Raw genomic sequence first — 72,089 nt, 5'->3', positions numbered from 1 at the left:
ATCTTTCTCTGAATCCCACAGCACATCTGGGCTTGGTGGCATCATATACAACGGGCAGTATCTCTATTTCGGATCACACCCTAATGTATTTTATGATTAAGAGTAAGGATACTGTGGTAGGCTCAAGGTACTATCAACCGGACCCTTTATCCTCAAGGATAGCAAGTTTATTGAATTTGTTTCGACTGAGTTCAGGGATTTTTTAAAAATATTAATTTAGCCTCAGCCAGTAGCCCAGCTATTCTTTGGGAAACAGCTAAAGCCTATGCAAGGGGGTTGGATATTTCCTATTCAGCCAGTAAGAAGGTGAGCAGCAACGCTTGCTTGAGATGCATCTGAAAGTAGCTGAAAAGGCATACTTTGACAAGATCTCGCTGGTTATACTGCAGAGGATCACAGTTTTTCCAGCTACATTGAACTCCATGCTCACATGGACAGCCAAGAGGGAGCCTACATTTGCAAGATAAAGCCGGTTTGAGCATGGGGACAAGCCAGACAAGTACCTAGCATACTTTGTGAGGAAAAACACCCAAGTCATTACTTTGATCAGGGAGGACACTAGAAATTTAAACTACGATTCTAAAAGGATTATTTCAGCACTTTGGAAACTTTACTCTGAATTATACCGATCTGACAGCTCTGAGAGTGGGCAGGTCAGGATGGAGTCTTCATTTAAGAATTTGGACCTTCTGGGAGTGGCTTCTGAACAAGAGTCTCTCCTCAATGCCCCGTTGTCAGAGCAAAAGGTGCAGGAGACTGTGTGGCATCTCCAGAATGGAAAGGCGCTGGGTTTTGACAGGCTCCCCAGTGAACTCTATACGGAATTTGTGAGTACATTGTACATGCATAGTATGTTTAATGACTCACATAGTTGTGGCCTCCTCCCATCATCTTTGAGAGACGAACATCTTTCTCATTCTTAAAGGGAAGGAACTGGAGGACTGTGCATCCAGTAGGCCCATTTCACTCCTGAATGTCGATTTCAAAATCATATCTAAGACTCTGACATTAAGGCTATAAACTGTACTGTCCTCCATGATGAAGGAAGACCAGACAGGATTCATAAAAGTTGGCAGATCGACAGATAATATCAGGAGATTACTTGACATGATCCAAGTATGTCAACAGCCATTGGTACGATGATTGGTGATCTCCTTTGATGCAGAAAACACATTTGACAGGTTCGAGGGTCCATATCTTTTTCACATGTTGAAGCAGTTTGGCATGGGAAAGACCTTCATCAGGTGGGTGGCGGTTTTGTTTAGTAATCCTCTTGCCATAGTGCTCACCAATAGTGTATGGTCAAGCAATTTTAATATTTGTAGGGGCAGTGGCCAGGGCTGCACCTTGTCACCATTGCTCTTCACATTGGTGATGGAACCACTGGTGGAGGTAATATATAGGAATCCCAAGATAACCGCTCCAGAAGTGGGGATGAAGTCACATAAGATCATGCTGTATGCGGATGATGTTCTTGTGTTCTTATCAAACCAACAGTCTCAGTGCCAAACCTGATACAATGCATCAATCTATTTTGTGCCTTCTCGGGTTCGAAGATCGATTTTGCGAAATCAGAGGCCGTGCCCATGGGTGGTCTCTGGCGAATGCCTGATCCTGAGGGTAGATCCCCTTTAGATGGTTGCAGGAGGGCCTTCTCTACTTTGGTATATTCATTACTCCCATTTTTGATTGGCCATTTAAATTTTGCCCATTTATTTGACAGAATCAAGCAGGACCTTCATAGATGAGAGGTGCTTAGTTAGGTCGGATAGCCCACATTAAAGTGAACTTCTGCCCGACATGTTGAATCCCATGTGACTGCTTCCTCTGCTTTTTAACTAAGCAAATGTTGAGAAGACTGAATGGCTGGTTCAGTTCCTTAATCTGGGATCACAAACGGCCCCTAATCAAATTGACTAAATTGCATTTATCTCACAGACTGGGAGAAGTGTGCCTCCCAGATATCAAAAACTATCAATTCATCTCATTTCTATCTTTCGTGAATGATTGGGACAGGGGGTCCCTCACTCACTTTGGTTGGACATCGAAGCATCTGAGGCACGATGCCCCCTTACTGGCGTGCTCTTCTTCGACAAAATGAAAACAGTTAAGGAATATTGCCATAGCCCAATAGTCATAATTACTGTGAAGGTGTGGAGGGCAATGCATCAGTGTGAGGGCAATATGGCCAAAACATCATTTTTGACACCCATAGTTGGTACGCTGGGCTTTCAGCCAGTGATGCTGGACTCTGGGTTTAAATATGGGAAGCTAAAGGGCATGTCTTGCCTGGGTGATTATTTTGAAGGGTACGCATTGATGTCCTTTGACCAGGTGGCTCAGAAATATGAATTGCCCAGTGGGGACCTGTTTCATTGCTTTCAAATTAGAAATTTCATTCAAAAAGAGACCATACTTCTAACTGATCGTTATAGGTCCGACATGGAGAAGAGGGCATTATCTGTTAGTAACACTTATTATCTGTTGGGAGAGGATCCCTTGGAAGAGACCGAACAGCTCTGTCAGGTATGGGAGAGGGAGTTAGACGTTTAGATCTCTTCTGAAAAATGGGAGGATATCTGGGAAAATGCAAGAAGGAGGTGGATTGGCAACAGGACCCATGTCCTGCAATTGAAGATTCTCCACAGGATCCATTTGGCGCCAGGCAGCCTCGCTAAATTTAAGCGGGAGATTCTCCAATGTGGCCTAAATGTAAAGTGAGCATAGGCACACATACTCATTGTCTTTGGTTTTGCCACAGACTGCAGACATACTGGAGCACTGGGGCAGGTGAAATAGAGAATGCCTTGGGGATGGAGATGGAGATGGAGATGGACCTCTTATTCTTAGCTTTGTTAATTCATTTTCTTTGGATGCACACACAAAAAGGCTTTTTCATTATCCTCACTTTTGTGCAAGAAAGAACATTCGATTGGAGTGGGTGTCAGATATCCCCTGGGACCGGCAGGCTGGCGTGAGCTGGTCATGGAGCACATCACCTTGGGCTTTCTTATGAGTATCGTGTACCAAAAACTGTGAAGTTCTATAAGATGTGGTGGTTCCTTTTCGATGATTTGGGTACAGATTTGTCCGCCATACTAATAACAGCCTTAATACAGTCATGGCAATTCCATGTAATGAATCTGTATCCAGAGCGGAGGAACGACGAACATATGAATATGTGTAAACTTATGCATTTGATGATCATGGGTTATTGCTTTGTTTCGCTGAGCTGTGTTATGGTTATAATAATAATTATTATTATTAAGTTTTTTCCTTTTTAGCTTAGTTATTAGTTATTATTTATTACATAATTAGTTCGTTTGCTTTTTAACATTGGTTCGAATGGTTTAGTTTTGTATTTGTTGTAAAATGCAAAAGAAAAGCAATTACTTTTGTTAAATGAAGTATATTTTTTAAAAAAGTCATAGTTATTTATATTCATGCTATCATTGAATCTTCATGCTTATTTTTGAAAATGCCACAAAACAATTTGCCCAATTATTTAATAATCAGTCACTAATTTGTGTTATGGACTAAGACAGACCACTCAAAACATTATTAAGCAACAGCTCAGACCATAACTTTGCAATTTGTTTGCGTAAGTGTGCAGTGAAAATTACCCCGATTAATTTACCTAGATTGACTACTAGATTTTATAAAAGACAAAAAAATTATTCAAAAAATTACACAATGAAACACAAATAACAGAATAAAGAATCCCGACAGAAGTCAGCCTATCCAACTAGAATTAATTATGCTGTTCTAAATATACACAACAGTCCCAAAAAGCAAACTCTCTTTCAAACCCAGTTTAAATGGAAAACATGCTTGAGAGAGAGAGAGAGAGAGAGAGAGAGAGAGGGAGTTTCCAAACAGCTCTCTGTTGAACTTCTCACCAGTTTAAGACTGAACTAAACTACTCAGTTGGAGACAGGATAAGTCCCCTTTCATTAGACAGGTCACTTCTAAAACATGACCGCTTTGTCCTGAAGTCTCATCTGTTTACAAATAAACAAAAGGCCTCTCCAAATCATTTTCATCTCTGTACCAAACCAGAGTGTCCAGCCTGGTTTATTGCCCTATGAAACAAGTCAAGGACTTCCTTGAGCCATGGAACAACATTTAGAAAACAAAAGGGACTAGATTTGTATCATTTGAAATAGATTTTTACGCTACACTGGAAACTTTTCCTTCAGTTCCTTAGGTCGGGATATGTAAAAGGTAGTTTATAGAAATGGGTAGGTTAGATTCCCTACAGTGTAGAAACAGGCCCTTCGGCCAAACAAGTCCACACCCACCCTCCGAAGAGTAACCATCCAGACCCATTTCTCCTCTGACTCATGCACCCAACACCCTGGGAAATTTAGCATGGCCAATTCACCTGACCTGCACATTTTTAGATTGTGGGAGGAAACTGGAGCACCCGGAGGAAATCAACGCAGACACAGGGAGAATGTGCAAACTCCACAGAGACAGTCGCCCAAGCTGGAATCAAACCTGGGATCCTGGTGCTGTGAGGCAGCAGTGCTAACCACTGAGCCACCGTGCCACACCATAATGAAGATGGTAGATGAAAATTGCTAATATAAAGAATGGAGAGCGATGGCATAGTGATCATAATCACTAGATTACTAATCCAGAAATTCAGCTCATGTTCTGTGGACCAGTGTTCAAATCGGGTGGGGGCGTGGTGGAATTTGAATTTTAAAAAGCAGATAAAAGCTGGAATTCAGTGTCGACTGCCTACCATAAAATCAATTTCAGGAAATCCCACCTGACTCAATTTGATCCTTCAGGTAAGGAAACTGCCATCCTCACCTGGTCTTGCCTTCATCTAATTCTAAGGTAGTTAACTCTTAATTACCCTCTGAAATGGCCAAGCAAGCCATTCATAAGTATTAATCACTATAAAGTCCCTTCAAGGGCAACACGCTAACAAGTCAGCGATGTCTCCATGCCACAAATAAATTTTAAAAACGAAGCTGGATTTACTGGTACTTTTCAGATGTAGGTTAAAGAGAGATAGAGCTGTCTCCAGATACTTTCTCCACAGAAGTTAGATTCTCCCTTTTTTCTTGCATGGCAAAACTGGTCACGATAATCCAAAAGCTGTTTCCCATTTGATCTGTCTCCAAACCACTCCTCCTGGTCAATGAAAAAGCTAGGCATTGACAACCATTGTCACTGCATATAATTTTCTCAAAAATGAATAGGTAGAGAGAAATTGTATGGCTTCGATATTCCCACACATTAACATCATTTATTTCTCGCCCATTCAGTGTTTTTGTTTTGCAAACTATAGGCAAATTCAGCAAGAGTCGTTTCTTTGTAAACAGTGGCCATTTTCTTTCTACAGTTCTGTTAATTCAAAGTAATGTTTTCCAATTTTGCTGCATAGTTGAAAAGTAAATAAAATAGAAGTAAAAATATGTTCTTCCTTTCAGAAGAGAAACTTGCCATTCTAATCTGACCTCCAGATTTCTCCACAAACACAACAAAGTGGTTGAGTCTGAAATACCTGTGGCTGTGTACAAATCATTTGGAAACACTACAATCCAAATGGAATGCAGCAAATAGACCGACAATGAGTTCAATGGAATCTTCTCATGGCTTTTAAGAATGGCAATAACAAAAGACTATGCTGGCAGCAACTTCACCCTTAAGGAGTTAATAAAGAAGCTGTGGCCTGTGTCCCAAGGATTCCCTGCTCTTTCCTCGTGTACTGGCATAAGTAAAATGCATGCCCTGGTACACTTACGAGAATGCGATTTTGACAGTTCTTCACAGAAAACACTCCCGAAAGCATCCCACCTTCTGGGCATCGCTGAGCAAACATTGAAGGAATTGTTCTGGTGATAGTTGCCGTTATGTGTGAGACCCAACCATAGTTGTTCCTAAGTGTGGGACTCTGTTTGTCCATTAATTCTGAAACACCTATCTATCCGATGTCACAACAAATGTGTAACCGCAACTACAGTATGGATTTCAATGGTGGGCCGGCTACCCATAATACTAAAGGGTAATGGACTTTTTCTATCTCCTGCATTGTAGGATACGCTTGCGCGGACGTTGCCACACATGGAACCTTCCTTTGTTGTATTTGCAGAGGTAAGTGATGCCTGGAGCGGGTGGTTGCAGAAACTCTGTGTGATGGCCACAAAGCCTGCAGAATGAGTAGCTCCCGGGTCTGCAGACGCGTATTTTTTTTACCCTCCCTGCCAGGAAGCGTCCCATCAGGGAACAGCCACGATCGTGAGGCGGAGAAAGGGAGATGGTTCATGTACCCGAGGTGAGGGCGGCTGACGTTTTGTGTAATAGAACAAAGAGGAATACAGCACAGGAACAGGCCCTATGGTCCTCTAAACCTGCGCCAATACATTTGGCTCTTCCATACTGAAATGGTCTTTCTTTGCAGGATTCGCATCCCTCTCGTACCTTCCAATTCATGTATTCGTCCAGATGTTTGTTGAATATTGCTATTGTGTCTGTTTTCAGCACCTCCTCTGACAGCGCGTTGCAGGCACTGACCAGTCTCTGTGTGAAAAAACGTGTCTCATACATTTCTTTCAGATCATCCATTTCACCGCACTCCACACCTTGAACCTGCGTCCCCTAGTAATTGGCACCTCCACCCTGGGGAAATAAAATGCTCTATCCATGCCATTCACAATCTCGTAAACTTCACTCTTGTCACCCTTCAATCTTTTTCATTTCAGTAAAAGCTAATACAGTCAATCCAACCTTTCTTCTTTGCTAAAATCTCTCATAGCAGGCAACATCCTGGTAACGCTCTTTTTTGCACTCTGACCAAAGCATCTACATTTTTCTGGTAGTCTGCTGATCGGAACTGCAATATTCCAAGTGTGGCATAACTAAAGTTCTATAACGCTGCTGCATGTCATTTCTATCCTTACACTCAATGCCCTTTCCAATGAAGACAAGCAGGTGATATGCCTTATGTACTGCCTTGGCTACGTGTGCTGCCACCTTCAGTGATCTGTGGACCTGCACACCCAAATCTCTCTCCATATCAATCCTACTAAGTTTCTGTCACTATAGTTTCTACCTGTATATGACCTTCCAAAATACATCACCTCACATTTGTCCAGATTAAACTACATCTGCCATTTTTTTCCATGCCTCCATCTCATTTATATTCTGCCATATCTTCTGACAATCTTACTCACTATCTGCATGTACACCAATCTTTGTTCCATCTGCAGATTTATTAATTTTACTAGCCACGATTTCCCCCAAATTGTTTATGTAGGCCACAAACAGCAGAGGTCCCAGCACTGATCCCTTTGGAAAAACTTGTCACAACCTACCATTCCGACCCACTGGCACCCTCTGTCTCCTGTGACTGAGCTAATTCTGTGTCGATCTTGCCAGTTCACCCCTGGTAGCATGTGACTTCAAATTTTGTACCAATCTCTCTTGAGGGACCTTGTCAAAGGCTTTGCAGAAATCTATGATTTAGATAACACCAATCACTTTTCCCTCATCAATTATCTCTGTCACCTCCTCAAAAAACGCAATCAAGACAGTGCACAAAACCATGCTCCCCTGCACAAAACCATGCTGTCCACAAGCAAGACCTTTCACTCTTGGGAAATCCAGTGAAGCCCCTGATCTCCAGTGAGGAAGGAAATCCAGAGAGTTTGGCAGGGCGGATTATTCATAAATGCTCGTGACCCCATGAATCAGTGACTTGTTTCTCCGTCCTGGAGCTGGAGAACTAGAGGTTTATAAATCATAAGGGGCATGCACAGGATAATTAACTAATCTCCTTTTCTCTGGGTGGGGAAGGCCAAAATGAGAAGACAGAGTTTTCAAGTGAGAGGGAAAAGATTATGAAATGGCCTGAGGCATAACATACAAAAGGCAGTGTATTTTTGGAATGAACTGCCTGAGAAAGCTCTAGAGGCAGGTACAATTACAACATTTAAAAGCATCTGGATGGTTGTATGCATAGGAAGTGTTTTAAGGGCCAAATGTTGGCAGGTAGGACTAGGTCAGACAGGAATATGTGTTCGGTGCGGACAAATTAGACCAAAGAATCTGTTTCTGTTCTGTCTGACTCTATGACTTCTATGGAGGAGAAAGTGAGGTCGACAGATGCTGGAGATCAGAGCTGAAAATGTGTTGCTGGAAAAGCGCAGCAGGTCAGGCAGTATCCAGGGAACAGGAGAATCGACGTTTCGAGCATAAGCCCTTCTTCAGGAACAGCTGAACAAGCACACCATATTATCCACCTGAATCTCCCTTTAAACTGTCTCTGAAAAAAGACTATGAAACCTCTTTTACCCACCACACAAATCACTAATTATATACCCTCTCACCAGACAGTTGAAAATGTGTTGCTGGAAAAGTGCAGCAGGTCAGGCAGCATCCAAGGAGCAGGAGAATCAATGTTTCGGGCTTGAGCCGGAAGAAGGGCTTGTGCCCGAAACATCAATTCTCCTGCTCCTTGGATGCTGCCTGACCTGCTGCACTTTTCCAGCAACACATTTTCAGCTCTGATCTCCAGCATCTGCAGCCCTCACTTTCTCCTGGTAGACTTACACACAGACAGCTCCAAAGATGATTCAAATCAGACTCAAAATGCCAACTTTGTTTCCCTCTCCACAGCTCTTGCCACATCTGCAGAGTTTCTGCAGCATTCTCTATGTATGTGTGAATTTAATTACTGCAGAGTACTGATGAGGCTGGGTCATTCAGTGCATTCAAGGAGCAGATGGATGGATTTTTAGCAAGGAGGGAAATCAAAGGCTATGTGATGAAGGCTAGAAGTTGGAGTTGAGGATAATCAAATCAGACATAATCTCATTAAAGAGTCCAGAAGAAGGGTTACACCTGAAATGTCGATTTCTCCTCCTCCTTGTGCTGCCTGGCTTATTGTTTTCTTCCAGCCTCCTGCCTGTCTATTTTGGCAGTGCTGTAAAGTGTTTTGGCAGTTGAGCAAAGTGCTTTGACTCATCACATGGCCCTGTAAGGTGCTTTCAATATTCAAGTCTTTCATTTCCTACCTGTTAAGTCTCTGCCTTTATCCTCCTGTAAAGCACTCTCTAAATCTTTATCTTTTCTCAAGTTCTGATCATTGTCCTGTGGGATTGGTGTCAAATATTTGTTTAATAATTGTTCCTGCAAAACAATAATCTTAAAGGTGCTATAGAAATGCAGTTTGTTACCATGTAACCAGGTGCCAGACATCAATTTACACTATTTTCCCCAACATGAATCATGAAGAAATGTGGAAAGATTTTAAAGTTCAGTCTTTACAAGGATAAAGTAATGGGGCAAGGTGACATAATTTGGTATTTAAAAGAGTTGACAAGGGAGGAAAGGTCCATTTCAATAACAGGGTTTCATGTTCACTGTATTGTAACATTCTTACCTCACCCTTGAAAAGTCACTTCATTGGTTATGAAGAAACTTGGGGCATCCTCACAACAAGAAAGATATTGTATGAATGCAAATTTTTCACTTTGTACTGTAGGGAGAGTGTTAGACTGGATTTTGCTCTCAAATCTCTGGAAAGGGGGAGCTACTGGCTCACCTCCTGAAGAGCAAAATTTAGCTGAACACACCGTGCAAGGAATCTGTGGGATCTGGAGGAGGATCTTTGAACTCACTGCTTGAAGTGGTGCTTGAGATAGAAACTGCTCTCTACATTTAAATAACATGCTCATGAAGTGCTGTAACCTACACAACTACTGTTCAGGAGTTGCAAAACATGGTGAACCAATTCTGTGTCTTGCATGTACCCTGACCACATATGAAAGAGGAGCAGAATTATGTATGATATGTTTCTCAACCCGATTATCCTGCCTTCTTCCCATAACCCTTCATCACTTTAACTTTTCTGTTCTAAATATTTATAGAACTTCTTGCTTTCTTTTTTGCATATTTCTGGTTAGCTTTCAGCTCCAGAGTAATTTTCCTGTTCTCATTCATCTTATCGTCATTTTTCTTTTTGCTTTTTTCTGGTTTATTGACCAATCCTCTGATCTGTTATAGATCATAGAGTCACTGAAATGTACAGCACAGAAACAGACACTTTGGTCCAACTCGTCCATGCCGATCAGATATCCTAACCTAATCTAATCCCTTTTGCCAGCATTTGGCCCATATCCCTCTAAACCCGACTTATTTATATACCAATCCAGATGCCTTTTAAATGCTGCAATTTCACCAGTCTCCAACACTTCCTCTGCTAGCTCATTCCATACACGCACCACTCTTTGCATGAAAAGGTCACCCCTTAGGTCCCTTTTGTATCTTTCCCCTCTCACCCTAAATCTATGTCCTCTAATTCTGGACTCCCCCACCCCAGGGAAAAGACTTTGTCTATTTATCCTATCCATGCTCCTCATGATGTTATAAACCTCTATCAGACCACCTCTGAATTATATGTTCATCTGTAAAACAGTACTACCCACTGAGAAATACCTGATACCATAGATGAAATATTTTGCATGCAAAGAATCTTGTTGTCTTATGATGGATTTTTAACTATCACTTGGAGCAAAGACTTTGAAAAATTACCTTATCTGATTTTAATTTGGTTTTGTGCATATTTCTTTCTCATAGTAAACAATTTGTGGTTTGACCTCAAATCTTAAGGCTCGCAATATTGTTTTGCTTTCTGAGATCAAGAGATCTCTTTAGATTATGCATAAAATGTTTTAGATCTCAACCCAATTTGCAACAAGTGATTTGGCAAACTAGAAAAACCAAATCCATTGGTACACAATTTATTATCTTCAGACCTCAATATTGTCTTTCTTCAGAGAACAATATTTAGTCTGGATGAAGAACATTCAATCAAATCAAGAATGAAAGCTTGTTTTATAAGGAGAGACTATATTCACTATATTCACTACTATTTAGAAGAATGAACGGAGATCTATTTGCAGTATGTAAAATGCTAAACGTGGATTGACATAGTAGACGTAGATCGGCTTCCCCTTATGGCGCAATCAAGTAGGAGAGTTCACAGCTTTACTCCAATGGAATTCATTAACCCAGCGTGCGGTAGATGGCATGATACTGAATAAATTTAAGGACCGTGTCACCTGTCTTTCCACCATTACCTGCTTTTTTCTTTATGTTTGACACCACCTTTAACATTTTGAGTTAACCACGGGTTGTTGATCAATCCTTTCGAATTTTTCTTACTCATTGAAATGTATCTGCTGTAGGATGTACACATTGTAAAATGAGGCATAAATAGAATAAGGAATCTAACGTTTTTTAGAAATTCGACCATGTAAGTTCAGGGAAATATGCATATTGGTCAATATATTTGGATGCATATTCATGCATATTCTGATTACTGAAGCCAGAATGCTTGCTTCAGTTATTTCATTTGTACTTTGTGTGTGATGTAAGCTCTTGATATAATTTCAGGTGATTGTAACAAATCATTTTCTGAATCTGCTGACATTGGCTTTCTGAAATTCTGCAATGTTTCTCCTGCTTCAGTTCACAATTTGGATCCTCCATGGTTGGAGGAAGAAATTGCACAAAAAATGAATGTGTTTCAATTTTGTCATTTCTCTGGTTGAATTAGGAGCTCATCAAACACTGACTGAGAGGACCAAGGTATTTTTTATTCATTGATGAATGTGGGATTTCTTGCCAAATCTTCACTGTCCAGAAAAGGTGGTACTGCCAGGATGTAGGGAAACAGGAGTGATATTATGGAAGAAGTTTCAGGATTTTGATCCGACAAGACAGAAGGAATAGCGATATATTTCCAAATCAGGATGTGAGTAGCTTGTCGGGGAACTTGTAGGTAGTGGTGTCCCCCTGTATCTGCTGACCCTATCCTGCTAAGTTTATTTTGGTTTAAAGTTGAGAAAGAAATTCCAAAATTGCTTTGGAAAGTTGCTGAATTGTATCTTGTGAAAGATAAACATTCTGACTAATGTGCATTGCTACTGGAGGAAGTGAATGTGTAATGTGTTGGAAGGGACAATCAGCCAGTCAGCTGCTTCGTCCTGGAAAATGTCAACTTTCTTAAGTGCTATTGGAGCTGCACATATCCAGGCAATTCCCGGACCAGAGAAGCAACCTGGGCTAGCTGTTGAATGCTAGACTGTCAGAGGGACAGTATGCAGAGAATATGTACTACTGGACGCGCAGCACTTAGATAGTACTACACTTCTGAAGGGCCAGTACAGATAGTATGCGGTACTGTCAGATGCTCTGGGTGAAGGAAGTGCTTTGCTGTCAACAAGGTCAGCACTGAGGGAGTGCCATATTGCCAGAAAGTGAGAACTGAGGAATGCCACACTGTCAGAGTGGGAGACTGCAGTATCAGAATCTCTACTGGAGGAGTTCTGTTTGAGTGGAGAGTTTGTACTCTGAGAGTACTGCACTCTCACAGGTTTGTACTGAGAGAAATATAAGTCACTTTCTGACTTCTCTGCCATCTGGCTGTCTCTCTCTCTTTCCCTTTGTTTCTCTCCCACAGACTCTCTCTGTTGCCCTCCCTTTCTGTTTCTATTATTATGAATGAAACAAAAGGAATGACATTTGTGAAGATGGATGGATCTCCTTCTCTCTCTGTTCCCATTGCTACGGAAACTGTGGTGGGTTTCAAGGTGATGGGACTATTTGACCCCTATCTCGAGAGTTGTTGTCGACATGACACTGGGTAACTTTCTCCCATTCCCCTCTCCCTCTGCCCTTTTACTCTGGCCTTGCCCTCCTCTACCTGGCACTCTTCTCCCCAACACTGATTTCCTGCCCTCACAATAGTTTTCCCTCCCACTTACCATCCACACTCCCATCTTCCCTCCCAACTCACCACATCCTACTCCCCTATTCTCACTCCTTCCACATCACTCCGCTGTGCCCACCTCATGCCTATCCTTCCCCTTCCTCTACTTCCTACGTTCCACACACCATCCGTCTCTTCACCCCCACTAGACTCCATCACCATCCCCTCTTCCTCTCTCTGCTCCCTTGGAATCTGCCACCACTTCCTCACTCTCCCTCCCACGCCCCACTCAACATTGCACCTCTGCCATCTTCTCACCTCCTACCCACCGTCTCCTTGTCCTCTGGTCACTCCATTTGCTTCCTTTCATCCTCTGCCCTGACATTCATTCATTGCCTGACTCATTTAAACACTGGCCTCCCAATTACCTCCCCCTCCCTACAATCTGTCCCATCCACTGCCCTCACACACTCATCCACCTCCCCATCCACATTCCCTGCCCCTCTCATTCTTACACACCACTTGTGACCCCTGCATTGACCTCTCCCTCTCCTATCCAACCCTGACTCTTCCCACAATCCATCCCCTCCCAATGCAGCCCTTCCCCTTTATCTCACTCTCCTCTTGTTCTCTTCAACTGACCCATTATATTCACACACCCACACTTTCTATGCTCTGTCTCTGTCTCTCTCTCTCTCTCTGTGTCTCTCTCTGTTGCTTTCCCCCTCTCTATCACTTTCCCCCTCCACATTACATTCTTCTCGTCCCCTGCTACGCCCACACTGACTTCTTCACCAACCCTCACTTCCCTTCCTCCGCCTATTACCCCCTCACATTTCCCTCCATCTGCTGTCCCATCATCCGTCCCTTCCCCAACATCCCTCATTCACATCATTCCTTCACTCTTGCCTCCTCTTGCCAAGCCCCTCCAATGACCTACCTGTCCCTTAATCCTCCACTGACTTCACTCACTACCTTCTCTCTCGCTCACTCTTCAACTCCTCATCTTTCAACTCCCCTCACTCTTCTCCCTCATTCTCCCCTCCATTCCCATCTTCTATTCATTGCTCATCTGTTCCCACTCTCATTCACTCTTTGAGTTTCTGCTCCCCACAAACCTTTCCCACTCTGCTCTGCCTCTCTCGCTGATGGTATTATTTGATCTCTGCCCCAACTCCAGCCTCTCTGACTCTGGATCTGAACCCAATATTACGTCCAGAAGGCTGTAAAGTTCCTGGTCTGAAAAAGAGATGTTACGTTAGACACAGAAACAGACTTGTACATGCTGACCAGGTACCTTAAATTAATCTAGTCCCACTTGCCATCACTTGGCCCATATCTCTCTTAACCCTTCCTATTCAAATACCCATCCAAATACCTTTTAAATGCTGTAATTGTACCAGCTTCCATCACTTCCTCTGGCAGATCATTCCGGACATGCACCACACTGCATTAAAAAGTTGCTCCTTCGGTCCCTTTTAAATCATTCTGCTAAACCTATGCCCCCTTGACGTTTCGGGCATAAGCCCTTCTTCAGGAATCCTGAAGAAGGGCTTATGCCCGAAACGTCGATTCTCCTGCTCCTTGGATGCTGCCTGACCTACTGCGCTTTTCCAGCAACACATTTTTCAGCTCTGATCTCCAGCATCTGCAGTCCTCACTTTCTCCTGGAAATAGTCCTTGCCTGTTACTCTATCCATGCTTCTTATGATTTTGCAAACCACCATAAGATCACCCCTCTGCCTCTGATACTCCAGGGAAAATAGTCCCAGCCTACAATCCTGGTAACTCTTCGGAGCAGTGAGAGCCGGGAGGAGGTGACGGTGGTGCGATGTGATTGTCGGGAAGGCAGGCAAGTATATTTAAACTCCTTACCTTCAGGCTAGTGAGGGAGGAGCGAACAAAGGACTTCTGGGAAGGCTAAATAGAACTGGTTATATTTGCGTGGTTGCGTTACCTGAGATACTACTCGGGTAGTGTCTCCCACCCATCCTCCTCCTCTAACATAAAAAAATGTTGTGGGAGCCAGATTGACTAGGTAAGGTAAATTGTTTATTTCCTAATCCTCTTTTATAGTCGTCACTTCGATTTAGAGCAGTGGGAATGGAGTGTAGGGCAGTGGAATGTCCCTCCTGCAGAATGTGGGAAGTAAGGATCACCACTAGTATCCCTGCTGACTACATCTGTGGGAAGTGCACCCAACAGCAGCTCCTTGAAAAACGCATGAGGGAACTGGAGCTGGAGTTGGATCAACTTTGGATAATTCGGAAGCCAGAGGGGGTTATTGACAGGACTTACTGAGAGGTGGTCACTCCCCAGATAAAGAAGAATGCCATCTTAGCCCTTTTCTTTCTTGACTTTAAACTGGGACATGTCTCAAGCTGGAAGGAGTTGTGAAGGTGTTTTGGGGATATGTAAGTGCCCCGTGTTGGCAGGGGGAAGGCCCCTCATTAAGTGTCTTATATTAGGTTCAATTTGTTGATGTTTTGCATCCATGTTTAGTTGCAGTCGTTCTAGTTTATGTATTTTTAGGCTTCATAAGTCATGTTTTGGTTTATGCTCAGCAATTGGTAAGTCAAATTCTTCCTTTTTGGAGTTCAAATGTTGTTATAGACAGTCATAGCGAATTGTGTCCTCAAATGGTGTACCTGCAATATTCGAGGGAACCATTCACCAGTGAAGAGAAAAAAAGATGCTTCCTAGTCTGAGAAAGGAGAGGTGGACATAGCCCTTTTACACAGGAGACTCACCTTGGTGAATGGGAGATCTGCATTTGCAGCAGGGTGGGTTTGTTCAGGTGTATTTCTCTTCCTTCACAAGTAGGAGTATGGGAAAGACCATACATATAAAAAAAGCATCTTCCATTTAAATTGCTAGTTCAGATTAAAGATTAGTATGGGCAGTTCGGCATTCTTAAAGACTCAATACTTGGAGAAGAGTATGGTATTTTGAATGGTTCTTGTCCTCCAGCGCATCACTTTAAATTTTTGATCAATGCATTCTCAAATCAATGGCTCTTGCACCACGATAGATTATTATAGGGGGAGACTTTATGTGCCTTATGGATCACACAGTGGATAGAATGCCTGGAGAACATTCAACATTTTCTTTATAATCTGAGCAACAAGCAGATTTATGTGCAGAATTGGGATTGGTAGCTATCTAGAGGTGTCCCCATCCCACAGGGAGGGACATTACATTTTTTAATATTCTGCACAAGTGTCATATTAGGATTGATCTTTTCGTAACTTCTGCGTTATCCTTGGATTCCGTAACATTTTGTACAATTGGAAACATTACTAATTCTGACCATGCTACAGTATATTTAGTTAAAAATCGCACAACACCAGGTGTGATTTTTAACCTTGTACACCCCAGTCCAACACCGGCATCTCCAAATCACAGTATATTTAGAGATTGAGCTTAAGGGCAATATTACAGGCCCTTGACACTGGCAAATATATCCCTTTAATCTGAATCCATCATATAATTCTACAATGAATGTAAGGTATTGTTAGCCACCAATTCGGATAAGGCCAGTAACCCATCTATTCTTTGGGAGTCTGCTAAGGCTTATGCCAAGGGATAATTATTTCTTATTCTGCCAGTGAGAAATGACAGAAGGGGGAGCAGCAATGCCTGCTTGAGGCGTGGCTAAATACAGCTGAGGAGGCATAATTTGCTTGGCCCTCAGTGGCTAAGCTGCAGTGGGTTATAGCTCTTTGGTTCAACTTGAACTCGATGCTCACGCAGACAACAAGGAAGGAACTTGCTTTTGCGAAATAAACACTGTTTGAGCATGGTGACAAGCTGGGCAGATGGCGAACATATCTTGCCAGGAGAAATAATGCCCCCCATTCGATTACCTCAATTCGGGACAGGACTTGAATGGTTACTTGATTCTAAAAAGATCAATGCTGCATTTTGGAAATTTCACTTTGAACTATACCAGTCTGAACGTTGTGAGGGCTAAGATGGCATCCTTCTTTAAGAAACTGGATCTTCCAGGCGTTAGCTCCAAATAGGCGTCTTTCCTTAATGCCCCTTTAACAGAGCAAGAGGTACAGGATGCTGTGAAGTAGATGCAGAGTGGGAAGACACCTGGCCCTGACGTTTTTCCTGGCAAGTTTTACAAATAATTTATACATAGACATTAGACATATATGATTACTTGTACAGCAATGATTGCCTACTGCCATCTTTAAGAGGGGCTAATATTTCTCTTAGCCTTAAGAAAGGGAGGACCCCAGAGGAATGTGCCTCTTTTAGGGCCATCTCATCTTTAAATGATGATTTTAAAATCTTGTCCAAGGATCTTGCATTAAGATTGGTAATTCTGCTGTTTTTCATTGTTAGAGATGACCAGACGTTTTTTTCAAAGCCTGTAGATCCTCCAATAATGTTAGGAGGTTACTGAATATGATTCAAGTGTGTCAGCAGCAGTCAGTTCAGGTATTAGTGATCTCCTCGGATGCAGAAAAGGCATTTGATTGGGTTGAGTGGCCATATCTTTTTTGAATGATTTAATTGAAGGGAGATTTTTATTAGGTGGGTGAGGATCCTCTACAGTGATAGTCCAGCAGCAGTTCTCACCAATGGTGTGAGAGCTAGTAATTTTAATATCTGTAGGGGCAATCGGCAAGGCTTCTCCCTCTCACACTACCTTTTAACCCGCAAGTATGGTTTTAAATTTTTTCAGGTTAGGGATTTTATTCAAAAAGGGACTATGCTTTTGAACGACTCCTACTGATCTGTCACAAGGAGAGGGTGCTTCGTGCAATAAGTATTCTCTCTGTCAGTGCTGTTTATCAGATATTGGGGGGCAGGGGATGATCTTTCAGAAGATGCTGAGCAGCTTTGGGGATTCTGGGAGAGAGAGAGAAGAGGTTCTATCTCTTTCAATAAATATTAAATAAAAAGGAAAGGGACCTAACGGGCAACGCTTTCAAGAAAAAGTGCAATAAACTGCCAGAGGAAGTGATGGAGGCTGGTAAAATTACATTTTTAAAAGGCATTTGGATAGGTGTATGAGTAGAAAGGGTTGAGAGGGTAACAGGCCAAAAGCTGGCAAATGGGACTAGATTTATTTAGGATATCTGGTTGGCATGAATGAGTTAGATCATCGAGTCTGTTTCTCTGCTGAGCATCTCTATGATGTTTTGACCCTATAACTGAGATGAGGAATTTCTTCAGCCAGAGGGTGATTAATCTGTCAAACTCATTGTTGCAGAATGATGTGGAGACCAAGTCATTGAGTGTATTTAAGACACAGAGATAGCTTATTGATTAGTAAAAGGAGCAGGGTTACAGGGCGAAGGCAAGCGAATGGGGACTGAGAAATATATCAGCCACGATCAAATGATGGAGGAAACCCAATTGGTGTATGCCCTCATTCTGCTGTTGCATCCTTTAGTCAGCAGACGGGAAGCCAGCAACTGGATATACTCGTAACTGTCTCCTATTCATAACAGATTAGTGGTGCTGTCTCCTATTCATAACCCCTAACCTAACGCTGTCAAGCTCCTTAATAATCTATTGAATGCCTCAAATAAAAAGACTGGTATTTGCATAGCACCTTTAATGATATCTCAAAGCTTCTTACAGTCCATGAAGTATTTCAGAGTTGTCTTCATAAAGCAGCCAGTCTGTACAGAGCAGGCTCCCATAAACAGCAATGTGAACAGGTCATCTAATTGTTTTGATGTTGAATGAGAGATAAATATTGACTGTGGGATTTTTTTAATATTCACCTCTACACAAATTTTGGATCAAAGTGTCATTGATCGACGTGCAGCCACATTGCTGCAGCACTCCCTCAGTACTGCACTCAATTGTCAGACTGGGTTTTTAATGATTATGTCACACACTGCAAGCTAAGACCACCTACATTCTCCTCCAAATTATTAATATATGGGGTCTCAGTACAGATGACTGCACAACACCACTGGTCACAGATATCCAGTCAGAAAAACAAACTTCCAACACCCTCGTCAATCTTCTTTGTCACCTCCTCAAAAAACTCAGTGAAGTTTGTCAGATGTGACCTCTCCTCTGCTTTGCCATTTAATAAGATCGTAGCTAATCTGATCATTCTCAAATTGACTCTCCGGCCTGAACTCCATGACCTTTGATTCCCTTCCTCGTTAAAAATCTGTCCAACTGAGCTTTGTATATACTGAATGAGCCAGCCTCAACAGCTCTCTGCAGGATCAAATTCCACACAAACTCCAACAATGTTGGAGAAACTCAGCAGGTTTGACAGCAGCTGAAGTGCTAGAAATGTTTCAAATCTAATATGACTCTTGGTAAGAGCTGCTTGTGTCTGTCCAGTGGGAGGGTGTAGAAAAGTGTTGATTACAATGATGGGTTTGAGAGGGTTCACAGTCCTTTTCTCACCATAGAGGTACAGCCCTGCAATGTAAAAGGGAATTCAAGAAGATAATGTGGGATATAAATGAATTAATGTTATTTCTGCAAGTATAAATTCTGATACAGAATGGGAATGAGAAAATACATATTCAGCAAAAAGAAAGCATGAGACGTGATTACAGAACAATGGTGGATATATGGGCAAACAGGAAAGCATCTGTTTCCCCCTTACACGGGCACACAGGAACAAACCCTAATCAAAGAGGTCAAAGTGGCCTCTGGATGGAAATAGATGCTGATAGAAGAAAAGATATGCCTAATCAATAACCTATAATAGACTGACGTCAAACACCCTTATGGGAGTCAGAGATAAGAGTTTGTCACGGACAAAACAGGATAAACAGAAGTTGTGGGATAAGTCTTAAGGAAATGAGTGACGTAAGCGAAGCAGGGAACAAACAATGGAATAAGGAAAAATATGGGGATTCAAACTGTATAAATTTCGAGAGTTTGTTGGATTTGGTGTGCATTTTGTCATTACCTTACCTGGTAATGAGACAGGGCACCCACCTATAGGTGTATAAATAAATGGCGGATTCAGATATTTGTCTCGGACTGAAATTATTAAAGTGAGTGAGCTTTTGTTTCTCACAATTGGGGGCTCGTGTCCGGGATTTTCTTCCATCACCGGGGGGAGTGGCTGGCCTTGGACACTGGGAAGACGCGTCCCGTTCCCCATTGAGGAGCGGTCTCGTGTCCCGGTTTGGTCTGCTCCCTTGGGTGACTGATGTGAATCCTATAAGAGAGACATCTGAATCAGACAGTGATAGGAGCTCGATAGAAAATACGGTGACAAAAGGGGCCAGGCAACTCTGTGCACAGACCAAGGTAAGAAAATTGACTTTTAAGTATTGCCTTGGTGGCCGGGATTGAGTTTTAGTAGTTAATAAGGGACTAACGAAGGAACTCAATATGGCTTGCGCTTTGGGTAAGAAAAAAGCCTCCGGGGAAACAAAGTAAGGAAAAGACAATGGAAATGGAGGCGGGGTCCCTTACAACATTCCTCCGGAAAGTCCTTTGGGCAGGATGTTGTGGAAATTGGCAAAATAATACTTGTGCAAGGGAGAAAGATGATTAAATATTGTTGCTTTGTATGGACTAAGGACTCCATTCTTCGTCCCGCTGTCTTCTGGCCAAAGTACAGATCGGACGAAGACTGGGTTTGTGAATATCTGAATTTATATGTCAATGTGCGAGAGAGAGAGAGAGAATGAAAAGAGCTGTACAGCTGGTAGGAAGTTTAACCCTTTGTGATTTGGTTTGAGTGAACATTTGTTTGTTGGTGATTGAATGTTTGTGTTTTATTCCCTGGAGCTTGAGTTCCAGGACTGTTTTGAATCTGATTTTTGTTATGGAAATTTAACATGATTTCTTTTAAGGTTAAGGATTCTATTGTGATTATGAAGAAAAAAAAAAAGGAATGATAACTCCTGTTCTTTTTACAGATCATGACTGCCTTACTATCAGTTTCTAACTAATCTCTTTTATCTTTACATAAAAGCGATTTATGGAGGACAGTTGAAGTTTCAGTTCAACATTAGATTGTAGTAAAAGCAAAATTCTATGGTTAATATCTGTGACCTTGGATTCAGCCATTGTTCATGCATTAGAAGTTTTTTTTTTAAAAAACTTGAGTAGACAAATTCTTTTAAGGCAAGTTCTGATTATTTTACGACTTATAGTATTGTAATTGAGCAATGATTGGTCAGGACTATTTAAGGAAACTAATTCTGGATCTAAATTAAAGGACTAAAACTGGGTAATTACAGTGAATTGCAAAATTGGGAACTGTATGCATTTTGCATTTTGACTATTAAATACTGAAGAAATGAACGTAAATATATATAAATATATTTATACGTTAGGAACAGGCTTTGAAGGTTAGTCAAGCATGAATTGATGAATTGGTGTTTGAAGTTATGGGGAGCTAGAAATATTGCAATATTTCTTTAAAAAAAAGAAAAAGGGGAAAAACGTAACGACTTATCCCCTTTGGGAGGTACCCATAGGGGACAAAGACATTGGTTTGTAAGTGCCCCCCTCACCAGTGGGGAGGTCAGAACATTTAAAAAGGAAATGGAGGTCCTGGTTGAGGATCCGGTGGGGTTGTCTGAACAAATTGTTCAATTTTTGGGGCCCAGTCTGTATACCTGGGCTGAATTAATGTCTATTTTGAATATATTATTTACTGGGGAGGAAAGGGGACTTGTACGAGGAACTGCCATTAAAATATGGGACAGGGAACACCCGATTGGAGATGGGGATGCTGGACAGGGAGAGATGAAGTTTCCCCTCAGAGACCCCCAGTGGGAAAACCAAAACCCGGAGCATAGAGAAGAAATGAGGGAATTGAAAGACCTGATTCTAAAAGGAATAAGGGAGGCAGTTCCGAAGTCACAGAATTTGATTAAAGCCTTTGAAATTAGACAGGAGAAAGATGAGACTCCCTCAGCTTTCTTGCAAAGATTAAGGGACTCAATGCGGAAATACTCTGGAATGAACCCTGAGGACCCAGTGGCACAGGGTCTTTTGAAAGTACATTTTGTGACAAGAGCATGGCCAGACATACAGAGAAAGATACAGAAGATAGAAGGATGGAGTGAAAACCATTAGATGAATTGTTGAGAGAGGCACAGAAAGTGTTTGTAAAGAGGGAGAGGACAAGGGGGAACATTTGATAGAGGGTTTGAGCGACAGGGGCAGAGATGGAAGTCGCTACAGGAAGGATGCTATTATTGTGGAAAGATAGGGCATTTTAAGCGGGGGTGTCCTGATCTACAAAGGGAAGAAAGGGCAATTCCGCTTATGAATTATGATGAAGAATAGGGGTGTCAGGGGTTCCTGCCCTCGGGGGCCCACCAGGAACCCTTGATAAACTTGAAGGTGGGACCGTGTAGGGAGGAGGTAATCTCCCTAGTAGATACGGGGCAGCACGGTCATCGCCGAATTTTAAACCAAAGAAAGTAGAAATGTTTACACGGTCAATTACTGTTTCAGTGGTGAAAGGGGAAGGATTTACTGTTCCAGTATTTGAACCTATGATTATAGAAAGTCCTAAGGATAGGATCACAGGGGAACTGCTGTATATCCCTGATATAGGAAGTAACTTACTGGGGAGAGATTTAATTATCCTTTTAGGACTGGAGATTGGAATTCAGGAAGAAGAATTAGTTGTACAACTGGCAATATTGACAGAGGATGCAGAGAGAGAGATAGACCCTATTGTATGGGCTAGAGAAGGGAATCATGGAAAACTACAGATCCCTCCCCTTACAATAAATTTAAAACGGAAAGGGGACGTTGTCTGTGAACGACAATATCCTATTTCCATAGAAGGTAAACGGGGACTGCAGCCAGTAATTGAGGGACTGATTAGAGATGGTTTGTTGGAGCCATGTATGTCTCCTTATAATACCCCAATTCTACCAGTACGGAAATCTGATGGAACTTATCGATTGGTGCAGGATTTGAGAACATTAAATCGAATAGTACAGATCAGGCACCCAGTGGTGCCAAACCCCTACACATTATTAAGTAAGATCACTCATGATCACAAATGGTTTAGTGTGATAGATTTAAAGGATGCCTTTTGGGCTTGTCCCTTGGCGGAGGAAAGATTTGGGACTATCCCCCTATGAAATCTTATTTGAATTACCTTATCTGGGAACACAGGGAGAATTGCCAATTCCCGAAACTAAAGATTTGTTTTTAAAGAAGTATATACTGGGCTTGTCCTCCTCTTTATCTTTCCTCAGAAAACAGGGTCTATTGGCACAGACTCCGCCCCTTGAATTTGCTGTTCATCCCATCCGGCCAGGAGATTTGGTCTTAATAAAATCATGGACAGAGACTAAGCTGCAGCCAGACTGGGAAGGGCCGTACCAGGCTCTTTTGACCGAAACGGCAATAAGGACGGTGGAGAAAGGCTGGACTCACTACATTCGGATCAAAGGGCCAGTGGACCCTCCAGTTGAGGAAGAAGTCTGGACAGCCGAATCAACACAAGACCCGCTGAAACTCAGACTAAAGAGACTTTGAGTAATTGACTATACAGTGGCGATGCGGGTGCGGGATTATTTCTGTAAGATTGTATATTAAGCCTTTTTGTGTTTTAGCATAATGATCAGAATACTGGGAATGCTTAGAGTTATGATGCTAGCCCTCTTGGTATTAGGATTTTGTCACATATCATTTTCATATGTATTATTAATGGTTCCTGAGTCTGATAATCCACAAGTAATAGACACTGATGTATGTAGCTTAGTAAATTGTGGGAATGTAGCTAATCAGAGACAATACCGCAACTCAGAGATACATCTTAAGTCCTATGGGGATGGCCTCGGGGATGGTACCTGGTATAATGGTCTTGTCACAATACACCGGGCCCCCTTCCGACCAGCACGCGATTGTCCCAATAAAAAGTGTAACCCCATATATTCAATGATAAGAAAAACCACATGGCACGGAGCGGTTTTGGGAGGTGGCACTTATGAGGTACAATTAAATGAAACATTTGGGATTGAAATGAAAGCAAATAGGAAGGAGTTTGTGGGCTGTTGTTTTCGAATTAGCATAGGACAGGGAAAAATGGGTAGAATTACTGGGTAATGAGATACAACCTTTCATTCCTCCCAATGATCCTACAGTAGTAAAAATTATAGAGGTAAAGGATTTGAAACAGACCATCGAGATACAGACTGGGTACGGGGATACAAATGCCTGGGTTGAATGAGTAAAGTATACTGTAAAAAGTCTGAACAAAAGCAATTGCTATGCATATGCCTCCGGTAGGCCAGTGGCCCAAGTGGTTCCCTTTCCGCTCGGGTGGAAGCGAGACAGGAAGGGCATGAAATGTATGATAGCCCTGTATCAGGATGAGACTGCATGGAATGATAGGAATTGTACCTCCCTATCTCTGATGTTCCCTCCCTTGGAGGAGAAAGATGCAAAAGTTCCCCCCACATTTTCCGCCGCAGTTGGAAATCACACGTCATGTGTGCACAGGCGAGGTACGAGTCGGTCGAGACATTTGGGGGAGCTGAAATTATGTACAGAGATTAAGAATGTTACCGAAACGAAGAAGGGAGGGAACTACTCAGCATTAAAGGTTCCCCGAGCGGATCTGTGGTGGTACTGTGGAGGAAAAATATTGAGACCCACCCTACCTCCGGATTGGAGAGGGATATGCGCAATTGTACAATTGGCAATTCCATTTACCCTGGCATTTGAGAAGGAAAAGATAGTAGGGAAAAAGGGAAGGGGTAAGAGATTACTGTTAGATAATTCTTTTGATGACAGGATTTATCTTGATTCGGTAGGAGTCCCTAGGGGAGTACCTGAATTCAAAGCTCGTAACCAGATTGCAGCAGGCTTTGAGTCAGCTCTCTTTTGGTGGGCAACAATTAATAAAAATGTAGACTGGATAAATTACATTTTTTATAATCAACAGCGATTTATAAAATTATACAAGAGAGGCGGTTAAAGGAATATCAGAACAGCTTGATGCGACAAGTAGGATGGCATGGGAAAACAGAATAGCCCTTGATATGATTTTAGCAGAGAAAGGGGGTGGTGGTTTTTATCCTTACTTCCCTGATAGTAGTAGTCGGGGTATTGGTGGCCATTGGCTGTTGTGTCATACCCTGTATACGAGGGCTCACCCAGAGGCTGATTGAAACAGCCTTGATGAAACGAATGCCCCTGAGGGGAAATTTGACAGAGGAACTTTATCAACTAAATAATAAGGAGATGAGTGAGACTAAGATGGATGAAATCTCTGAAATGATGCTTGCGAATTTTGGGAACAATGTTTAAAAAAAAAAGAGACAAAAATGCAGAAGATAACAGATAGTAATGAAAAGAAAAAGGGGAAATTGTGGGATATAAATGAATTAATGTTATTTCTGCAAGTATAAATTCTGATACAGAATGGGAATGAGAAAATACATATTCAGCAAAAAGAAAGCATGAGACGTGATTACAGAACAATGGTGGATATATGGGCAAACAGGAAAGCATCTGTTTCCCCCTTACACGGGCACACAGGAACAAACCCTAATCAAAGAGGTCAAAGTGGCCTCTGGATGGAAATAGATGCTGATAGAAGAAAAGATATGCCTAATCAATAACCTATAATAGACTGACGTCAAACACCCTTATGGGAGTCAGAGATAAGAGTTTGTCACGGACAAAACAGGATAAACAGAAGTTGTGGGATAAGTCTTAAGGAAATGAGTGACGTAAGCGAAGCAGGGAACAAACAATGGAATAAGGAAAAATATGGGGATTCAAACTGTATAAATTTCGAGAGTTTGTTGGATTTGGTGTGCATTTTGTCATTACCTTACCTGGTAATGAGACAGGGCACCCACCTATAGGTGTATAAATAAATGGCGGATTCAGATATTTGTCTCGGACTGAAATTATTAAAGTGAGTGAGCTTTTGTTTCTCACAATAACATGGAGTCCTTGGTTGGCAGTGGGGAAGCTAAATGCCTCAGCCTTCTTGAACCCTAATTCCCTTTGAAATGATCTGGAAGAATGTGCATTTCGCTGCCAATCGCAAGGTATCCAACAAAAACAAAAATTGCTCGAGCAACTGGAGTAGACTCACTGGACCTAAAATGTTGCATCTTCTTTCTTTCCACACACGCTAGCAGTTTGCTGATTCTCACCAGCCATTTATGTTTTGTAGCACACCTTGGCAATGAAAATTGAAGTTTATAGCACACCTAATGTTCAACAAAGAATTGCAAATGCTGGTAATCTGAAACAAAACAGAAATTGATGGAAAAACTGTTTTCTCTGCACAGATGCTGCCACAGCTGCGGCGTTTCAGTGTTCCTGGAACAGACTGACAGAGAAGATTACTGTAAAACTTAAATCATCTCAAATCCTCACTCACTGTCAAATTCATCTTCATGTTATCACTGGTGTTTCATTCCAAGGGCTTCAATTCTACTTCTAAATCTTTTATGTGACAATTTCTCAAAAGCCTTTTCAAGTCCAAGGATCAAATTCCCTCTGAAACCTAATTGTGTCTTCAGTCAAAAGCTCAATCAATTCAGATAAACATGACTTGCTTTGAATAAGCTCACACAGGCTTTCCTTAATTATCCAGAATTGCTTAACTGTGTTGAACATTATCCTTAAAATTTCCCACCATCGAGGTTAATCTCACTGACCTGTTCCTGCAGCTTTACGTTTACACTTTATTTTAAGAAACCGAACCACGAGCAATACTACAAAATTGAATGAAAGTTTGACTGTATAAACAAAATTGCAGGGCAGGAGGTGAAAAAGGACTAGACTTGGACCAGCAGAATACTCTATCCATGTGCCTTTACAGCTTCATGTTCTGAAACATGTGGACGTTCCCATTAACCATCACATGACAATTTGAAAATAACACTAAAATAGGCAGTATTGTAGACTGAGAGGAAGGTCCTCAGAAATTGCAGCAGGACCTTGACTAGCTGGGGAAGTGGGCCAAGAAATGGCAAATGGAGTTTAAAGCACATAAGTCTGAGGTCCTGCGTATTGGAAAGTCAAATCAAGATGATCATTTTGTGAGAAACAAAAGCTCACTCACTTTAATCATTTCAGGCCGAGACCAAATATCTGAATCAGAGTCGTTTATTTGTACACTTGCAAGTGGGTGCCTTGTCTAATTGCCAGGTAAGGCAATGACAAATGCACAGTAAACCCCAACAAACTCTTGCAATTTATACAGTTTTTTTCCCATATGTTTTCCTGATTCCATTGTTTGTTCCCTGCTTCGCTTACGTCACTCATTTCCTGAAGACTTATCCCACAACTTCTGTTTATCCTGTCTTGTCCGTGACAAACTCTTATCTCTGACTCCCATCAGGGTGTTCGACGTCAGTCTACTGTAGGTCATTGATGAGGCATATCTTTTCTTCTATCAGCATCTATTTCTATCCAGAGGCCACTTTGACCTCTTTAATTAGGGTTTGTTCCTGTGTCTCCGTGCAAGTGGGGAAAACAGATGTTTTTCCTGTATGCCCATACATCCACCCATTGTTCTGTAATCACGTCTCATGCTAACATATCCTTTCTTTTTGCTGAATATATATTTTCTCATTCCTGTTCTGTATCAGAATTTATAGTTGCAGAAATAACATTAATTCATTTATATCCCACAATTTCCCCTTTTTCTTTTGATTACCATTTGTTATCTTCTCTTTTTTTGTCTCTTTTTTTTTAACATCGTTCCCAAAATTCGCAAGCATCATTTCAGAGATTTCATCCATCTTGATTTCACTCATCTCCTCATTATTTAGGCGATAAAGTTCCTCTGTCTGATTCCCTCTTAGGGGCATTTGTTTCATCAAGGCTATTTCAATCAGTCTTTGGGTGAGCCCTCGTATACTGGGTATGACACAACAGCCAATGGCCACCAATACCCCGACTACTACTATCAGGGAAGTAAGGATAGAAACCACCACCCCCTTTTTCTGCTAAAATCATATCAAGAGCTATTCTGTTTTCCCATGCCATCCTACTTGTCGCATCAAGCTGTTCTGATATTCCTTTAACCACATCTCTTGTATAATTTATAAATCGCTGTTGATTATAGAAAATGTAATTTATCCAATCTTCATTTTTATTAATTGTTACCCACCAAAGGAGAGCTGACTCAAAACCTGCTGCAATCTGGTTACGAGCTTTGAATTCAGGTACTCCCCGAGGGACTCCTTCGAATCAAGATAAATCCTGTCATCAAAAGAAGTATCTAACAATAATCTCTTACCCCTTCCCTTTTCCCCTACTATCTTTTCCTTCTCAAATGCGAAGGTAAATGGAATTGCCAATTGTACAATTGCACATAGCCCTCTCCAATCCGGAGGTAGTGTGGGTCTCAATATTTTTCCTCCACAGTACCACCACAGATCCGCTCGGGGAACCTTTAGTGCTGAGTAGTTTCCTCCCTTCTCCGTTTCGGTAGCATTCTTAATCTCTGTACATAATTTCAGCTCCCCCAAATCTCTCGACCGACTTGTACCTTGCCTGTGCACACACGACGTGTGATTTCCACCTGCGGCGGAAAATGTGGGGGCGGGGGAACTTTTACATCTTTCTTCTCCATGGGAGGGAACATCAGAGATAGGGAGGTACGATTCCTATCATTCCATGCAGTCTCATCCTGGTACAGGGCTATCATACATTTCATGCCCTTCCTGTCTTGCTTCCACCCGAGTGGAAATGGAACCACTGGGCCACTGGCCTACCGGAGGCACATGCATAGCAATTGCTTTTGTTCAGACCTTTTTACAGTATACTTTACCCATTCAACCCAGGCATTTGCATCCCCGTACCCAGTTTCTATCTCGATGGTCTGTTGCACATCCTTTACCTCTATAATTTTTACTACTTTAGGATCATTGGGAGGGGTAAAAGGTTGTATCTCATTACCCAGTAAGTCTACCCGTTTTCCCTGTCCTACACTCATTTGAAAACAACTCCTCCCCATTTGTTTTCATTTCAATCCCAAATGTTTCATTTAATTGTATCTCATAAGTGCCCCCCCAAAAAAAACTGCTTCGTGCCATGTGGTTTTCCTTATCGTTAGGTATATGGGGTTACACTTCTTATCGAGCTGGTCGGAAGGGGGCCCGGTGTACTGTGACGAGACCATAATACCAAGTACCATCCCCGAGGCCATCCCCATAGGACTTAAGATGTATCTCTGAGCTGCGGTACTGTCTCTGATTAACTACATTCCCACAATTTTCTAAGCTGCATGCATCAGTGTCTATTACTTGTGGATTATCAGACTCAGGAACCATTAATAATACATATGATAATGATATTTGACAAAATCCTAATACCAAGAGGGCTAGCATCATAACGCTAAACATTCCCAGCATTCTAATCATGCTGAAGCACAAAAAGACTTAATATACAATCCTACAGAAATAATCCCGCGCTCGCGTCACCACTGTATAGTCAGTTACTCGAAGTCTCTTTAATCTGAGTTTCAGCGGGTCTTGCGTTGATTCGGCTGTCCAGACTTCTTCCTCAACTGGAGGGTCCACAAGCCCTTTGATCCGAGTGTAATGAGTCCAGCCTTTTTCCTCTGTCCTTATTGCCGTTTCGGTAGTCAAAAGAGCCTGGTACGGCCCTTCCCAGTCCGGCTGCAATTTAGTCTCTGTCCATGATTTTACTAAGACCCAATCTCCTGGCTGGATGGGGTGAACAGCGAATTCAAGGGGCGGAGTCTGTGCCAATGGGCCCTGTTTCCTGAGGAAAGACAAAGAGGAGGACAAGCCCAGTATATACTTCTTTAAAAACAAATCTTTAGTTTCGGGAATTGGCAATTCTCCATTCGTTCCCAGATAAGGTAATCCAAATAAAATTTTATAGGGGGATAGTCCCAAATCTTTCCTCCGCCAAAGGACAAGCCCAAAAGGCATCCTTTAAATCTATCACACTAAACCATTTGTGATCATGAGGGATCTTACTTAATAACGTGTAGGCGTTTGGCATCACTGGGTGCCTGATCTGTACTATTCGATTTAATGTTCTCAAATCCTACACTAATCGATAAGCTCCATCAGATTTCCGCAATGGTAGAATTGGGGTATTATAAGGAGACATACATGGCTCCAACAGTCCATCTCTAATCAGTCGTGTAATTACTGGCTGCAGTCCTCGTTTACCTTCTATGGAAATAGGATATTGTCGTTCACAGACAACGTCCCCTTTCCGTTTTAAATTTATTAAAAGGGGAGGGATCTGTAGTTTTCCACGATTCCCTTCTCTAGCCCATACAATAGGGTCTATCTTTCTCTCTGCATCCTCTGTCAACATCGCCAGTTGTACAACTAATTCTTTTTCCTGAATTCCAATCTCCAGTTCCAAAAGGATAATTAAGTCTCTCCCTAGTAAGTTACTTCCTATATCAGGGATATACAGTAGTTCCCCTGTGACCCTATCCTTAGGACCTTCTATCATCATAGGTTCAAATACTGGAACAGTAAATCCTTCCCCTTTTACCCCTGAAACAATAATTGACCGTGTCGACATTTCTACCTTCTTTGTTTTAAAATTCAGCAATGACCGTGCTGCCCCCGTATCTACTAGGAAGACTGCCTTTTCCCTACAGGGTCCCACCTTCAAGTTTATCAAGGGTTCCTGGTGGGCCCCCGAGGGCAGGAACCCCTAACACCCCTATTCTTCAACAAAAGTCATAAGGGGAATTGCCCTTTCTTCCCTTTATAGATCAGAACACTCCCGCTTAAAATGCCCTATCTTTCCACAATAATAGGATCCTGCCTGTGGAGACTTACATCTCTGCCCTTGTCGCTCAAACCCTCTATCAAATGTTCCCCCTTGTCCTCTCCCTCTCCCCTTTCCTCTCTGTCCTACATGCTGCCACCCGCCACTCCGGTTGCTCACTATTGGTTCCATTCTCCCCTTAATTACCTCATCTACTGTAGCTACCATCATTTTCGCCTTCTGTTTTCGTCTCTCATCCTCCCTCTTTACAAACACTTTCTGTGCCTCTCTCAACAATTCCTCCAATTGTTTTTTCGCTCCATCCTTCTATATTCTGTATCTTTCTCTGTATGTCTGGCCATGCTCTTGTCACAAAATGTACTTTCAACAGACCCTGTACCACTGGGTCCTCAGGGTTCATTCCAGAACATTTCTGCATTGAGTCCCTTAATCTTTGCAAGCTTTCTGAGGGAGTCTCATCTTTCTCCTGTCTAACTTCAAAGGCTTTAGTCAAATTCTGTGACTTCGGAACTGCCTCACTTATTCCTTTTAGAATCAGGTCTTTCAATTCCCTCATTTCTTCTCTATGCTCCAGGTTTTGGTTTTCCCACTGTGGTCTTTGAGGGGAAACTTCACCTCTCCCTCTCCAGTAAATAGTATATTCAAAATAGACATTAATTCAGCCCAGGTATACAGACTGGGCCCCAGAAATTGATCAATGTGTTCAGACAACGCCACCGGATCCTCAACCAGGACCTCCATTTCCTTTTTAAATGTTCTGACCTCCCCACTAGTGAGGGGGGCACTTACAAACCCAATCTCTTTGTACCCTATGGGTACCTCCCGAAGGGGATAAGTCGTTACGTTCTTCCCCTTTTTCTTTTTTTGAAAGAAATATTGCAATATTTCTAGCTCCCCATAACTTCAAACACCAATTCATCAATTCATGCTTGACTAACCTTTAAAGCCTGTTCCTAACTTATAAATATATTTATATATTTACGTTCATTTCTTCAGTATTTAATAGTTAAAATGCAAAATGCACACAGTTCCCAATTTTGCAATTCACTGTAATTACCCAGTTTTAGTCCTTTAATTTAGATCCAAAATTAGTTTTCTTAAATAGTCCTGACCGATCATTGCTCAATTACAATACTATAGATCGTAAAATAATCAGAGCTGCCTTAAAAGAATTTGTCTACTCAAGTTTTTATTTTAAAAAACTTCTAATGCATGAACAATGGCTGAATCCAAGGTCACAGATATTAACCATAGAATTTTGCTTTTACTACAATCTAATGTTGAACTGAAACTTCAACTGTCCTCCATAAATCGCTTTTATGTAAAGATAAAAGAGATTAGTTAGAAACTGATAGTAAGGCAGTCATGATCCGTAAAAAGAACAGGAGTTATCATTCTTTTTTTTCCTTCATAATCTCGATAGAATCCTTAACCTTAAAAGAAATCATATTAAGTTTCCATAACAAAAATCAGATTCAAAACAGTCCTGGAACTCAAGCTCCAGGGAATAAAACACAAACATTAAATCACCAACAAACAAATGTTCACTCAAACCAAATCACAAAGGGTTAAACTTCCTACCAGCTGTACAGCTCTTTTCATTCTCTCTCTCTCACTCTCACATTGACATATAAACTCAGATATTCACAAACCAGTCTTCGTCCGATCTGTATTTTGGCCAGAAGACAGCGGGACGAAGAATGGATTCCTTAGTCCATACAAAGCAACAATATTTAATAATCTTTCTACCTTGTACAAGTATTATTTTGCCAATTCCACAACATCCTGCCCAAAGAACTTTCTGGAGGTATGTTGTAAGGGACCCCGCCTCCATTTCCATTGCCTTTTCCTTACTTGGTTTCCCCGGAGGCTTTTTCCTTACCCACAGCACAATCCATATTGAGTTCCTTCGTTAGTCCCTTATTAACTACTAAAACTCAATTCCGGCCACCAAGGCAATACTTAAAAGTCAATTTTCTTACCTTGGGCTGTGCACAGAGTTGCCTGGCCGCTTTCTGCTGTATTGTCTATCAACCTCCTATCACTGCCTGATTCAGATGTCTCTCTTGTAGGATTCACACCAGTCACCCAAGGGAGCAGACCAAACCGGGACACGAGACCGCTCCTCAATGGGGAACGGGACGCGTCTTCCCAGTATCCAAGGCCAGCCACTCCCCCCGGTGATGGAAGAAAATCTCGGACGAGCCCCCAATTGTGAGAAACAAAAGCTCACTCACTTTAATAATTTCAGGCCGAGACCAAATATCTGAATCAGAGTCGTTTATTTGTACACTTGCAAGTGGGTGCCTGGTCTAATTGCCAGGTAAGGCAATGACAAATGCACAGTAAACCCCAACAAACTCTTGCAATTTATACAGTTTTTTTCCCACATGTTTTCCTTATTCCATTGTTTGTTCCCTGCTTCGCTTACGTCATTCATTTCCTTAAGACTTATCCCACAACTTCTGTTTATCCTGTCTTGTCCGTGACAAACTCTTATCTTTGACTCCCATAAGGGTGTTCGACGTCAGTCTACTGTAGGTCATTGATTAGGCATATCTTTTCTTCTATCAGCATCTATTTCTATTCAGAGGCCACTTTGACCTCTTTAATTAGGGTTTGTTCCTGTGTCTCCGTGCAAGTGGGGAAAACAGATGTTTTTCCCGTTTGCCCATACATCCACCACTGTTCTGTAATCACGTCTCATGCTAACATATCCTTTCGTTTTGCTGAATATATATTTTCTCATTCCTGTTCTGTATCAGAATTTATAGTTGCAGAAATAACATTAATTCATTTATATCCCACAATTTCATGACGAAAATTCGGGCCTCAAGGAGTGGAGTAGAACAGAGGGTCTTCTAATTCAGGTACACAGTTCTCGGAATGTGGAGTCACTGGTAGACAGGATAATGATGAAGGCTTTTGGCACATTGGCCTTCATCAGTCAGGGCACTGAGTTTAGAAGTTGGGAAATTATGTTACAGTTATACAGGACATTGGTGAGGCTGCACTTGGAGTATTGGGTTTAATTTTGGTATCCTTGCTGTAGGAAGGATGTTATTAAACTGGAAAGGGTGCAGGAGATGTTTACAAGGATGTTGCCTGGACTCAAGGGTCTGAGTTATAGGGAAAGGTTGGACACGTGTGGATTTTTTTCTTTAGTCTGAAGAAGATTGAGGGAGGGGGGATTATCACAGAAGTGAATAAGTTCATGAGAGGCATGGATAGGGTGAATGTACTCATCCTTTTGCCCAGGGTTGCAGAATCAAGGAAGAGAGGACATCAGTTTCCAGTTAGCGGGAAAAGAATAAAAGGAGCACTGATTTTACATAGAGGGTGGATTGCATACAGAATAAGCTGACATCTTAAATGGTTGAGACAGGCACATTAACAATATTTCAAAGAAATTTGGAGAAATACATAGATTGGAAAGGGTTAGAAGGATATGTCAGAATACATAGAACATTTGGTTGGCATGGACAGTTTGCGCCAAAGGGCCTCTCTCTATGCTGTAGGACTCTATCAATCTCTGACTCGAAGACCAAGGTAGCAATGACTGAAGATCCAGAATAAATGTGGGATAATTTCCAGATAGCTAACACTCCATTAACTTGAAATAGTGAATTTTAAAATAATCCAGATGAAGGTGGAATGCAGGCTATAAGGATACATATTCTGGAGAAATTTACAAACAAAATTTCAACAGGTTTACTCTCTTGGATTTTTTAATGAAATAATTTTTTTTAGAAACCTTGCTTTCACTCTAGTGAATCACAGATGTTGATTTTATTGAAGAAATTATTTTCAAATTTGATACAACACTCCAATATAAATTATAATTACATAAACGTAAACATTGTCAAAATCTGAATTGGTTCTGTGCACAGAGTGCTGGAGTAATGAGTTTTAGCAAAGACATTTTCCTTGGGCTGATTTAAGGATTATTTCAGTGCAGATAATGATGAGAGAGTAATAACTCAGGGACAAGTGATAACTATAAATCCAACTACATTGTAGTTTTGTACAAACTAAACGTTTTCAAACATAGTTAAATATGATCCTGACACAAATGATCAGTTCACCCATCCCTTTCAAATCTGAGGTTTCCAAATTTTCCAATTTTATGAAAGAGCGGCAACATTCTGGACAATAGTTACAAACCTGAGCAAAACAAAACTAATTTCGCTATGTTACTAAATCATGTACATTACCGACACATGTTGGAAGTCGAAAGAAGGTCAGTCTGACATTTGTATTTTGCGTGAGTCCAGTCCCATCCGGGCAAAGACCTCACTGACTCTGCAATGAAATTATTTAATTTTCCCACCAGAAAGACTCCACTGACCCTGCAGTGAAATGATTTGGTAACCCCCGGAAAGATCCCACTGACCCTGTAGTGAAATGTTCTCGTCTCCTCTTGGAACGACTCCCCTGAGCCCAGTCTGAGACCCACTGACTGATTCATTTCCAACACTGTCATGTAGCGCCACCTCCCGCCTGTGGAGCAACATTACAGACAGGAAGGTCCCCGGGTTCCTGCAGCTCACAGCTCACTCTACCCAGTCAGTCCCTCTCTACAATTGAGCTTCTATTTGTTTCTTCTCTCCCCCTCCCTCCTTCTTTCCCCCAGACTGAGAACGACCCCCATCAGTTTACAGCTGGCAGGAGCCAGGGGGACGGAGTGAAATTATGGGATGGATCTGTCAGTGCCCTTTAATCCCGCAGATTGTCAGCGGGGCGGTGATTTTCCCGCCTTCATTCCATCCCGGACTGAAGAAGGGAAAGATCCTCTCAGTGAAAGTGTGGGTGAAAGTGTGGAGATGGGACATGGTGTCCGCATTGTAAAATGACACCTGTCCACCCTCATGGTCCAGGAAAACCCCGATCATCCGGGGATTCACACTCAGGGAGAGGGGGGTCCGTGAGGGGGAGGTGGCGGCAAAATAATCACATCCGGGTACCAGCCACACAATCCAGAATCCGGACTCCGGGATCAGGGTGATCCCCCGTTTCCTCATCACAGACTCTCGGACCACTCCCAGAGCCCACCAGAACATCTCCCCCAGCTCCACCTCCCAGTAATGTCTCCCTGATGTGAATCCCTCTGATCCCTGGACGCATTCCCAGGAATCAAATCTCTCCGGGGAGTCAGGGAGCGGCTGCTCTGTGTCTCCGAGTCTCACACTGGTCCGGTCCTCAGACAGGATGAGCCGGGGATGCGCTGTGTTCGGATCCAGAGTCAGAGAGGCTGGAGCTGGGGGAGAGATCAAATAACACCGTCAGGGAGAGGGAGGGAGAGAGTAGCCACGCAGAGTGAGGGGAGCAGGTACTGAGGGGTTGAGGAATGGAGGAGGATGAGAGTGAATGGAAGATAAAGAGTCTGGAATAGGGGAATTTGAACAGGGAGGAGAGACAGGGAAAGGGGAGTGAGAGAGAGAGAGTGCAATGAGTGACGAGAGTGGAGGAATGAGGAGGAGGAATGGGTAAGGCGGAGGGATGGGAAGGGAGGAGTGATGGAGGAGAGATGAGAGGGTTCATTTGGAGGGGCGTGGGCAGGGAAATGAAATGCATAGGAAGAACAGAACCCTAGTGCTAACCTTAACCCTATTGCTGTAGGGAAAGAAAGGTTAAAGAGAGGAGGAGAGTGAGGCGATGTGGGATAGAAGGCGGTGAATGAGGAAAGGTGAGAGAGAGATGACGGCCGAGTGAATGGGCAGTATGAGAGAGAGAGAGAGAGACAGAGGTGTGGAGAATAAGGGGGAGCTCAGAAGGAGGTGAGCAATGGGAGGGTTGAGTGCTCAGGTGAGAGCGATGGGAAGGGGTATCCCTTGGGACGGGATCATCTGGGGAGCCAGGAGAAGTGGGGAGAAGAAGGGGGAACTGTGTGGATGGGAACTGTGATGGTAGTGGCAAGGGGGAGTGTGCAGGGGAGATAAACGGAAGCAGAAGGTGAAGGGAGAGTGAGAGCAGAAGTGGAGAGAGAAAAAGCACTAAGGGATGGGGAAGGAGAGCGAGCGAAAAGGGATAGCAAGGGGGTGTGGGACAGCAGAGGGGAGTGTCAGATGGTGGGGCCAGGAGGGGGAGGGGAGAGTGATGACCAGATTGAGGGGCTATGGGAGAGGTGAGGGAGAGTGAAGGGTTTAGTGAGAGTGAATGGTATGGACAGGGTGGGGGAATGGCTAGTTCCAGGAGGAAGAGACAAATTAGCAGGGCAGAGTGAGTAGAAGAGTGATGCCGATGAAATGGAGAAGGGAAAGTGAGAGGAAGGGGAGAATAAGAGGAGGGGAGTGTAATGAGGAAGTGATCATGAGGGGTGCGATAACAAGAGGAAGGAAGGATGAGGGTGAGGGGAAAGGGAGATTGGGGCAGAAGGGGACAGGCAGTGGAAGGTTGGTAAATGAAAGAAAAGGGGAGAGTGAGGTGATGTGAGGGGGTGAGAATGGGAATAGTGAGGGGAGGTAGGACTGATGGGCAGCTAGGTAGTGGGGAGACTGAGGGAGGGTTGACTGAGGTTGCATTTGTAAGGGAGAGTTTAGCGAAGGGGGAGGGGAGCATCATGGAAAATGGGAGGAAATGAGGAGAGGTATTTAACCTCAGGGCAGGGAATGGAAGTGTGAAGAAATGGAGCAAGTGATGGAGGAGGGAATTATTGGAAGCGGAGTAAGGATATGGGAGAGGGTGTGGTGGTTTTGTGAGGGGAGGGGTCTGTTTGGGATGGGTTAGAGGAGAGTGAGTGAGAGTATAGAATGGGAGGGTGACAAAGGAGGTCTGCAAAATAAGTGGACATTTGAGGTTTGGAGATCGGGAGAGTGAGTGGGAGGGTTGAAAGATGGAGATACGTGAATGAGGGGAAGGGAGAAAGGGAGGTGAGAGTGAGGAGGAAGAGATGGCTGAGCTGGAGGGGAGAAATACAGGTTCCTTTTGGCCACGGCAGAGGAGAGTGAGTGGCAGGGAGTGACAAGGTGCATAAGTATGTGTTAAGAGGACAGAGAATTAATCCATGTGAGGAAGTGAGACAGTGCAAAATAAGGTCTTGTGGGGATTCTGAAGTTGAGTGAACTGGAGGATGAGGTGGAGTCTTTGCAGGGGGAGAGGAGAGTCAAGATGAGGGGAGTTTAGGGTGGGGGTTTCAAAGGAAGGACAAAGTGGGGTCTCGGAAGTTGAGGAAGGCTGTGGAATGTGGAGAAGGTGAGTGAATTTGAGGATGAGGTGGAGGGCGAGAGACGTGGAGGCAAGAGTGAAGGGGAAGAGGAGTTTGAGGAGGCAAGATTAAAAGGGAGGGGAGAGTCAGGGGTGGGGGTAATCATGGCAGAGTGATTATGGAGGAATGGAGTGGAGGGGGAGGGTGAACATGAGATAGGAGTGAGGGGCAGTATAAGGCAGAGGGTGAGAGCACAGCGAGGTTGAGGGAAAAGTGACTAGATTGGGAAGCTGTGTTCAAGAGGCTAGTGAGGGCGAGGGAAGCATGAGCTGACAGGGTGGGAGGAGTGATCAGGAGGGGGATGTGAGATTGAGGGGGAATGGGAGAGCAGGAGAGAGTGAGGGGGCATTGATGGGTTGGTGCAGGCAAGCAGACTGTCAGGGGATGTGGGGTGACAAGGATAGTGAGGTGGAGGGGAGAGTGAGGTGGAGGGGAGAGAGAATTGTGAAGGTTGGACAATGAAGAGAGAATGGGTTGGATTGAATGGCAAACAGTCAAGAGGAATGGACGGATGTGGGGAATGTGGAGGTGAGTGGGATGGACGGTGGGTAATACACTGAGGCCGTGCTCTGTCAGGCTAAGGGACGGTTAATGGCAGGTACAAACCAAGGGTGTGGGGAGAGTGACCGTGATGAGAAGCTGAACTAGAGGGGACAGAGAATGAGGGGCAAGAGTGAATGAAGAGTGAGCAGGAGGGCAGACAGAGAATGGGAGAGGTGGGGATGGATAGGGAGAGTATGGTCAGAGATGGGAGTGGGGAGTGAGCAGAAGGGAGACAATGAGAGCAGGAGAGAGTGGGGTGGGAGATCAGGAGAGAGTGTTGGTTAGAGGGAGGGCAATGAAGAATGAAGAATTTTAAAAGCAAGGAGCATTCCAGAAATAGAGGAAACCTGTAGAATTGCCAGTTACAGAGTGATCTCTACTGCATGAGACAGAAACTGTTCAGTGCAGGAACAGTGAGTAAGTAAGTAGGTTAATGGGAAGTATTCTCTTTTTGTTGAGATAAGATTAACATAACAGTAAAAATGTTATTGTTTTTAGTTATAGAGGGAATCAGCGAGTCCACTTCTTGAGCCACAGAGTAAAAGAAAATGAAGTTGACATACTCCCAGAGGCTGGTCTCTGATCTGACAGAGAAAGTAGTGGTGAGTTTATTACCAGCGTCACCATCCCTCACTGAAGGGGCACAGATGAGAAGACAGGATCTTCACAGTGTAGGAACTGCTCAGCACCGTCCCCATGACCTGTCCTACCGGCCTATCTCCTTTTCCACCTATCCATTCCACCCTCCTTTTTGAACTATCACCTTCATCCCACCCCCATCCACCCATTGTACTCTTTGCTACCTTCCACCGCCGTCCTCGCTGACCTATCACCTTCATCACAACCCCACGAACCTATTGTGCTCTATGCTACTTTCTCCCCACCCCCACCCTCCTCTCATTTATCTCTCCACCCTTCAGGCACTCTGCCTGTATTTATGACAAAGGGCTTTTGCCTGAAATGTCGATTCTCCTGCTCCTCGGATGCTTCCTGAACTGCTGTGCTTTTCCACTACTCTACTCCAGAATCTGGTTTCCAGCATCTGCAGTCATTATTAGCTAAACAACCTACACAGCCATAGAGTAACACAGCATCAAGTGAGGCCCTTCAGCCCATTGTGGCCACGCTAGTCATCAAGGGCCTATCAACTTCTATTCCATTTCCCAGCAGCTCGGGAACTTGGGGAACTAAATAGTGATGAATTGGAAAGAGTTCATATTACAGAAGAGGATGTGCTGTGGAGGTCTTCAATTATACAAAGCTAGACAAATCCCCGCGACTCATCAGGTGTTCACCAGAAACTAGGGAAGAGATTGCTGGACCTCTTGCTGATATATTTGTATTAACAACAGCTATAAGCGAGGTGCCAGAACTGGAGGTCGGCTGATTTGGTGTCATTATTTAAGAAAGGCTGAAAGGAAAAGTGAGGGAACTGTATACCAGTGAGCTTTAGATCAGTGTTCGTTAAGTTATTGGAGAGGGTGGGACAGGAGACACATGCATTTGGAAAGGCAAAAGCCTAATGAGGAATTGTCAACATGGTTTTGTAAGTGGGAAATCACATCTTGATTGAGTTTTTTGAAGATGTTATAAAGAAGATTTATGAAGACAGAGCAGTAGACGTTGTCCATATGTACTTCAGCAAAGCATTCAACAAGGTTCTGCATGGTAGACTGGTGAGTAAGGTTAGATCACATGGGATTCAGGGGGAACTAGCCAATTCAGTACAAAATTGGATTGAAGGTAGGACGCAGAATATGATGTTTGCTTTTCAGACTGGAGACCAGCGGTGTAACACAAGGATTGGTGCTGGGTCCCAATGCTTTTGGTCATGTATATAAATCATTTGGGCACGAACATCGAAGGCATGGTTCCTAAATAGTTCAGTCACCTCCCTCCCTTTCTTAACCTCTCTGTTTCCATCTCTGGCAACAGTCTCCAGATGGATGGTTACTATAAACCCACATCCCTCAACCACCTGGACCACACCTCCTCCCACTCAGTATCCTGCAAGAACTCCATTCCATTCTCCCAATTCATCTGCCTCTACCACGTTTGGTCCACGATGTCATCCAGACATCCCTCCACCGCAGCACCTCCATTCCCTGTTCCACTGCTCTAAACATTCCCACCTTAACGCAATAAAGACAGAGATCCCCTTGTCCTCACCTACCACCCTACCGGTCTCTGCATCCAACACATCATCCTCAAACATTTCTGCCAACTCCAACTAGACTCTACCACCAAACTGTTCCCTTCACCAGTCTTTGGTTTGTGCCACTCTCCCCACCAACACCCACGCCTCCCCTCCCCGACCTTCCCCTCCCCCCCGAACCCCCAGGTACCTTTTCCTGCAACTGGAAAAAATGCAAACCCTGCCGGTACACGACCCCCCTCAGTTCCATTCAGGACCCCAAACAGTCCTTCCAGGTGAGACAGAGGTTCACCTGCCTCTCTTCCAACCTAGGGGAGAAAGCGAGGTCTGCAGATGCTGGAGATCAGAGCTGAAAATATGTCGCTGGAAAAGCGCAGCAGGTCAGGCAGCATCCAGGGAAAAGGAGAATCGACGTTTCGGGCATAAGCCCTTCTTCAGGACCTAGTTTACTTCCAACCGAGTTTACTGCATCAGGTGCTCCCGACTTCGTCTTCTCTACATCAGAGAGACCAAAAGTAAACTAAGGGAATGGTTCACTGATCTTCGCAGCTGTGTCCGTGGGGCCCAACCGGACCTCCCAGTCACTGCCCATTTAATTCCCCTTCCCACTCCTTTTCCAATATGACCATTCTTGGCCTCCTCCATTGCCACAATGATTCAAACCCGACATTGGAGGAACAACGCATTCTCCACCTGGGCGGTCGACAGCTAGGAGGACTCAACGACGAGATCTTCCATTTCAAATAATCTATCTACCCATCCCCCAATCCCTTCTGAGCCCCTCCCCCTCCCTTCCACTACTCCCAGCCACCAACCAGACTCATTCCACAAAGTAAGAAGATTGGCAGAAATGGTCTATAAGATCCCAAATAGTAGCTACATGGTGGGGCAGAGAATAATCAGGAGATAAAAAGTGCAAGTAACATTAATCCTGGGCAACTTTTATCAACATGTCGATTGAAACTGTGAGGTTAGCAGTGGAAACCATGAGCACATAGTTTCCTAGAACAATATTGTAAATATAACTACGTATTTGGCTATTTTGAATCTGGTAATGTATAATGAGGCAGGTTTAGTAAATGATGTCAGAGTCAACACTGACCATAACATGGAGGAATGTAGCATTCAGTTTGAAAGGGAGGATCTTGTTGGGAAATAACTGTGCTAAGCTGAAACAAGGGTAATTGCAAAGGAATGAGAGCTGAGCTTGCTGAAACATCAGGCGGTTGTGTCAACCACAATCACCAACCTCATTTCATCTGGGGATCTGCCCCCACTCCAAATGCCTTCAGCTGATAGTCCCCCTACCCCACACAGCTCGCTTTTACCTCCTTCCCAAAATGCACAAACAGGATTGCCCAGGCAGACCCATTCATTCTGCCTGCTCCTGCCTCACAGAACCCATCACTCCCTACCATGACTCAGTCTTGTCTCCCCTGCTCCAGTCCCTCCTCACTTACAGCCACCATTCCTCCGACACTTTATGCCTGTTCCAAAAGTTTATTTGCGGCTCCAGCTGCCTTCTCTTTACCATGGATATGCAATCCCTCCACAATTCCATCCCCTACCACGATGGTCTCAGGGCTTTCCACTTCTTCCTGGATCAAAGATACCCCCTCTCCTACCCCCACCACCCTCCTCCCCTTGGCCGAGCTCATCCTCACCCTCAACTTCTCTTTTAACTCCCCTCATTTTTTGGGGTCCAAGGGGTAGCCATGGGTACCCACATCGGTCTCCAGTCTTGTCTGTCTCTTTGCGGGGTACATGGAACATTACTTGTTATAGTCCCATTCCAGTCTCGCACACAAGTCTTTCTCTAATGTGTTTATAATATCATCGGTGCTAAACTCCTTCCAAGTTCCATCCTGCTCTCACCTTCACCTGGGCCATCCTTGACTTCTCCCTTCCTTTCCTCAACATTCCTGTTTCCATTTCTGGTGATAGACTGGCCACTAATATCCACTATAAACCCACTGACTCCCACAGGTACCTGGATGTACATCCTCGCACTCTGCTTCCTATAAAGACTGCATTCCTTTCTCCCAGTTATTCCATCTCCATCGCATTTTTTCTGATGCTGCCAACTCAACAATGGAGCTTTCAAAATGTCCACCTTCCTCCTGAACCATGGATTCCCCAGCACAGTTGTTGACAGTGCCCTCAACAGAGTCCAACCAATCTCTGGCATTTATGCCCTCACCATCTCTCTTTCCTCCTGCAACAGTGATAAGGTTCCCCTTGTCCTTACTTACAATCCAACCTAGAGGTTCATTTGCCATAATTTCTGCCACCTCCAGCAAGATGCCCCCGCCAGACACATATTCCTCTCCCCTCCCTTGTCCACCTTCCATAGGGACTGTTCCCTCCAGGACACCCTGGTCAACTCTTCCCTCACTCCCAACAGCCCCCCCACAGCCTCATGGCACCTTCCCCCATAACTGCAGAAATGGAACACCTGTCCGTTTCCTTCTTCCCCCCCCCCCCCCCCCCCCCCTCAGTATTCAAGGGCCCGAACAGACCTCCAGGTGAAAAACAACACCTTCTCTGCACTTCACTCAATCTAATTTACTGCATTCGCTGCTCACAATGTGGTGTCCTCTACACTGGGGAAATAAAGCAGAGACTGGGTGACTGCTTTGCTGTACACTTCATTCTATCTATAAAAATGACGTTGAGCTTCCAATTGCCTGCTCCTTTAACACATCATCCTGTTCCCTGTCCAACATCTCTGTCACAGGCTTGATGCAGTGCTCCAGTGAAGCTCAGCACAAGCTGAAAGAACAACATCTCATTTTCCATTTCTGGACTCTGCATCCTCCAGGACTCAATATCAAGTTCGATAATTTTAAGGTCTGCGCTCTCCCATGTCCTTACTTCAACCCCAACGGACCAGGCCTCATTATACAGAGTCTGGTATGACACACAACCCATTGTTAGCCACAAATGGTCCCATTAACAGCTCCTCACCCTCCGAGGCAGATTGTTACCCATCTCTTTGTCTGTCCTACTGCCCTTCATTGTATTTGGGCTCTATGCCCATCTATCATACAGTCCTCTAACTCCCACACTAACATCTGCATATGAACCGACATTTTCTGAGCTACCATCAGTTCTGAGGAAGGGTCACTCGATCCAAAACATTAACTCTGAGCTTTACCAGCAATTTCTGTTTTTGTATCTTATTTACAGCATCCACAGTTATTTTGGTTGATATTTATCTGCTACAGTTTTCATCACTGACCACTTCAGTAAGACCATCACACACCTTCTCTTATACAATGTTGTCTCTCAGTGTTTGCAACTCCTTCTCTTCACTAAAGTATCTCAATCCCACATTCCCCACTCGACCATCCTCTCCCCCCATTCTCAAACAGCCAATTTCCATCTTCCACCCACCTCCCTCCCCCCATCTTTTACTGGTCTATCAGTAATTCCTTCTTTCTCTTCCTTGACATGTTTGTTTCCATTTCTGGGGATAGACGGACCAATATTATCCACTATAAAGCCGACTCTCCCAGCTACCTGGAGTATACATCCTTCTACCCTTCTTCCTGTAAATACTCCATTCCATTATCCCAGTTCCTCCGTCTCTATTCCATACCCTCTGATGAGGCAAACTTTGACAAGGGAGCTACAGAAATGGCCACATCCTTCATCAACTGAGAATTCCCCAGCACTGTTGTTGATGGGGTACTCAATCAGGTCTGACCCACCTCCCACACATCTGCCCTCACTCCCTCTCTTTTCTGCCACAACAGCGATAGTGTTCTGCTTGTCTAAACCTACCATCTCACCAGCATCCACAACTGGAAGAGCATCAGATACCATTTCCACCAGCTGCAGTAAGATGTCACCACCAGACACATATCTCCCTCCACTCCCTTATCAGCCTTTTGCAGGGTCAGTTCTCTCTGGGATACCCTGCTGCACTCTTTTTTTACTTCCAACACCACTCACAGCCCACGGTAACATTCTCAGCAACTGCCGAAGGTGCAACTCCTGCCCATTTACCTCCTCCCTCCTCAGTCTTGCACAATCAAGTCTCTTGCATTCACTCCTCACAAGGTGGTCTCCTCTATGTCGGAAAAACAAAGCCTCTGTTTTCTGCCTGAAAAAGACCCTGAACTTCCAGTTGCTGACCACTTTGATACACCATCCTGTTCTCTGGGCTACATCTCGGTCTCAGGCTTGCTGCAGGGCACTACAGAAGCTCAGCGCAGGCTGGAAGAACAACACCTCATTTTCCACTTCCAGACCCTGCAGCTCCCTGGACTCAATTTCAAGGTCAATAATTTTGTGCCCAGAGCTCTCCCATGACTACATAGTAGATCGTCTTATCACTGCCAATTTACTCTGCCTATTATTCACTGTTAACAGTCTCCATTACAAGATATTCACTCTTCGAGCCTAGTCATTATCCACTTCTTTGTCTTTCTAACTGTTTTTCTCTCTCTTTGGGGTCTTTCCAAATCTATCATTTCCTCCTTAACTCCTCCTCCACTGTGCATTCTGCAAAAATGTACTTGCAGGGTTACATTGTATTTTGCTCAAAAACTGCATGAATTCATGTAAAACTCCGTTATCTCACTTTTTAGATTAGAATCAATCTAAACATCATGACAAAGACAGAGAACACAGGAGGCTAACACCTTCAACATATTGTCCAGCTATCACCATTGTTAACAGCTAACCTGAGAATGCAACTTTTTTAAAAAGAGTTTTGTGATTTATATATGAAAGAACTGAAACTGTCATGGTTTTCTAACATATGAAAGGCTTAACAGACAATCAATTGTTTAGTTACATCACACTGTAAATTTTTGCTATAAATTCTGTGTGTTAGGATTGAGCCCTCCACTACCACCTGATGAAGGAGCGACGCTCTGAAAGCTCGTGTGCTTCCAATTTGTGTGCTGCATTGAGTCGTTTGCTGAGTCCATCAGGAAGGATGCAAGCCTGAGAGGGGTGACTATTCCTGGCAGCAGGGACCTGCAGGTGAAAGCCTCCCTGTACATGGATGATGTTGCCATTTTCTGCTTGGATCCACTGTCCGTGCGCAGACTCATGTGCATATGTGACCAGTTTGAATGGGCCTTGGGGGCCAAGGTAAACCGAGGCAAGAGCGAGGCCATGCTCTTCGGGAACTGGCTGACCAATCCTCAATCCCCTTAATTGTCAGGACCGACCACCTGAAGGTGCTGGGTATTTGGTTTGGGTGGGGAGGCTTCGGTGTGCGCCAAGTCTGGTGAGGAGCGTATCAGCAAAGTGAGGCAGAAGGGTGTGCAGATGGAAGCTACGGTCACTCTCCATCGTGGGAAGAAACCTGGTCATCAGGTGTGAAGCACTGTCATTGCTGTTATACTTTGAACAGGTCTGGCCTATTCCCAGGACCTGGGCCAGGTCCGAAGGGACTCAATGTATAAATGATCTGGGCAACGGGGGAAAAATACACCCAATGCCACCCTCACCCTGATGGCCACCTTTGTGTGTGGCTGCATCAAGCTGTGCGTGGATCCCCAGTACGCAAACACCAAGTGTCACTACATACTGAGGTTATAACTGTCCCCGGTGTTGCAAAGGATGGGCCTGGCCTCGCTACCGCGGAATGCTCCAAGTAGTTGGACCGTTCCGTATCACCTGTCCTTCATGGAGATGTTTATGAAGAAAAACACATTTGACCACAAGTCCATCAGGAAGTGGTCAGCACGTAGTGGCCTTGAGACCCTTCGGGAAAGGAGAGGGCGGATCCTATCGAGCGGTTCCCTGAGCAGACTGTCAAAGCCATTTGGCAGAATGCCTCATCGCCAGAACTTTCTAACAAGCACCAAAACATGGCTTGGCTGGTGGTGAGAAGGGCTCTATCTGTGAGATCCTTTATGCACCCCTGGACTCTCAGCTGCACTGCATGTTGCCCTCGAAGCGACTGCGGGGTGAGGGGGGGAGCGAGAAACGAAACTGTCTCACAACTCCTTTTGAAATGTGCCTATGCAGAAGAAGTCTGGAGAGGAATGCAATGGTATTTGTAGAGGTTCGTCCCGAGCAGCGCCGTGACGTGGGACTCCGTGCTCTATGGTCTATTCCCCAGGACACGCACCAAGACGAACATAAACTGTGCCTGGAGGATCATCAACTCAGTGAAGGATTCTCTCTGGGTGGTCTGAAACCTGTTGATCTTCCAGCTGAAGGAGTTGACGGCGACTAAGTGTTGCAGACTGGCACATTCCAAGGTTCAGGACTACTGTTGAGGAACGCGCAAAAGTTTGGGGCAGCTGCCGCCAAGGCGCGGTGGGGAAAGACCACCGTGTAACATCTGCCTGCCTAACGAAGAACAGGGGGCCCATGCAGTCACTTGGGCTCTGCTGACACCTCAGATAAATATATGGACATATGATAAACGTACAGACCTGTATGTACAAATGATAAATTCTGATGACTGTATGCAAAGAAAGGAAATGTTTACGTATGTATGGCATGACCAACTGTACAGATCATCAAAATATTTTATGAATAAAGTATATTTTTGAAATAAAGAAAAGTGTGTGTTTCCAATTAAACCTGTTGGACTATAACCTGGTGTTGTGTCACTTTGTACACCCCAGACCAACACCGGCATCTCCAAATCCGGAAAATCAGCACAGGGAGACCTCACCCTCACTTCGGAAATCCTCCGCTTCTGGAACAGTTCCGTTTGTAGAGCCGCCGATTTCTTCTCTGTGAGGAAGATTCAGTTGATCCTGGAATTGGAAAATAAAATTACATTCTTAAAGTGTTCGCCCTTGAAAAAGTGATAAAACCTTTTTAAAAATATTTCAGAAGAAGACGAACGTTACTGGGGAGCATTGTCAGCGATAGAGTTCCTGTCTGTGGTCCCTGACGGAGGGGTCCGAGTCTCCCCTGCTCCAGACGTGTCTCATAGAATGGTCTGGAAAGACTGATTAGAAATATCGATTACAAAATATAATGCTTACCTTGTAGATATCAACAGCTTCATTGATCGGCAGGAAGTTGTGAGTTCTATGAACCCGCGAATCTCTACAAAGGTAACAGATCAATTTCTTATCATTTTCACAAAACAGCTTCAGATCTTCCTGATGTTCCTCACAGTGAGGTTTACTTTCCTTCTCTTTCAGATCCAGCTTTAATTTTCGAGCTTTCTCGGCCAGATTCGCTCAGGCCCGATTTCCCCTGAAGTTTCTTTCCGGAAACACCTCTCTACATTCCGGGAAGGACGTTATCTCCTTCTTTTCCCAACTCTGGATGATACAGGGGCGACAGAAGTTGTGTCCACAATCCAGTGTATCCGGATCGGTGAAGAAATCCAGGCAAATGGGACAAATTGTCTCCTCGGTCCAACTCTCTCCCTGCAGTCTGGAAGCCATGTTCACCCTCAGTACTTCCTGAGACAAACCGCTTTCAGTTTCAACATTTCTGCGCTTGTGAAAATATCCAGTTCAACGTTTCCCCGATGAATTTCACTGCAATACTCAGAGACTGATGACAGGAAATCGGAACGGGTCTCGGCTATTCAGTCCCCACCATTCAATATGATTCTGTCTGATCGACTACTGCAGTGCCTTTTACAACCCCCCATTCCAAGAACCCTGAATGCCGTTGGTAACCAAAAATCTGTGACCTCCTTTCTGAAACATATGATCTCTCACGCCCCTCTGCTATAAAGAGTTAGAAAGTTTCACAGCCATTATGGAAAATAGAGCATGAAAGAATGGGAAGGGGTAAAGCATGAAGACCACTGGCGATCTGTTGCAAGGGGTCTGTGGAATGCGACACTCGTCAAAAGGTCACTGTGGCAGGATGGGATAACAATAGTGGAATGCCCTTACACCAATAGCAGAGTAAGGTTGAGGCTGAAAGGTCATTATGGTGGGATGAAATAACAGAGTTAGTAAAGTAAGCCTCACCTCCTAAATATCATCATGGCAGGACTGGGACAGGTTGTAACAATAAATATTTGGGATATGATGTTAAATATCTAATTAATAGTTAGTAGAGTCAGCTTGAGACAGGAGACCATTTTAGTAGATGGGGTAGCTAAATATCTAATCATGACAGGTTACTCTGGGATGGAAGATCATTGCAGCAAATATCTAATTGTGACATTAGAATAACATTAAGTAGAAAGTAGGGAAAACTATAGCGGCAGAACTGGAGACATTATGGGAATTAACATCATTGGTTTATTGAATAGCTGGAGTGAGGTAATTTCGATTAATACAGTTGGATATGCTGATAAGCGAACAAAAACATAATTAAAAAAGGGATTAAAAAAGGGGCCACTCAAGAATTTGCTTTCTAAGTGTCACAGTTGTCTGTTTGTAAATAAAAGACCTACTCCTTGAAGAACTCTTCGCATCTCCTGATGATTCTCTACATTTTCTCCACGACACCATCCAAGTGAATTCAAAATGTTTCCTCTCTCAGACCAAAGTGAGAACCGCCTTATGTTTAAGTTGGGCCCTGGTTCAGGAATCTCCAGTCATTGGGAATATCTTCCCTGAAGAGGCACTGTCCACCTCTTTAAACAGCTTGATCACCTCTCATTCTTCACAACTCTGGGGAATACAGGCTCCGTTTGCATAGCTGCTTATCATTGAATGCTGCCCCGTCATCCTGGGAATGAGTCTGGTGAACCTTTGCTGTGTTCACTGGATGATAATTACTGTATTTAATTCCTCCGATATGGAGATGAAACGAACATACAGTCCTGCAAGTGCAGGATAACTGAGCTCCTATCAACTGAAGCAAGTCTTCCTTGCTCCTGTCCTCAGATTCCCTTGCAATGAAGGCTCACTCGCATTACTTTAGCCTTCCTCATATCTTGCTGCACCCGCTTGGTAACTTTCGGTGATTTATTGAAAAGGACACCAAGGTCCTACTGTACATCTGCATCTTCAACCTTATCCTTTAGGAAAAACCCTGCAAATCTGTTTCTCCACATGGTTTCACAGTTCTCCATATTATGTTCTATCCGGGCGATTCTTGCTCATTCTTGAAGCCTGACAATTCATCAAAAGCCTTTTTATACCTTCCTCACAACACACTCTCCCCCTGAGCAGTAAATCAGTAAAAGATTACACTTGGTCCAGAGCTTTTATTCACTGTTATATATTGTGGACATTTCCCATGAGTCACAGCCTGTCAATGTGAGAATGTCCCATTCACTCCTACTCTCTGTGTCTGTATGCTCACCAATACCTTGTCGCCAACATTATCCCTGTGCCTAAGAAGGTTCATGCAGCATGTCTCGATGACTACTGCCCAGTGGCCCTAATGTTGCTGGTCATGAAGTGCTTTGAAAAGCTGGTCAAGGCATTAATCTACTCCAGCATCCCCACTACTCTTAACCAACTCCAATTTGCCTATCAGACCAACAGATCCATTTCAGACGCTATATCACTTGTCCTTCACTCTTCCCCAAAACATCTTGACATCAAGAACAGCTACGTAAGAATCCAACTCATTGACTACAGTTCAGCCTTCAACACTATTATCCCCTCAAGACTGATTACAAAACTTAGCAATCTATTAGAGAGTCCCACTCTCTGCAATTGGATCCTCAGTTTCCTGACCTTCAGGCCACAATCAGAGAAGACTGAGGACAATATTTCATCCTCACTAACATTCAACATTGGATCCCCCAGGAGTGCATACTCAGCCCCCTACTACACTCGCTGTATACTCATGACTGCGTCGCCAATTACCACACAAATGCCATTTACAAATTCGCTGATGACACCACCATAGTCGGTCAAATCTCAGCTGGCAATGAAACAGACTACGACTGGAGGTGGAAGACCTGGAAAAATGGTGCACTGAGAACAACCAAGCTCTCAATGCCAGCAAAACCAAGGAACTCATTCTTGACTTTCGGCAGGATGCTACTCATGCCCCCCTTCACAGTAACAGCACAGAGGTGGAACGAGTGGAGAGCGTCAAGCTCCTGAGAGTGAACTTCCACAACAAGCTTTCCTAGAATCTTCATGTGGACTGACTGGTTACAAAGGCCCAACAACGTCGCTTCTTCCTCAGGCAGCTGAGGAAATTTGGCATGACCGCAAATACCCCTGCCGACTTTTGTAGGTGTGCCATCGAGAGTATTCTGTCTGGATGTATCACTACCTGGCAACTGTACCATTCAAGATAGGAGACAGTTACAGAGAGTCGTGAACTCGGCCCGGACGATCTCAAAGGCCAAACTCCCATCTGTAGGACCCATCTAGCAGGCCGACTGTCAAGGAAAGGCTGCCAGAATTCTCAAAGATCCATCCCACTCTGGCAATGTTTTTTTACACTCTCTACCATTGGGGAGAATGTACAGAAGCCTGAACACATGCACCAGCTGGTCTGGAAACAGTTTCTACCCTACTGTTGTTAGAATTCTGAATGGACTCACAAACTCTTAACATTCATTTGTTCCTGTGTTTTTGTTTTTTGTTTTTGCTGCTGTTTACCTGTTATTTACTTATCTATACTACTCAACTCTGTGATCTGCCTGAATTGTTCGCAAGACAAAGTTTTTCACTGTGCCTCCGTAAATGTGACAATAAATTCAATTCAAAAAACTAATCTTTATTCTGCCAATGTATTTATAAAGAATGGTTAAATGTTGTAATTTTGCAAGAGAAACATAATTAAAATACGAAAGGGCAATTGACTCTGGGATTCGAGGGTGAATGTACATATGATGCTGCCCAATCGGGATTGGATGGGAATGCAGACAGAGAAAGAGGGAGATGGGAGTGACACCTGGGAATCACTGTGCCTTACACCCTGTTGCAGACTGACCTCATGGTCACTGCCAGCCCTTCTGGTACAATCTCGTGTAAGACCCAGATCCATTACCTCTATTGTGTGGATGCAATCACTCAATCTCAAACACAAAGTATTGTAAATATCCAGCAGATACAGAGATGGCAAATACAGAGACGGCCATTCCAGGGACTGGAGTTCTGAGCTTCTTGCAGTTATTCAGTGCCTTTCACAACAATAGAAAGCCACTTTAAAGAGTATGAAATATTTTCTAAATGTATTCTGTGAAGGAAGGAATACATCAGGTACCTGGAGCCCAGTGAGCAGTGCAGCTGCCTTGTCCCCTCTCATATCTGCATGGCAGGCTCCTTCTGGATTATTGTCCAGGCCACGATGCCCCTGACTCAGAGGGAAGAGCACTCCCATTGAACCTCAACTGACACCTCCCACTGGAGCCCACGACGTTTCCCACCTGTTTCTGGAATGTTTCTTTGCAGAGGATGTCTGAAGAAATGAGACAATGCATTTCCTATCAATGCCATGAGGTCCCAGATACCTCCATAATACTGGTCTCAGTGAATGATTGATCCTTCCCACTGACACTGTATCAGAAAGAAAGAAAATCAGCTGATAGCATGGATACAATGGATCCTTCCTTCCTATACTCGAAATAATTTCTTTCCAGAGGGTAATGCGGTTAGGGAGCTCTCTGCCAAATGGAGTGGTTAACCTGGAGAGTATAATAGATGTGAAACTGCAGTACTGATGAGCACATGAGATTGAAGGGGAAAGTGAGGATTGCAGATGCAGACTCGATGTGTGTGGTGCTGGAAAAGCACAGGCAGCATCTGAGGAGCAGTAGTGAGAGTTGAGGGGAGAGTGATTGGATTGGGAAGCTGTGCTCAAGAGGATAGTGACGAAGAGGGAAGAGTGAGATGAGAGGGTGTGTCGACTGAGCAAGAGGGGGTGTGAGATTGGGGGGGAACAGGACAGCAGGAGGGTGATGGGGCATTGATGGGGAGGGAGATTGAAGAGTGTGGGCAACCAGAGTGTCAGGGGAAGGTGGAGTAACAAGGAGCCTGACGATTGGAGAGTGAGGTGGACAGGAGAGAGAGGTGGACGGGAGAGTGAGGTGGATGGGAGAGTGGGTTGGATGGGAGAAGGAATCGTGAATTTTGGACAATGAAGGGAGGATGGGGATGGACTGAATGGTGAATGATCGAGAGGAATGGATGCATTTGAGGAATGTGGAGGTGAGTGGGAGAGAGGGTGGAGAATGCAGTGAGGCCGTGGTCTGTCAGGCTAAGGGACATTTAATGTCATGTACAAATCAAGAGGAGAATGAGCTCAAGTTGAAAGTGACCGGAATGGGAAACTGAGCTAGAGGGGACAGGGAATGAGAAGGAAGAGTGAATGGAGAATGAGCAGGAGGGAAGAGAGGATGTGGGAGAGGTGGGGATGGATAGGCAGAGTAGGACAGAGTAGGATCAGAGATGGGCACGGGGAGTGAGCAGAAGGGAGACAGTGAGAGCAGGAGAGATGGGCGTGGGAGTTCAGGAGGGAGTGTTGGTTAGAGTTAGGGAGTGGAGAATGAGATCCATGGAAGAGTGATGGGGAGGGAGGGGGAGGAAAGTGGGGCCTGTCTGGAGACAGAAGGGAAATGCAGTCAGGGATAGGGACAAGGAAACTGAGGAGAGAGTGAGGGGGTGAATAAAGAGGTGGTCTGTGTGTGACGTAATGAGACTGGAGGAAGCGAAAGGCAGAGGGAGAGGCATAAAGGAATGTAAGTGAGGAGGATGACTCAGACGAGGAGAATCAGGCACAGGGGAGGAGAGAGTGAAAGAGAGATGTATGGAGGGAGGCCAAGATTTTGAGGATGAGTGAGGGGTGTTATTCAACAAGGTTAGGTTGCCCTTGTTTTTATTCAGAGGGGTCATAAACACATATGTACCAATGTGTCTGGTTTATGTGGCATTTAGGGCCAATTTGATTATCGATACAGATACTGCCTTAGGCTTTAAAAGGCTTTCAAGTTTAAAGAAAAGCATGTATATAAGTTCTCCCAGCTCACCTTAACTCTGGTGTTGGTTTTTTTTGGTTTTTGTAAGCAGTCAGTTTTTGAGGCTGCTGCTCAAAGAAACTGCTCCATGCTGATCCTCTCTCTCTCTGACATCTCTCCTGGAAGCACCTAGGTTTGATGTTTCATTTTTTGTCCCCCAAGGGGGTGTTTATGGGGATGGTGCAAATATTTGGATTAGCATCATTCAATTGTGCTAGAGTTGATTGGGTTTTTAAATAGTTATATCACTCTAAATTTGGATTTCTTTTGTTCATGTGTAAATAAATACTGCTTTAAGACTGAATGGTTGGGCCAGCTGTATCCCTCCTGGAATATCCACTGTACACCTGCTGCAAACAACTAGAAATGTTAGGGTCTGAGCTACCTTCATGAAATGTTTTGAAGGGGTCTGGTCCAGAACAGGGGAGTGAAGAGTCCGGGGGGTGTGAGTATCAGAGAGTGGGAGTGAGGTGGGGGAGTTATTAGAGAGTCAGCTAGAAGAGAAAATGAGGGAAAGTGTGAGTGAGAGGGGAGAGTGAGGATGAGTGGATATGAGGGTAAAAGTGTCAGTAGAGTGATGTGTTTGATGTTGGCATAGAATGATTGTAAAGGGTGAGGAGAGGGAGGGATGGGGGGACTGTGATTGACATGGGTGCATGGCGGGAGTGGGGTGTAAAATGGGGTGTGGAGTGGGTGAAGGGAGTGTGAGGAGGAGGGTTAAATGAAAGAGAAGTATAAGAGAGGTGAGGCATTATTAAAAGGGGTTGCTTTGCTGGAAGGATGAGTGAAGTTGAAGAGGGAGAGGAGGTGTTTGGGCGAGCCAAGAGTGAGGAGGTAGGACAACTTCGGGATGATGGATAGGTTGTTGTGGAGTGAGAGAATGGGAAATAGTGTGAGGCCTGAGTGATGTGAGGGGGACAGGAGTTTTTACAAGGAAGAAAACTGACGAAGATAAGAGACAGAGGGTTGCTTTTCATACTGGAGGCCTGTGACCAGCAGTATGGGGGAATCGATGTGTAAAGGGATTGTGTGTCCACAGTAAAGAAGAGGCAACTGCAGCCACAAACTGGAAAGTTTGGAACTCGCATAAAGTGTCAGAGGAATGGTGGATGTAAGTGAGCAGGGACTGGAGCAGGGGAGACAAGAGTGAGTCATGGGAGGAAGTGATGAGTTCTGTGATTCAGGAGCAGGCAGAAAGAATGGTCAGCTTGGGCAATCCTGTTTGTGTATTTTGGGAAGGAGGTAGAAGCGAGCTGTGGGGTTGGGGTCTATCAGCCTGGAGGCAGTGATATTGGGGACAGATCACCAGATTAAAAGAAATTGGTTACCATGTTTCACACAATGGCCTGGTGTTCCATCATGGAGTCACAAGTTAAAGGCTAATAGAAAGAGGTAATTGAGAACTGGCGCTCAGCCTCTGCAAATATAGAGGTCCGTCTGCCAGACAACAACAGCCCCACCCTGATCAGCAGGCTTCATAACAAAGTCAGGGTTGAATCTGAGATCACAGAGCACACTGCTGTCGCCGTCTCTCATCGGAAATTGGAAATGTTTATTGACTTTGTTTCCAACTTCCATACCGCTCTCACCTTCACCTTGTCGATCTCTGACTCCTCCTTTTTCTTCTCGACATTTCTGGGGATAGACTGGTCACTAACATCCACAATAAAACCACCGACTCCCACAGTTACCTGGACTGTATATCCTCGCACCCTCCTTCCAGTAAAGACTCCATTCCACTCTCCGAGTTACTCCATCTCCGTCGCATTTGATCCAATTATACCAACTTTGACCAAGGAGCCTCCGAAATGTCCACCTTCTTCCTCAGCCAAACACTCCCTGGCACTGTTGTTGACAGGGCTGTCAGCCAGGTTCGACCTCCCACATTTCAGCCCTCACCCCTCCCACAACAGTGATAGCGTTTCCCCTTTTCCTTACCTAGAATCCCACCAGCATCCACATCCTGAAGATCATCAGCTGCCATTTCCAGTGAGATGCCACTACCAGACACCACACACCTCCCCTCCCTTGTGAACCCTTCCCTTTGGGACACTCTAGTGACTTCCAACACCCCCTCACAGCCTCATGGTTGCTTATCCTGTAACTGAAGGTGTAACATCTGTCTGCTTACCTCCTCCCTTTTCAGTATCCAAAGGCCCAAACACTCTTCCCACGTACCTGCACTTCTCACAATCTAGTCTACTGCATTCGCTGCTCACAATGTGGCCTCCCCTACATTGGGGATATGAAGGGTAAACTGTCTGACTGCTTTACAGAACACTTGCTCTCCATTTGCCAGAAAAGACCCTGAATTTCCAGTTGCCTTTTAACACACCACCCTGTTCCCCGGCCAACATCTCTGACTCAGGCTTGCTGCAGTACTCTAGCGAAGCTCACACAACCTCGAAAAACAGCACCTCAATTTCTACATGCGGATCATGCAGTCTTCCAGACTCAATATCAAATTCAATAATTTTGGGGTCTGAGCCCTCCCATGTCCTTACTCCAACCCATACAACCAGGCCTTGTTATCACTGAGTATGCTATTACACACCGCCCATTGTTAGACACTAACAGTCTCTATCATCAGCTATTCACCCTTTCCCCCCAGCCAAATTGTCATCCAATCCTTTGTCTGTCTAACTGCTCTTCTCTCCATTTGGGGTCGATCCCACTATTGTTTACCCTTACCACTTCCCCCACAACCCTATCTTCTGCATATAAACCAACACTTTCCGAGCTACCATCAGTTCTGAGGAAGGGTCACTCGATCCAAAACGTTAACTCTGATTTCACTCCACAGGTTCTGCCAGGCCTGCTGAGCCTGATAAATATCTGTAGGTTCAACATAGTCAAATATTAACCATTGCAGATATATATATATATAAACTTCCAGAAGGGGAGAGTGAAAAGCCAACTTTCAGGTAGTGAGGCTGATCGAATTGCAGAAGCCCTCCAGTGCGGAAGCAAACCATTCAGCTCATCAAGTCCACACTGACCCTCTGAGCAGTGTGGAACAGAGGATAATTCCTTTTTTCCTCTCCACAGTTGCATGGACTGCTCCCAGAATCCACTCAGTCTTGTTTCCTATCTCCTCATACGAGCAATAACTCCCTGATGTGAATCCCTTTGATCCCAGGACAAAAGGCCAGTGGTCAAATCTTTCTAGGATGTTAGGTAGCCACTGCGGTTTGTCTCCAAGTCTCACATTGGTCCAGTCCTCAGGGTAAGCCAAGGATTTTATGTGTTTGGATCTAGAGTCAGAGAACTGGAGCTTGGATAATTAAAATAACATCATCTTTTATATTCATGCTATCATTTACTTAAATACTTATTTTTGAAAAAGCCACACAATAGTTCACCCAATTATTCAATCTTCTGTCACTGGCTTAGAATAGATCCTTACCCTACTCTGGAAGATATGCTTTTTGTCCCGTCAGTCGGGATATGCAAAAATTAGTTTTGCGGAAATAGGTAAATGGGAATGTCTACCAAAAGGAATGGGGCCGAGTAGTAAAATCACTCACTTATTAATCCAGGAATTCAGCTAAAGTTCTGAGTGGAATTTGAATTAAAAAGAAGATAAAAGCTGGAATTAATTATCGACTGTTTACCATGAAACCATTTTCAGGAAATCCCATCTGATTCACTAATGTCCTTCAGACAAGGAAACTGCCATCCTCACCTGGTCTGGCTGACATGTAACTCCAATGTGGTTAACTCTCAATTATCCCATAAAATGGCAAGGCAAGCTTTTCAGATGTACCCAACCACTAAAAGTCCCTTCAAGGGCAACAGACTGACCAGCCAGCGATGCCTCCATCGCACAAATGAATAAATAAAAGAGAAGCTGGATTTACTGGTGCATTTCAGATGTAGGTGAGAGAGGTAGCGCTGTCTCTAGATTCTTTCCGTGCAGAAGGTAAATTCACTCTTTTTCCTGACATGGAAAAACTTGTCACTATAATCTAAAAGCTGCTTCTCATTTGCTCTGTCTCCAATCAACTCCTCCTGATCAATTGAAAAGCTGGAAGTCATCAAACCATTGTCGCTGCATAGGGTAGTTCTTAAAACAAACAAGTCGGGAGAAATTACCTGTGTCGATGCTCCCTCACAGTAACATCATTAATTCGATGCTCTTGCTTTGCAAACTGCAAGTAAATTCAGCAAAAGCCATTTTTTGTAAACTGTGTTAATTTTTTTTCTACAGTTCCCTTAATTCAGAGTAATATTTTCCAAATTTATTCCATAGTTCAAAAGTAAATAAAATAAAATGAGATGTTCTCCCATTCAGAAGGGAAACCTGCCATTCTAATCTGACCTCCAGATTTCTCCACACACATGAAGAAAAGTGGTTGAGTCTTAACTGCCTATGGTGGTGTACAACTCATTTGAAACATACACTCCAAATGGAAGGCAGCAAATAGAGCCAAAATGAGTTCATGAGAATCTTCTCAGCGCAATTGGAAAATGTCCATATTATAGAGGAGGCGGTACTGGATACTTTGGAACGCATAAAAGTGAATAAATCCACTGGACCTGATCAGGTGTACCCATGATCTCTGTGGGAAGCTCGGGAAGTGATTACTGAGCCCCTTGCTGAGCTATTTGTATCATCAATAGTCACAGATGAGGTGCTGGAAGACTGGAGGTTGACTAACATGGTTGCACTATTTAAGAAAGGTGATAAGGATAAACCAGGGAACTAAAGACTGGCTAGCCTGTCATTGGTGGTGGGCAAGTTGTTGGAGGGAATCTTGAGGGACAGGATTTGCATGTATTTGGAAAGGTAAGGACTGACTAGGGATAGTCAGCATGGCTTTGTGCGTGGGAAATCATGTCTCATGAATTGATTGAGTTTTTTGAAGAAAAACAAAGAGGATTAATGAGGGCAGAATAGTAGACATGATTTATATGGACTTCAGTAAGGCATTTGACAAAGTTCCTCATGGGACACTGGTTGGTACGATTAGATCTCATGGAATACAGGGAGAACTAGCCATTTGGATACAGAACTGGCTTGAAAGTTGAAGAGAGAGGATGGTGATGGAGGGTTGCTTTTCAGACTGGAGGCCTGTGACAGTGGTGTGCCACAAGGACTATTTCTGTGATTTATATAAATGATTTTGACGTGAACACAGGAGCTAGAGTTTGTAAGTTTGTAAATGACACCAAAATTATAGGTGCAGTGGATAGCGGAGAAGGTTACCATAGAGTACAGTGGGATCTTGATCAGATGGACCAATGGGCAGTCGGAGTGGCAGACGGAATTTAATTTAGATAAATGCAAGGCGCTGCATTTTGGAAAAGCAAATCAGAACAGGACTTATACACTTACTGGTAAGGTCCTGGGGAGTGGTGCTGAACAATGAAACTTTGGAATGCAGTTTCATAGCTCCTTGAAAGTAGAGTCACAACGAAATAGAATAGTGAAGAACCTGTTTGGTATACTTTCATTTATTGGTTAGAGCATTGAGTAAAAGAGTTGGGAGGTCATGTTGCATCTGTGCAGTAAATTGGTTAGGTCAACTTTGGAATATTGCATACAGTTCTAATCTCATTCATATCAGAAGGATGTTGTGAAACTTGAAAGGGTTCAGAAAAGACTTATGTGGATGTGGCCAAGATTGGAGGGTTTGAGCTAAAGGGAGAGGCTGAACAAGCTGGAACTGTTTTCCCTGGAGCCTCGGAGGCTGAGGGTTGACCTTAGACGTGTTTATAAAATCATGAGGGGCATGGAGAAGATAAATAGACAAGGTCTTTACCCCATGGTGGGGGAGTCCAGAACTTGAGGGCATAGGTTTAGGGTGAGAGGGGAAAGATGTGACAGGGACCTAAGAAGCAACTTTTTCCTAGCAGAGGGTGGTGTATGGAATGTATGGAATGAGCAGCCAAAGGAAGTGGTGGAGGCTGGTCCAATGCAACAGTTAAATGGGATCTGGATGGGGAGATGAATAGGAAGGGTTTAGAGGGATATGGGCGAAGTGCTAGCAAATGGGACTGGATTAGGTTAGAATATCTGTTCGGCATGGACTAGTTGGGCTGAAGGGTCTGTTTCAATGACTGTATAATTAGGAATGGCAATATTAAAAGGTTATGCTCGTGAAAACTACACCCAGTAATGGATTAAAAAGGGTCTGTGGCATATGTCCCAAGGATTCCCTGCTCTTTCCTCATGTACCTGCAGAAGTAAAATGCATGCCCTGGAACATCTGTGCGAATGCGATCTTGGCAGTTCCGCAGAGAAAAGATTCCCAAAAGCATTCCACCTTCTGGGCATCAATGTGGTAACATCCAATTGGAAGAATTGTTCCGGCGATAAATACCGTCATGTGTGACTCCACTATTGTTGTTGCGACGTGCGGGATTTCGCTTCTGCATTAATTCCGAAACACCTACGTCTCAGACCTACGTCTAACCAAAGCTACTGTACGGTTTCCAATGGTACGGGAGATAACCATCATACCTCGGGGTCCGGAACCCCCTCTATCTCCTGCGCTATAAGATACAGTGCGCTTGCACCGCGCTGCATTCACGCAAGACCTTACCTGTTTGTCCTTGCAGAGCTGATTGTTGACTGGAGCGGGAGGCTTCGGAAACTTTGTGGAGACCACAAAGTCTGCAGAATGAGTCGCCCCGGAACTGCATCCGGGTTTCTTTTTAACAATTCCTGCCGGCAAGGTTCCCATTAGGGAACAGCCGTCATTCTGGGGCAGAGAAAGACGGATGGTTCATGTTCCCGAAGTGGGAGGGAGGACTTTGTGTGTAATAGAACGAAGAGAAATATCACACAGGAATTCCCAATTCCTTCGTCTCAGCCACATCTGCTCCCAGGAGGACCAGTTCCAAAAATGGACAACCCAGATGGCCAAGTTCTTCAAGGACCACAATTTCCCCCCGACGTGGTCGACGATGCCCTCCACCGCATCTCTTCCACTTCCCGCTCCTCCGCCCTTGAACACCGCCCCTCCAACCGCCACCAGGACAGAACCCCACTGGTCCTCACCTACCACCCCACCAATCTCCATGTACAGCGCATCATCCACCGTCATTTCCGCCATCTCCAAACGGACCCCACCACCAAGGATATATTTCCCTCCCCTCCTCTATCAGCATTCCGTAAAGACCACTCCCTCTGTGACTCCCTTGTCAGATCCACACCCCCCACCAACCCAACCTCCACTCCCGGCACCTTCCCCTGCAACCACAGGAGGTGCAAGACTTGCGCCCACACCTCCCCCCTCACCTCCCTCCAAGGCCCCAAAGGAAACTTCCATATCCACCACAAATTCACCTGCACCTCCACACACATCATCTATTGCATCCTCTGCACCCGATGTGGCCTCCTCTATATTGGGGAGACAGGCCGCCTACTTGCAGAGCGTTTCAGAGAACACCTCTGGGACACCCAGACCAACCAACCCAACCACTCTGTGGCTCAATACTTCAACTCCCGCTCCCACTCCACCAAGGATATGCAGGTCTTTGGACTCCTCCATCGCCAGACCACAACAACACGACGGTTGGAGGAAGAGCGCCTCATCTTCCGCCTAGGAACCCTCCAACCACAAGGGATTTCACCAGTTTCCTCATTTCCCCTCCCCCCACCTTATCTCAGTCAAATCCATCGAACTCAGCACCGCCTTCCTAACCTGCAATCTTCTTCCTGACCTCTCCGCCCCCACCCCAGTCTGACCTATCACCCTCACCTTGATCTCTTTCCACCTATCGCATTTCCGACACCCCTCCCCCAAGTTCTTCCTCCCTCCCTTTTATCTTAGCCTGCTGGACACACTTTCCTCATTCCTGAAGAAGGGCTTATGCCCGAAACGTCGATTCTCCTGTTCCCTGGATGCTGCCTGACCTGCTGCGCTTTTCCAGCAACACATTTTCAGCTCTGATCTCCAGCATCTGCAGACCTCACTTTCTCATCACACAGGAATATTCCCTTCGGTCCTCCAAGACTGCGCCGACACATTTTGCCATTGCATCCCAAAACTGCCTTCACTTGTTGGATCGGTTTCACTCTATTACCTCCTGTTCATGTATTTGTCCAGGTGTTTCTTGAAATCTGCAGTTGTGTCTGTTTCCATCACCTCGTCTGGCATCGCGTTCCAAGCACTCACCAAACTTTGTGTGAAAAGCGTGCCTCACACATCTCTTTTAAATCTTCCACCCTAGCCCACTCTGCACCTTGATCCTGTGTCCCCTAGTAATTGACCCTACACCCTATGAAAAAGCCTATACTAACATTATGTGCATCTTTTTGAGGTCCCTTTGAGAGCTGGCTTTGCACACAACCCATCACATTTCATTAACAAAAACAAGAGTTGCTGGAAAAGCTCAGCTCGTCTGGCAGCATCTGTGAAGAGAAATCAGAGTTAACATTTTCCAAAACATTTACTTTGATTTCTCTACTCAGATGCTGACAGACCTGCTGACCTTTTCCATCAAATTCTATTTTTGTGTCTGATTTATAGCATCCGCAGTTACTTTAGTTTGTATTCTATTGCATGTTGTGCTTTACTCTCCCAAAGTATTAATCGGTGTGTTGTCAATCAGTGTTTCTTCATTCTGGAGCAGATAAAGTATTAATTTTATGATAATGAAGACAAATCTCCATCACTTTATAGCTGGCAAGAGAAATGAAGATGGTATGAAATTATATGCAGGACCCGGAGATGATCTTAAATCTCGCAGATTGTCAGTGTTGCTGAGTTCTTTCTTTCCACCTTCCTTAGATACCGGAATGAAGAAGAGAAAGATCCAGTCATTGAAATTGTGGGTGAAAGTGTGGAGATTGAGCATGTTGTCCGTACTATAAAATGACCTGTCCATTCTCATAGTCCAGGAAAATGCCAATATTTCGAGGTTTAACCTTTGGGGTGAGAGGTTTTGAGAAGACAGTGGTGTTGGCTAAATAACCTTTTCCAGGGAAAAGCCATATGATCTATTAGCCGGTGTTAGGGTTCAGGCTAATTTCTTTTATCCTCATCACAGACTCCCAGACCACTCCCAGAACCCACTCAATCGTGTTTCCCACTTCCACCTCCCAGTAATGTCTCCCTGATATGAATCCTGCTGATCCAAAGACAAAGGGCCAGTAGTCAAGTCTCTCCGGGATGTTAGGTAGCCATTGTGGTTTGTCCCCGAGTCTCACACCAGTCTGGTCCTCAGACAGGATGAGGTAAGGATTCGCTGTTTTCAGATCCAGAGTCAGAGAAGCTGGAACTGGCATAATTAAAATAACACAGTTATTTAGATTCATGCTATCATTTACTTAACTGCTTATTTTTGAAAATGCTTTTGTGTGGTATGTGAAATTTATTGACACAATCGGGTTTATACTCTGCAGAGGACTTCTCTTGGCCGATCACCATAATGAATCAGGGTTTTATTGCCTGGAATCTCAGAAATCACCAAAAACAGTGTGGGAAGAGGTGAAAAACCATGAGGCAGGGCTGAGGAGATGGCAAGGTGAGTTCACGAATGAGTGATCATAAAGATAACAGGCGATATGAAGAGATACTGGACTGACAGGCAACAGTGGAGAAAACTCGCAATGTTGGGTGAACTAGTGTGTAACGAATAGGAGAATCAGAGTTAAGACAAAAGAGACACTGGTGGATAGAAGAGGTGGGAGAGGACAGGAGGTTGCCAGTTGGTAGCATTAGGAGGAAAAGCACTTGTGGAGTAAAGACAACACTGAAGGGGAGATGACTGATGAGGCAAGTGCGATCTGTAAGAAAAATAGGGGAGTTATGGTGGGGGATTTTAACTTCCCAAACATCGACTGGGACTGCCATAGTGTTAAAGGTTTAGATGGAGAAGAATTTCTTAAGTGTGTACAAGACAATTTTCTGATTCAGTATGAGGATGTACCTACTGGAGAAGGTGCAAAACTTGACCTACTCTTGGGAAATAAGGCAGGGCAGGTGACTGAGGTGTCAGTGGGGGAGCACTTTGGGGCCAGCGACCATAATTCTATTTGTTTTAAAAGAGTGATGGAATAGGATAGACCAGATCTAAAAGTTGAAGTTCTAAATTGGAGAATGGCCAATTTTGATGGTATTAGGCAAGAACTTTCGAAAGCTGACTGGGGGCGGATGTTCGCAGGTACAGGGACGGCTGGAAAATGGGAACCCTTCAGAAATGAGATAACAAGAATCCAGAGAAAGCGTATTCCTGTCAGGGTGAAAGGGAAGGCTGGTAGGTATAGGGAATGCTGGATGATTAAAGAAATTGAGGGTTTGGTTTAGAAAAAGAAGGAAACATATGTCAAGAATAGACAGGATAGATCGAGTGAATCCTAAGAAGAGTATAAAGAAAATAGGAGTATACTTAAGAGGGAAATCAGGAGGGCAAAACGGGGACATGAGATCGCTTTGGCAACTAAAATTAAGGAGAATCCAAAGGATTTTTACAGATATATTAAGGGCAAAAGGGTAACTAGGGAGAGAATAGGGCCCCTCAAAGATCAGCAAGGCGGCCTTTGTGTGGAACCACATAAAATGGGGGAGATACTAAATGAATATTTTGCATCAGTATTTACTGTGGAAAAGGATATGGAAGATATAGACTTCAAGGAAATTGATGCTGACATCTTGCAAAATGTCCACATGACAGAGAAGGAAGTGCTGGATGTCTTGAAATGGTGAAAATTAGATAAATCCCCAGTACCTGATTAGGTGTACCCGAGAACTCTGTGGGAAGCTAGAGAAATGATTGCTGGGCCTCTTGCAGAGATATTTGAATCATCGATAGTCACAGGTAAGGTGCTGGAAGACTGGAGGTTGGCAAATATGGTGCCACTGTTTAAGAACGGCGGTAAAGACAAGCCAGGGAACTATAGACCAGTGAGCCTGACCTCGGTGGTGGGCAAGTTGTTGGAGGGAATCCTGAGGGTCAGGATGTACATGTATTTGGAAAGGCAAGGACTGATTTGGGATAGTCAACATGGCTTTGTGCGTGGGAAATCATTCTCACAAACTTGATTGAGTTTTTTGAAGAAGTAACAAAGATTGATGAGGGCAGAACAGTAGATGTGATCTATATGGACTTCAGTGAGACGTTTGACAAGGTTTCCCATGGGAGACTGATTAGCAATGTTAGATCTCATGGAATACAGGGAGAACTAGGCATTTGGATACAGAACTGGCTCAAAGGTAGCAAACAGAGGGTGCTGGTGGAGGATTGTTTTTCAGACTGGAGGCCTGTGACCAGTGGAGTGCCACAAGGAATGGTGCTGGGCCCTCTACTTTTTGTCATTTACATACATAATTTGGATGTGAACAGAAGAAGTACAGTTAGTAAGTTTGCAGATTACACCAAAACTGGAGGTGTAGTGGACAGCAAAGAGGGTTACCTCAGATTACAACAGGACCTGGACCAGATGGGCCAATGGGCTCAGAAGTGGTAGATAGAGTTTAATTCAGATAAATGCGAGGTACTGTATTTTGGGAAAGCAAATCTTAGCAGGACTTCTACACTTAATTGTAAGGTCCTAGGGAGTGTTGCTGAACAAAGAGACCTTGGAGCACAGGTTCATAGCTCCGTGAAAGAAGAGTTGCAGGTAGATAAGTTAGTGAAGAAGGCATTCGGCGTGCTTTCTTTTATTGGTCAGAGTATTGAGTGCAGGAGTTGGAAAGTCATGTTGCGGCTGTACAGGATATTAGTTAGGCCACTTTTGGAATATTGTGTGTACTTCTGATCTCCTTCCTATTGGAAAGGTGTTAAAAGAGTTCAGAAAAGATTTACAAGATGTTACCAGGGCTGGAGGATTTGAACTACAGGGAGGGGTTGAATAGGATAGGGCTATTTTCCCTAGAGCGTCAGAGGCTGAGGGGTGACTTTACAGAGATTGGTGCGGGTGTCCAAGAGGTGTTCTCTGAAATGTTCCACATGTAGGCGGCCTGTCTCCCCAATGTAGAGGAGGCCACATCGTGTGGACCGGATGCAGTAAATGATGTGTGTGGAGGTGCTGGTGAATTTGTGACGGATGTGGAAGGATCCCTTGGGGCCTTGGAATGAAGTGAGGGGGGATGTGTAGGCGCAAATTTTGCATTTCTTATGGTTGCAGGGGAAGGTGCCGGGAGTGGAGTTTGTGTTGGTGGGGGGTGTGGACCTTGCGAGGGAGTCATGGAGGGAGTGGTCATTCTGGAACGCTGATAGGGGAGTGGATGGAAAACATATCCTTGGTGGTGGGGTCCATTTGGAGGTGGCGGAAATGACGAAGGATGATCCGATGTATCTGGAGGTTGGTGGGGTGGTAGGTGAGGACCAGTGGGGTTCTGTCCTGGTGGCGATTGGAGGGGCAGGGCTCAAGGGCAGAGGAGCGGGAAGTGGAGGAGATGCGGTGGAGAGCATCATCAACCACATCTGAGGAGAAATTATGGTCTTTGAAGAAGGAGGCCATTGGGTTGTTCGGTATTGGAAGTGGTCCTCCTGGGAGCAGATGCGGTGGAGGCGAAGGAATTGGGAATATGGGATGTTGTTTTTACAGGGGGCAGGGTGGGAGGAGGTATAATCTAGGTAGGTGTGGGAGTCGGTCAGTTTATAGTAAATGTCCGTGTCGAGTCGGTCGTCCAAGATAGAAATGGAGACGTCTAGGAAGGGGAGGGAGGAGTCTGAGACGGTCCAGGTAAACTTGAGGTCGGGTTTAGAAGGTGTTAGTAAAGTGGATGAACTGCTCAACCTCCTCGTGGGAGCACGAGGCAGTGCTGATACAGTCATCGATGTAGCGGAGGATAAGGTGGGGGGTGGTGCCAGTGTAGCTGCGGAAGATGGACTGTTCCACATATCCGATGAAGAGGCAGGCATAGCGGGGCCCATGCGGGTGCCCATGGCTACTCCTTTGGATTGGAGGAAGTGGGAGGATTGGAAAGAGAAGTTGTTCAGAGTGAGGACGAGTTCAGTCAGTCGAAGGAGGATGTCAGTGGAAGGGTACTGGTTGGTTCAGCGGGAAAGGAAGAAGCTAAGGGCTTTTAAGTCTTCATGATGGGGGATGGAGGTGTATAGGGACTGGATGTCTATGGTGAAGATAAGGCGTTGGGGGCCAGGGAAGCGAAAATCATGGAGGAGGTGGAGGGCATAGGTGGTGTCCTGAAAGTCGGTGGGGACTTCTTGGACTAAGTGGGACAGGACCGTGTCGAGGTATGCAGAGATGAGTTCAGTGGGGCAGAAGCAGGCTGAGACAATGGGTCGGCCGGGACAGTCAGGTTTGTGGATTTTGGGCAGGAGGTAGAAACGGGCGTTGCGGGGTTGTGGGACTATGAGGTTGGAGGCAGTGGATGGGAGATCTCCTGAGGGAATGAGGTTATGGATGGTCTGGGAGATGATGGTTTGGTGGTGGGAGGTGGGGTCTTGGTCAAGGGGGCAGTAGGAGGAGGTGTCCGCGAGCTGACGTTTAGCCTCAGTGGTGTAAAGATCGGTGCGCCAAACTACTACTGCACAAACTACTACCGTCACAAATTCACCTGCACCTCCACACACATCACTTACTGCATCCACTGCACCCAATGTGGCCTCCTCTACATTGGGGAGACAGGCCACCTACTTGAGGAACATTTCAGAGAACACCTCTGTGACACCTGCACCAACCAACCCAACCACCCCGTGGCTGAACACTGTAACTCCCCCTCCCACTCTGCCAAGGACATGCAGGTCCTTGGCCTCCTCCATTGCCAGACTATGGCAACACGACGGCTGGAGGAAGAGCACCTCATCTTCCGTGTAGGAACACTCCCATCACAAGGGATGAATGCATATTTATCCAGCTTCCTCATTTCCCCTCCCCCCACCTTATCTCAGTCCCAACCCTCGGACAGCGCCGTCTTCTTGACCTGCAATCTTCTTCCCGATCTCCGCCCCACCCCTTCTCCTGCCTATCACCCTCACCTTAACCTCCTTCCACCTATCGCATTTCCAACACCCCTCCACCAAGTCCCTCCTCCCAACCTTTTATCTTAGCCTGCTTGGCACACTTTCATCATTCCTGAAGAAGGGCTTATGCCCGAAACATCGATTCTCCTGCTCTTTGGATGCTGCCTGACCTGCTGCACTTTTCCAGCAACACATTTTTCAGTTCTGAACTCCAGCATCTGCAGTCCTTACTTTCTTCTAATGGAATGGGTAGGGTTTCCTTTATGAAATGACTACTTTCATACCATGTTAATTAGATCTTCATTTCACTGTCTTTGTAGCCCAATGTTGAAAATGTCATTGCCTATGCCATACTTGAACAGTTGAGATGTTATGCCATGCACTTAAAGCAATGTTAAGTTGGCTCTATTACATTGCAGTCCAGAAACATATGAGGTAGACGAAAGCAAATTTTAATAGCCTTGCTTTATCCAGACAATATGTTACAACTCAGTACAGTTTTTATGTGATATGACAGAGGAAAAAGTGTACTACTTATTTTGAAAATCTTGCTTCATCTCTCCACTTTATCTGGCATGTTGCACCTTCTGCCTGATCAGTTTCATTGTGTGCAGTGGGCATTTCCTCAATGAAAGTTCGGTTTTTAAGGATGCAGAACATCCAGAAGAACATCCAGCAAAACCTTGAGATCTTTGTTTAGCTGGAACAAGAAGGTGGGAATAATTGATAGAAATAATGAGATTATTAACAACCAGGTGTAATGAACTATATAGTAGATGGTTAGAGTGTCTGGTTAATAACCTGCTGATGGGAGAGACTGGACAAAGATAAACAGTTCAGAAAAATCATGATAACAAGGAAACTTGTCAGACTAGCACATATTGTGAACAAACAAAAAGTTTCCAATGCTGGAAATCTGAACCCAAAACAGGAATTGCTGGAGAATTTCAGCAGGTCTGGCAGCCTCTATGCAGAGAAAGCAGAGTGAACATTTCAGATCCGGTGATACTTCTCCAGTTCTGGAAATGGATCACTGGACATGAAACATTGGCTCTACTTTCCCTCCACTGTTGCTGCTAGACCTACTGAGTTTCACCAGCAATTTCTGTTTTTGTCACACACCTTGTGATTGGCATTGACATGTTGGTTTGATTTGGTTTATTGTCATCATTCGTACATAGTATAGCAAAATGTTTCATTTTGTGAGCAGTACACGGGTAGATGATATCCAACAAGGAGAGATAATTCATCGGGTGCTTAGACAGAGCAATGAATACAAGGTTACAGCTGCACAGGAGATGCACAAAGCGAGATCAACATTAGCAAGATCAATACTGTTAAAGTTAGAGAGGTCCAATCAGCAGACTACTAACAGCAGGGAAGAAGTTGTTCTTGAACCTGTTGGTGCGTGCGATCAAGTCTCTGTATCTTTTTCTTCATGGAAGAGGTTAGAAGAGAGCATTACTGGTGTGGGAGGAGTTTTTGATTATATTGGCAGCCTTTCCACAGCAACAAGAAGTGGAAATGGAGTCCATAGATAGAAGGGTGTCTTCTGTGATGGTCTAGGCTTTGCACACGACATTCTGTAGTTTTTGGTTCTGGGCAGAACAGTTGCCATACAAGGCCATGGTGCACTCAGTTAGAATGCTTTCCGATAGAATATGGTGTATCTGAAAAGGTTGGTGATGGTCCTTATGGAGATGATGAATTTCCTAAGCTGCCTGAGGAAGGAGAGGTGTTGTGGAGCCTTCTTGACCATCATAACTACATGGGAGGCTCTGGACAGAATGTTGGTTATCATCACTCCAACAAACGTGATGCTCTCTACTCTCTCCATCTCAACTCTGTTGCTGTAGATAGTTGTGTCTCCTCCTCCTTTCTTCCTGAAGTTGATGATCAGTTATTTTGTATTTCCAACACTGAGAGAGATTGTTATCATTGCACCATGTCACCAAGCACTCTATCTCCTTCCTGCATTCTGATTCATTGTTGTTCCTCAGAGCCATTTCAACGAGTCGATGAATTTAGCTTCCAATAGGCTGAGGCATTAGCTTCCCCACTGCTGAACTGGGACACCATGTTATACCCTTGAAGCCCCTTTAAAACTGTTTCTGCATGAGATAAGACCATCAAACCTCTCTTACCCACTAGACAAATTAGTAATTCTATACCCTCTCACTGGACACAGACAGACAGCTCCAAAAATGAGTCATATCAGACTCAAAACTTCAATTTTGTTTCACTCTCCACAGCTCCTGCCACAACTGCAGAGATTCACCAGCATTCTCTATGTATGTCTGGATTTTATTACTGCAGAGGACTGATGAGGCTGGGTCACTCATTACATTCAAGGAACAGATGAATGGATTTTTAACAAAGCAGGAAATCAAAGACTATGGGATTAAGGCTGAAAGTTAGGGATGAGGATGATCAGATCAGCCATGATCTCATTAAAGAGTCCTGAAGAAGGGTTACACCCGACACATCGACTTCTCCACCTCCCTATGCTGCCTGGCTTGCCATGTTCTTCCAGCCTCATGCTTGTCTATTTTGGATTCCAGCATCTGCAGTTTTTTTTTCTCTAACCAACTATGATCTCCTTAAAGGCAGAGCAGATTTAATGGGCTGAATGACCAACTTCTGCTCTTGTCATGTTCTCATCCAATACAATCCTTCAATCATGCAGTCATAAACAACGGATGATCTTCTCATTATTTCATTACTGTTTGAGAGAGCTTCTGCATGTAAATTGGCTGCAGTGAACATAATACAAATTTGACTACACTCTAAAAGGACTTAAATAGCAGCAAAGTTCTTCAACTCATCAGGTGCTCTGTAAGGTGCTTTCCAAATTCAAGTCTTTCATTTCCTTCCCCTCTAAGTCTCTGCCTACATCCGCCTGTAAAGCACGCGTTAAATCTTTCTCTTTTCCCAAGTTCTGATCATTGTCCTGTGAACAGTGCTATCAAATATTTGTTTAATAATTGCTCACGCAAAGCAATATCCTTAAAGGTGCGATAGAAATGCAATTGGTTACCATGTAACAAGGTGCCAGACATCAATTTATGCTATTTTTCCCCACAGTGTATCATGAAGAAGTGTGGAAAGATTTTAAAGTTCAGTCTTTTCAAGGATAATGTGATAGGGCAAGGTGATATGATTTAGTATTTAAACAAGTTGACAAGGGAGGAAAGGGCCATTTAAATAACAGGGTTTCATGTTCACGGCATTGCTACATTATTACCTCACTCTTGAAAAGTCACTTCATTGGCTCTGAGGAAATTTGGGGCATCCTGACAAAAAGAAAGTTATCGAATGAGTGAAGGTTTTTTTCACTTTGTCCTGCAGGGGAAGTGTTAGCCTGGATTTTGCTTGCAAATCTCTGGAATGGGGGAGCTACTGGCTCACCTGCTAAGAAGCTAAATTTAGCTGAACACACAGTGCAAGGACTCTGCTGGATCTGCAATTTGAGGGAGGAACTTTGAACTCACTGCTTGAAGTGGTGCGAGAAGTAGAAAATTCTCTTTACATTTAAACAACATTGGGTTATGCTCACCAAGTGCTTTAACCTACTCAGCTGCCATTCAGGTGTTGGAAAACATGGATAAACCAATTCTGTATCTTGCACGTACTCTGACCACATAAGAAAGAGGAGCAGAATTATGCATGATATGTTTCTCAACTCGATCCTCCTGCTTTCTCCCCATAACCCTTCATCCCTTTACTAATCACGAACCTATTTGTCTCTGCTTTAAATACACGGAGAAGTGTGCTCTCCACAGCCTTCTGCAGCAATTATTTCTACACATTCACCACCCTCTGAGTGAAGAAATTACTCCTCATCTCAGTTCTAAAGGTGTCCCTTCACTCTGAGGCAATGCAATCGATACAGTTGTGTGTGAGAGACAGTGAATGTGATGGTGAATATACACTAACTTGAAGAGGGATGGAGAAGAGCTGAATGAGGGCCTCATGTGAAGTTCCTCTTGGTTTAATTCCAGCCCTCCACAGTTTGAGGTTGACGTCCTACAATTTACCCATTCAATGGGTTTGGCACGATGGCTGAGGGGACAGCATTATTGTTCGATTCCACGTGCAGGAGAGTGTCTATGTGAAGTTTGCACGTTCTCCACATGTCTGCATGGGTTTCCTCCAGATCCTTTCCACAATGCAAAGATGTGCAGGCTAGGTGGTGTAAACATGGAAGAGGCAGGAGTAGAGGGGTGGGTCTGGGTAGGATGCTCTTCGGAGAGTCACTGTGAACTTGAGTAGCCTGCTTCCTTGCTGTGGGGATTCTCTGCAGCCTAAATATTTCTCGATTGGAAGAGTGGAGCTGACATCAAAGATGAATTGAAAGGCTCAAATTATTTCTCCATTTCATCGTGCTTTCTGATCTTTGGGTGGATTTTAACCAGTTGTTTTTCAGTTAATTTCAGCTTCTGTCAGTTTTAGCGTAACTGGCGCTGACCACCCGCCCCTGCCTTCTCATTGGAGAGCTGCTGTATCTCATACTCAGTCCCAGGAGGTGGTGGGAGTCAGTCCCAGAACAGAACAGAGGCCTGGCCCAGGGACTGGGAGGATGAACGTTCACAAATCCTGGGTGATGTGTAGAATGGGTCCCGGGGGAGCGTTGGTAAATGGTGACCTGCCTCTTTCCACATGAACCAAGGGAACCTGGATGAACCAGGACAAAAATTATACTTTTATCCCCACTGTTGGATTGCACCCAGGTTTTGCTTAACTGAAGCTCCCAATGTGCAACAGTGATCGTACTGTTTGAAACATCCAGAAAGCTGGTGACCAGTACAATGCATGGAATGATAGATATGGTCTCAGAAATGCACTGTGGAACTGAATTATAACCTGCACACATTTGTATTAAATCCTCCTGTTGCAAATGAGATTTGTTTTAGATTTCCTACTTTACTGGTGTGCCTGCAGACTAACCTTTTGAAATTATTGGACTGGGAGAGCCTACTCTGCAATTTCTTTTAGAATGGAATGGCCTTTATTGTCATGTGCACGCAAATTAATGCAGTGGGAAGTTTGTAATGGT

General features: G+C 44.3%; 1 protein-coding gene and 1 long non-coding RNA gene across 2 annotated transcripts; one reads left to right on the top strand and one right to left on the bottom strand.

Moving 5' to 3' along the window:
• The first annotated feature begins 19,182 nt into the window (after positions 1-19,182).
• LOC148140099 (uncharacterized) lies at positions 19,183-25,565 on the top strand. Its single transcript, XR_015753044.1, has 2 exons — positions 19,183-19,990; positions 22,918-25,565. It is a non-coding gene; the product is annotated as an uncharacterized LOC148140099 (long non-coding RNA).
• A 6,418-nt stretch (positions 25,566-31,983) lies between these two features.
• LOC148140098 (zinc-binding protein A33-like) lies at positions 31,984-59,800 on the bottom strand. Its single transcript, XM_087978700.1, has 4 exons — positions 59,701-59,800; positions 47,295-47,494; positions 46,976-47,060; positions 31,984-35,681 (listed from the first exon to the last, which is right to left on the bottom strand). The coding sequence occupies exons 1-4, from the start codon at positions 59,798-59,800 to the stop codon at positions 35,131-35,133; spliced, it is 936 nt and encodes a 311-aa protein (XP_087834826.1). The 3' UTR covers positions 31,984-35,130.
• Positions 59,801-72,089: the final 12,289 nt, after the last annotated feature.

The sequence above is a fragment of the Chiloscyllium plagiosum genome, unplaced genomic scaffold (genome assembly GCF_037043375.1).
Source record: "Chiloscyllium plagiosum isolate Xiang-an unplaced genomic scaffold, Cpla_swu_hap1 HiC_scaffold_35, whole genome shotgun sequence".
NCBI classification, from domain to species: domain Eukaryota; kingdom Metazoa; phylum Chordata; class Chondrichthyes; order Orectolobiformes; family Hemiscylliidae; genus Chiloscyllium; species Chiloscyllium plagiosum.
This window is presented reverse-complemented; position numbering and strand designations above follow the sequence as displayed.

Coding starts and splice junctions, on each gene's coding strand:
- LOC148140098 (XM_087978700.1), bottom strand. CDS start 59,800: ATGCAGTTCCGGGGCGACTCATTCTGCAGACTTTGTGGTCTCCACAAA. Junction 47,061..47,294: donor AAGCTGTTGATATCTACAAG/GTAAGCATTATA, acceptor TTCCAATTCCAG/GATCAACTGAATCTTCCTCA. Junction 35,682..46,975: donor GGAGGATTTCCGAAGTGAGG/GTGAGGTCTCCC, acceptor TCTCTCCCCCAG/CTCCAGCCTCTCTGACTCTG.